Genomic DNA, 62802 nt, shown 5'->3' with positions numbered 1-62802 from the left:
ACCTGACGAGATTCACCCACGAGTAGTAATAGAGCTTGCTGAAGTTATTGTTCACCCACTTAAAATCTTGTTTGATAGAACACAAGAAAAGGGTGCAATACCAAAAGCTCGGAAAGAAGCAGAAGTACGACTATTTTTAAGAAAAGTAACAAGAATTCTGCAGGTAACTATCATCCAGTCAGCCTAACATCAGTTGTCTGTAAAGTTTTTGAGGGTTTTATTCGAGACGCTCTCTGTCAACATTTAACCAAACATGATCTGTTATCTAGAGAACAGTTTGGATTTACCAGAGGGCGCTCGTGTGTTACACAACTACTTGTTACATTACAAGATTGGTTAGTCATGCTAGATGAGAGAGTACCAGTCGACGCAGTCTACCTTGATCTAAGGAAAGCTTTCGATACAGTTCCCCATCACAGACTCATAAATAAGCTGGGAGGCTATGGGATAAAAGGCAAGCTACTATCGTGGATCAGAGACTTTCTAAATGGAAGATCACAGTGTGTAAGTGTAAATAGTAGTAAACATCGAAGGTTAAGGTAACTAGTGGTGTACCACAAGGTAGTGTTCTTGGCCCGACCTTGTTCATATACTTTATAAATGATATGCCTGGTGAGGTAGATTGTAAAGTAAAAATCTTTGCAGACGACACCAAGGCTTACTCTGCCATCCGAAATATAGAAGATAGAGATCACTTACAAATGTGTATACATAATCTAGTTAAATGGACAGATACTTGGCTACTGCAATTTAACAGCGAGAAATGCAAAGTTCTGCACCTTGGAAAGAATAATCCACAGTATCAGTACACGATACAGGAAAAGGGGGTAAATCGAACAATGGATAGTACAACTGCCGAAAAAGATTTAGGGGTCACGATGGATCCAGAACTAAGCTTTGAGGCACATATAAATAATATAGTGAAAAAGGGAAATCAAATTCCTGGTCTTCTTGTGAGAACTATAACTAATAAATCTCCCGAAATTATGATTCCATTGTTCAAAGCTCTGGTTAGACCCATTATTGAATATGGAAACTCAGTATGGTGCCCTTACCTTAAAAAGCACATAAATATGATTGAAGGTGTTCAACGCAGATTTACCAAGTGTATAACTAGTAATACTAATAGTACTCGAGATCTTAGTTATGAGGAGCGCCTGGCTCTTTTTAATATGCCTAGCCTAGAGTTTAGAAGATTAAGAGGTGATCTCATTGAAGTATACAAGATCATGCACAATATTTATGATCCTTGCACCACCTCTTCCTTGTTTACTATGGCTAACTATGATAAAACTCGAGGGCACAACTTCAAAATAAACAAAACTAATTTCGTAACTAACCAGTTCCGCAAGTTTTTTTTTACTAACCGTATCATAAATCTGTGGAATAACCTTTCCTATGACACCATCAATGCACCATCGGTAAACGCCTTCAAAAATCACATTGACAAAAAGTTTAAGGACCATGTATTTTCCACAGAGTTAAATCTTTATTGAGCTGTAGATAAATGTGGTAGTACACTATGCCTGATTTAAACAAGGGTCTGTTCACAACAAGTGATCCAAAAGCACATAAATGGACACTGATTATGAGGGCAAAAGGCTTTTAGCCTATAGCCAAACATTTCTGTGATTCTGTGATTCTGTTTATGTAGTATGAATGACGAACCTTCGAATGCATTAGTACTTTCCAACTGGATAAATTGTATTGTATTGTATTGTATTGTATTGTATTGTATTGTATTGTATTGTATTGTATTGTATTGTAAAAAGAAGCAGCAACTGACGTACACCTTCAGTACATCAGTATCAGTAGCTCAAGGAAGCGTCACTAAGCCGTCACTGGTGTTCGGACAAATCCGGTCCATATTCGGTACACCACATCTGCCAAACAGATGCCTGACCAGCTGCGTAACCCAACGCGCTTATAGTCAGGGCTTGAGAAATAAAAAAGAAAGAAAAAAAAAGAGAAAATGATTAAATAAATAAAGAAGTAAGTGGATATTCAAATATGAAAAAAGGATACTGCCACTACTATTACTTATAATAAATAAATAAATAAAATAAAAAGACAATGATTATAAGAAATAAACAAGCAAATAAATGTAAAAAAAAAATTACACAGACACAGACACAAACACACACACACATACATACGCGCGCGCGCGCGCGTGCACGCACGCACGCACGCACACGCACACACGCACGCCCATATCATGCATTGTATTGTAAAAAGAAGCAGCAACTGACGTACACCTAACTTCATAATCTAAAAAACATGGATCAAGGCATGCGCAAAAGCCAGCTCTGAACTTCCGGAAGATTTACCGCTGGTTGCAGTCTTCACGTTTTTTGTTCGTCGAAGGAAAAGCCAAATTTGTCAATATGGCGGTAAGACATGCGTTGAACGGGCTTGCACTAATTATTAATGTTCAGATTTGCCCAGAAATCATTTTACGATTGTTCATTGTTCATTTAGCTCTGAATTATGTTCAAAGAATGGTGGCTTAAAACACCGGTTGTCGCATGGACGTATGATTGTCACCCTTAGACGTTAGACGCTGGGATTTTTTTCTGAAGTTATTTCTCTGTTGCTTTTGCGAGTTTTCATTTATTTCAGATTTAATGCTTACTATTTTACGCCCAGTTTTACTACTAAGAGCTGAATTAGTACTAAGTACTGTACGACAGTTTATCTCGGTTTTCGTTGCAAGCTCCCTCCACCCCTCCTTTTTAAAACAAGAGAGGCAAGGCCTTCAAGACTCACTTGTGACTGAGAGTAAAACACACAAGCTTTTTATGTATTGAGTATAATTTCAGAATGTAATGTTTAAGATGAGAAAGATCAGTTTAAAGCAAATTAAGTCCCCTAGCATTAATTACAGAGTAATTTCCCTTTTTTACTATCTGCACCAAAACGTTTGCAAAATAAATAAAATTTCCATGCTGAGCAAAAGAAGTTCCTGTTTGAACAAAAAATGATAATAATGACTGCTCTTGTTGTTGGGTCAGAATATCAGATCAAAGTGCCAAGTTTAGAGAATACAAAAAATACAAATATAACAGTAAATGCAGTTTGCATATAATTAGGCTTCATTATTTATTTTTTTGTGCCCATCCCAGAGGTGCAATATTGTTTTAAACAAGATGACTGGAAAGAACTGAATTTTTCCTATTTTTATGCCTAATTTGGTGTCAAATGACAAAGTATTTGCAGAGAAAATGTCAATGTTAAAGTTTACCACAGGCACACAGACACACACTCATTCACACACACACACACACACACAGACAACCGAACACCGGGTTAAAACATAGACTCACTTTGTTTACACAAGTGAGTCAAAATGATTTATAGTATATTGTACTATTGCAGTCTTGCTACGTTCGTATACCATATATAACTATGTTACACAGTGAAAGAGTCATTAACTAATAATGTAAACAAAACCCATATGCAAGAGGTCAGATAAATATAATGAAATTGTTGACCACCTTCTGCTAGTTCTACTTTTGGATGTGTTCAACAGAAATTTGTGAAAAATGTTACTTTCATTGATAGAGATGCAGCATCACATTTTCTCATCAATACCCCATTAGCATCCAAGTTCCAAATCCAAACACTTATCCACATTACCTATTCCCCAAGATAATGAATTATGTCATCTAATAATTTCTGTTAAAATTATGTTGGTAAACAACTGATTATGAGGAACAAAGGCCTGAAAAGGGAAGGAAAAGGCTACCAGTAACACTAAATAAGTGTACAATGGGTACAGCAATAATAGGAAAATTGACTGCTGAGTCTTTTTTTTTTTAATCACCTAATGGAGAAAGTTTATATGAACTAGGGGTTGTAGAATAAGACTTAGTTTTGATAAAGGTGTCCGTTTCAGACCATAGGTCTACCTTCAGGGACTATGCACAGACCCAAATGTTTTTTCTGACCTATTTGGGGGGGGGACCCACTGATTTTATGGTGAACATGTCAAATGACCCAAACTGAGATGTGTTTTTTTAAATGCAAGCACACTTGTGTGCTAGTGGCAAGAGCAAGGAGTAGTGTACAACAAACCTTGTGGCAAAGTTGCTCTTAAAGCTACCTAGCCTTGACTCATGAGAACCTCTAGTCATTTTTGCCATGAGGTGGAAAAATGAAACGCACCTTCATAGCATGTCTTGCAAGAACCTCGCCAAACTAGCGTGTAAGAAACTCGCCTCTGTACTGAGCTGGATCTGTTTATTTTACCCTTTCTCTGTCATGTCTCTCTGACATACACCGAGAAAAACAAGCTGCATATCCAGTGGCTTCAGCACAGTATGCTTCAGTTATAGTTTATTTATTAAAATGATAAATGTTACATTAACAGTTTTTGCTATATATTATTATGAAAATGATAAATGTTATATTTGCAGACTTTGCCAATGAACCCCAAGCCCTTTCTGAATGGGCTGACAGGCAAGCCAGTCATGGTCAAGCTCAAGTGGGGCATGGAATACAAGGGCTACTTGGTGTCAGTTGACGGCTACATGAATCTTCAGGTTAGTGTATTTACTTGTTAGTTGTTCACTGTTAATATTACATACATACTTTATTATACTTGTGCCTTTGGATTTTCCGGAGGAGCATAGGGCCACATCCAGCACTCATCCAGACATTGTTTTGGGGTGTCCATTTCAGTTTCGTCTATGTCTATCCGACAACCTTTATCTCATCGTCCATGCACCATCTCCTTGTCTGTATTGGTCTGCCCATTTTCTTGTCTTCATTCTATTCCATTGCTTGTCTGATAATGGTTGGAGGTATGCTCAGGATGTGGCCAGTCCAGCTCCATTTTCTTTCCCACCGTCATTATTGTTAGACCTATTTCATTTGTTTATATACATTATTGAGTGATTGACTATTGTGGAGTCACGTCTGTTCATTACATTAAACATGCATATTTGTCAGTCATGCATCAGATTCATTGAATTCATTTTAGTTACTCAATCTGTGTTCTGTAAAAAAAACATTTTCCTTGGATGGTTATGCCTGTCACTAGTGTCAACCATGTTATTTGAGGTGGATGTCAGTGGAAAACCTGAATGACATTAATGATGTTTTTCTGTTGGAGGATTGGCACCGTTTTGTGTCCAATGCTTTGATTGTGAACAAAGCAATAATTTTCTGTTGTTTTACAGGCAATCGTTAGTTCTATTTTATTATAATATTGGGATTGAAATGAATATTATTCCATTGTTGTATAATATATATATATATAGTATTGTTCAATGGTTACAGTATTTCTTGTTTGGTTTGTAAAGTGTAATGTAAATTGATGACCCAAACCAAACTAAATGTTTCTCAATTCATTCAGGATCAGCTCTGCTACTCTTGTGCATCAAAAGAACGTGGTAGTTGGTACCGTGGTACTGTTCAGTAGTGTCTGGAATGTGGTCAGCACTGCTCCAGTGCATTTCTTGACAAGCTAGATCAGATGCTATGTTTGCACTTTGTGCTCAGCCTGGAAAAATCTCCAAGTGTAAATGGCATTGGCATAATTTGAGGCAGAAACTTTGAGGGGTGAGGGGGGGGGGGGGCTGATTGATATTGAAGTTATAATTTTGTTGATTAAAATTTCAGTGTCTAAGGTGCATATTCAGCAAACAACATAGGATAGTCATGGGTTGAGCTGGCCAGGGTAAAAAAACAACAACAGAATATACTGCTGAACTGCTGCTGATGTTTGGACATTGTCTTTAAATTTTAATGGTTAAGTAATACTAATAGCTATGCCATGAAAGTGGTCTTTCCTGGTTTAGATTTTGCCTTTGCAGTACAGAATTGTGTATGAAAGAACAGTTCAACCAATACTTGTGTTTTACTTTTAACTGTTTCAGTTTGTTATTTTTACTTTACTGATGCTTTTCTTCTTCTTGTTACAGCTGGCCAATACAGAGGAGTATGTGGATGGTATGCTTGCTGGTAACCTGGGTGAAGTTCTGATCAGGTATGGTTTAAGAAGAAGAAAAAAGTAATGTTGCTTTAAAAAATAATTTACAGGTATTGGTTTACTAGACTGGGTAAACTATACTGGTCGGTTTTTTAATTCAGACTTCTTTGTAATAGTAGAACATAAATCACACTATACTTGAAATTGACCTCGGGCCTGCCTACCTCCTAAAATGCCCTTCAGTTGTTTTCAATCCCATGATGAATGCCAGTTTTCAGTAGTTTTGGGACCTCTGTCAGTAGCACCTAATTTGGGCTATATTTTTTCAACGGTGATCAACAACTACCCATTTCTAGGTATCCATATTTCAGCATAAGCTGTGTATGCATACACACACACACACACACACACTGCACAACAAAACAGTGAAGAAAAGAGAGTGGAAGTGAGGGGAAAGGTGGGAAGGAGAGAGAAAGAATTCAGAATTTAATTGCAAAGCCATCAAGTGAGTGCACATCGCCAGTATGCATTCATGCATACAATGAGATGTGTATGCATATATTATGATATAATAACAGACATATTTGCTGTGAGTGTCTTCACAAATGTTTTGAACGTATTTGCTTTAAATAAATGTGTTGAGTTAAACAAATGTATAGAGTGCTGGAAATTCAGAATGACTGGCCAAACCCTCATCTGCTCCTGAACAATCTTTCTTTCACGCTCAGGATTATTTGCTGCCTCCTTCCCCAGCACAAGTATTATTAATGTTTTCAGTGTCTAACAATCCCCAGCACAAGTATTATTAATGTTTTCAGTTTCTAACAATCAAGCTGCTTCCAGTTTGTATGCCTGCCTTTCTCCACACCACCACTGTGATAAATGATATCTTCTCCTCTGCTCAGTCGGTTATGTGGGGGAAATTGGTGTGTACATTTAAACTACATTTGAAGCAAAATACAATATGTCATTTAATACATATGTGTCTTGTTGCAGGTGTAACAACGTGATGTACATCAGAGGGGTTGAAGAAGATGATGAAGAGGGAGAGATGAGAGACTGAGTGATCCCTTCAATTCCTGCCCATCATCCCTGTCCATGCTCGTCATCTGCCATTTTGTCATTTCATTGTCATTTCATTCTCCATTACCATTTGATGTTGTTCGCAAAGATTGTTTCTTTTTGTATGACTCTTGCAGCTAAGTGTTCAGTTTTGAAAATGAAGTAAAGTTTGTTTGTACCAAGGTCTGAACTGAGTGTAAAAAGTGTGTTATGTTTGTTGTACTGGTATAGTGCGCAGTTCACATAGTTCCAGTTCATAACAAACAAAACAAAAAAATTAGATTTTGGTCACTTCAACCCCAGGGAATGTGGGGATCTGTTTGTGCAAATCTGAAGGAAAGTGTCATGAAATGTGCAATGTTAACTGATTTGCAAGAACATACACTCAAGCATTGCACTGCAAATATATGAACAATAACAAATCCATGTTGCACACAGTTTATTTCTCTTGCAGTTGACTGAAGAAACTATTACAACTAAAAAATGAAAACTGAACTGGAATTGTGATGGACATTTCCAAATATTTAGTTGTATTCTGAACAGCAAAATGGAGATGTTGAGGTCAGCATCTGTTGGCAAAATCTTCCAGTACTTGCAACGACCTGAACAAAGAAAAACGTTATGCACAAATGAAATGAAAAAACTTCCATTTCATGGTGACAAAACACTAACAGATCTTTTTGTTTGGTGTCTGGCTGGAATAAAGGGAGAAGAAAAAAACATTTTTTGAAAGGAGACCAACTTGAAAATGAAATATAACTCCCCTAATCTTAAAAACTATGTCCTTACACTTCAATTTTGTCTTTACATTTCAAATTGTAATCTGAATGTAATTTGTTCCAGCTATAAATATTGTATCAATCATCCAATGACTGTAGAGAAAACCTAAAAACCATGGACTGTCAGAGGCTGAAATTAGTTCTGGCCAACAACCGGTCACAGCATGAAATTCTCCCCTGCACCTTCCTGGACTGTGGTAGGCTTTCTGGTTATTCCCATGCACTGACAATGCTGCTTTCCTAAACTGGGTGGCATGAGCAATCATTACATCGCTAACTTTGCTTAGCATTAAGAAATACACAAACCTATTGTGTAGAATTCTTTGCACTGAGCAAACTTTACACTGCTGAGAAATTTTGAACACTAAGCTGACTTTATGCTGCTATTGTGCGAAGATCATGGACAAAAGCCAGCCCAGGTCCTGCTTCTAAAATGCCACACCCCACATAAATGCCTGCTGCCCTGTCAGGTCAAAAACAATACTTGAAATACTGTGCTACTTGAAATACTGTGCTGTGAACAACCATATATCACTACATGTACCTTGATAAATTTACAATCTTAATAAATTTATCTCGCACTGGAACAGGAAGGCTATGTCACACTGTTCACTTCACTCAACGAAGTTCTTATTCTTACACTCGGTCTACAGAATCTGACACAATTTTGTGATGCCCCTTACTATACTATGAGGACAAAGCTAAAGGTTCAGTTTCAGTAGCTCAAGGAGGCGTCACTGTGTTCGGACAAATCCATATACGCTACACCACATCTGCCAAGCAGATGCCTGACCAGCAGCGTAACCCAACGCGCTTAGTCAGGCCTTGAGGAAAAAAAAAAAAAGGTGAATAAATGATAGATAAGCTTACACAAATAAATAAATTAATAACTATAATGTAAAAAAAAAAAAAAAAGATAACAATGATGAAATGTAAGCAGATAGATGTAAAACATGAAGACACACATTCACATATACACCCACACATGCATAACAGATATGCACCGAACATGCAGTTTCAGAGATATGAAAGCACTGTCAAATATAAACGTATATGAGCTCCAACACACACACACACACACACATTACCCTGCACCTCCTCTACCCCCCTCCTCCACACGCTCATTTCTAGTCTACGTATCACAGCTTCCACGGCACACACACACAGATGAACACTTACTTGTACAAGCACACACACATATGCCCATATCTCCACACACATATATACAAAGATATATATATATATATACGTTCCAATATCCTGATGCTCCCACAGTGTAGGCATGCATACGCTCACATACCTCATCCTCTACCCCACCTCCCCCCGCACCCCCACCTCCCCCTCACACACACACACACGCACGTGCACAGAACTCTACTGACACTTGTGTACACTTACACTCTCGCGCATGCACAAAAGCACTCAAAAATACAGACCCACACATGCACACAAACACACACATACACACACGCACAGAGGCTGCCACTGATTGGCCGCAAGAGGGATGGGAAAAGATCTCTGATGCCAAGAACGTGGTGTCTAGTGTGTTGCTCAGTCTATTGTATTTGGAAAAGCCCACAGAGACTCTGTTCCGTTATGAAGAAATTTGCGCAATGTTGGTTTGGAAATGATGCCGATATTTGTTTGATTTGCAAAGCATCATGCTCTACCTTTCATGTTAGACTTACGGCCACTCCCTCTCTCTGCTTTTATTTCTTTGATTCTAGCAGAGAAAAATTCCATAATCCTCTGATGAAAATGCATAAGCCAAAGTGTGAGACCACAAAATTGAGATGTGTGTTACTGTAAGAACAAGGTCTCATTCTTGCTCCTGAGTGCTTCGAACAGTGTTAACGTAAAACAAGATATCAAATTTTTTATGCATTCCAATTACAATCATGAGCGGAAATGGATTTGTCCGAACGCAGTGACGCCTCCTTGAGCTACTGAAACTGAAACTCATGAGAGCTTGTTCATGCTCTGTCAACATTTTAAGCCTTTGTTTTAACTTCACCATTCATGTGATTCACTACCAGGAACAACTAGTACAAAGTATATTGTGACAACCAAGAATGTGAACCAATCTGAGCCTTTCTTTTGAGATGATTCATTAGTATCACACTGAAGTTAAAAGTTTCCCAAGAAATTTGTTTTTAATTTAACTCAACCAGGACTGCAGTAGTTTCCATGTTGTGAGATGTAGCAATGTGAAAGCTGCTTTTTTCTCCTTTTTGTTCTTTTCTATAACGTCTTATTTTTAGAATAGTGGAGAGTTCTTAAATTACATTTAGGGACTTACACCAACAAAAAAGACAATGGGTCCTTGGAAAAAAAAGGTTTACAGTGTGAGGAACGGCAAAAAGAGCAACCACATTACACAGCTGTTTTTCAATTTTAATCAGGAAAACCTATGATATATGCAATCTGGAACTCAACTCTGAAATACAAACTACTATCTAAACCTATTTATTTTAAAATTGAAAATTTCACTGCTTTATATTATTTGCACAAAGTTTACAAAGCTTTTCAGTGTTGAAGGTTGTTGAAATCTTGTTCTTTCTCTCTCTCTCTCTCCAAAATGTTGACTCAAGTATGGAAGAGGAGGGTGTTGCTCATGCTTTTTCATGATTTGTGGGTAGTAAGGCCAACTTGTACTGTGGTGGTTGCTTGCTTTCAGGTCTTTTTCTGCATGCAAAGTGCATGGAATACATGGCAGCTGACAAAGCAGAAAGAAAAAAACAAACAAGCAAAAAAAACCTGCACCAACTATCATTTTGCTTGTGTCAGTGACATTCCAAAGCAACTGCTTCACCCCTTTCCCAGAGAATAATTTTTAAGTAAAAAAAAATTATGCAAATGTCTTCCCAAATTCATGTTTTTGAAAAATGCCATTCATACTCAGTTTTATTTGTAAGTTATAAATTTCAACAATCCAAGAGATAAAATTACTTTCTAAAATGGTAAATAACTGACTATAATGGATTTTTGTCATTGGAAAATGCAGTTCACACTCAATTTATATATTGTTTATATTTCAAAATTAAGTACACAAACAAGAACTCACTAAGAGCAAACATGGGAACATCACTGCAGATGATTTTATGTAGCGGGTGCCATATTCTGAGCTGCCTTCTCTGCTACAGCCATCTCGCGAGCAATGTAGACGGCAGCCAGGAAGAACACACCACTCTTTACCAAGGACCTGTTCACAACAAATCAGTTCACAGATAACCAAATAAATGCAAACATAACATTAAATTTTAACATATCCAAAATTGTTCCTTTTTTCCATTCTTTTTTATGTGTTGAAGGATTCTTTCACTTTCTTGTATTTTACATGTACCAGTATGTTCAAATAAAAATAACGTTTAAAAGAATACATTCACCCTCCACCCCAGTCTGGCATACACATCCCAGGAAATCTTCTTCGTTGTGGGCTGCAACTCCCACGTTCACTCGTGATGCACACGAGTGGGCTTTTACGTATGTGACCGTTTTTACCCCGCCATGTAGGCAGCCATACTCCGTTTTCGGGGGTATCCCAGGAAATGAATCTAGGGCTTTTGACTAAAAAAATCCAAAGCTTCCTCATTCACAAACTTAAAACATTATATTTAGCACCAACGGGAAAACTTTGAACTTTTGAAGCTGATCAGAGGTTTTCATTAAGACAGAAAAGCAAACTTTGGTTGTCAATGGGAGCAGGTCCGTTTCTGTGAATTCCAAAGTTCCCCAGACCTCATAAACCATGTTAGATGCAAATCTGAAGAATGATCCTTGAAATCCTTTCATGACTCAGAGACTGGAGAAAACCTCTGTGTGAAATGTGTGCACAATCACACAAACAAAGCACCACTGATGCACATATTGCATAATCTTAATGTACCTTCACTTTGGGTGTGACTGTGAGGGGTGCCCACTGCAAAACAATGTGTGTTATCCTGTCAGTTTGTCTCACTGTGTGTGTGTGTGTGTGTGTGCACATGTGTGATCATGTGTCAATATATAAACACTTCAAGGCCAAAAGTCTACTTCACTTTCACAGTTTCAGGTCATTACTGATATGGAGGTGATACCAATATTTGATTAATCATGGTTCTTGCTATTTTTATCAGGTTAAGTGTGACTTTTCTTTTACAAAGTACAACTTCCTTCAGCCTTCAGTTACTAGGTTTGCCTAGTTGTAAGCCATTTGTTACATTTGTACTGCCAGCATGTTTGTCAGCTTGCTCATACCCCTAGACACCTGTTTCTCAAATGCAGTACATAAAAAAAAAAATTGTTTTGGCAGCTAAAGTTTGCACATTGCATCATGCCACTCAGAACTGAAAAACCAATGACAATGGCTGAACAGTGAATAGTCAATAGGTCATAACGTCTATTTGGGGTAACTTCCATATGGTCACTTGATTAAACATGGTCCATTCTAACCACAGTCCAACAGCATATATCATCAAATCAAGAGGTAAATCTGCAGAAAGTTGAGTCTGGCAGAGAGTTCCGAGAGTAAGACTGAGACTTAAAAAAAAAAAAAAAAAAAAAAAAAAATCAACCTTTGTTGTTGTTTTTTTCCAGCCCACTGCTCCTGCAAGAAGATGTTGAAGCCATCACCAACAACTTCAAAGCAATATTAACTAACTAACTGCAAAAGAAGTGTTAGGGAACAACTGCCGGAAATCGATGGCAAGGTGGAATACAGAGAAATAAACAAGAACATCAGGAAAAAAATCAATGAGGTAAAGTAACAGTGAATAGAAGAACGATGCAAAGAGACTGAAACTTCACTTGCCAGTAACAATTCCAAAAAGGTCTTCTAACTTCTTACTTGTCAAAGACTTAACCAAACAGAAACAAAGCAAAATCAGTACAATCCAAGACAAAGATGGCATCTGTCTGAGATGGACTAAGTAAAAACTCTGAATTATACAACTTCCAGAACCAAGGTGATCCAAGCATTGTAATTTGCCGGGAGCAAACAAATGAGGACGGCTTACCAATTCTTCGTGAGGAAGTAGAATCTACAATAAGATCACTGAAATGGGGAAAGGCTGCAGGAGTAGACAACATCCAGCTGAGCTTATGAAGGAAGACTGGTGATTGACCAACTCCATGGATGCAATCGCTGATTGTAACTCTCCCCAAAAGTCTAGTCTGAGGTTTTGGAGGCCCTTGACACAAATGTGTCAAGTGTTGTGGCCTCAACCGTTCCATGTTGGAGATTGTTCCAGTTTTTGACAGTTCTAGGCAGAAAAGAAGCAGCTCTATACTGGGTCCTGGATGTGATCATTTGGAACTGTCTGTCATGGCCATGTCGTCTACGGTCAGGTAGATGGACAAGTTTTTCTTTCAGACTGGGACAATGAACAAGGCCTTGGTGCACTTTGAACAGGTTTTTGAATAAAGGTATTCAAACCCCACAAAGTTTAACAAAGTTATACTTTCAAATTGGGCTTTGAAAAATCGGCACTTTCATCCCAAGTCATATGAAGGCCTTTGTAAACAGTCGTTGTGGGCGATAACATGTTTGGACTGACCTTCAAATTCAACGCTTAGTTTGGGTTTTGGGTTTCAACATGTGTTCGGGATCTCTCAAGCCTGGACTGGGAACCGAAATTTAACTTACCATCTAAATGGATCGTTGTACAGACTCTTGACAAACTGGATAGGTTTTTGAGCAACGCTCCCCATGATGAAATGCTGAAACTGCTGCCAAAAAATCGCAAGATTTTGGTTAGCCTAACGAACCCTCGTGTGAAAACAGGAGAAAGACATCGGAGTTGCACCCCTTGAGTGAAGCCGGTTAAAAACTGCGTCTTTTTATTAGATAGAAACTAAAATAGCCTAAATTTATTAAAAGCAAGTTTAACGGACCCAAAACAGCACATGTATCCATCAACCGCATGATGAAAGCTCACAGACACACAAATAATTATCCATCACTTCTGGACTGCTACTATTTGCTTGTATCAAGTATAGGGCGGGTCTTAAAGAAGTGTTAGATACAAAGGGCTTACAATAGGAATCGGCACAACAACAAAAATGTCAGATATGCCACTGTACCATTATAGACTGATTATGTCTCTTTTATCTCACATAATACTGGATAACTTCAAGACAGACTTAAGCAAAAACGTTTATTGTAGTAAACAGATAACATGAAACCATGATTTATTTCAGTGCCCAAAAAGAGTCAGTTTTCTCCCAAATTCTTGCAAAAGAAATAATGCCCAAGTATTTAACTTTAAATCGAAGTTGCCATTTTTCCTTTTATAATGGAAGCGTTTCTGTCATGTCACCTATAGATATTATTTGCACTGAATTTTGTTTATAGGTGTTTTTTTGTTGTTGCTTTTTCAATATCTGTGGAATGTTTACTGCAATGTTATAATTAACCCTCCCTCTATATTCCACCCTTTTATCCACACACACACACACACAATGTGAACACATGCGCACACATGTGAGCACATGCGCACACACACGTCTAATATCACTCAAAGTGAAAAGAGGTGACTTGAAATAAAGAATACACAGAGGCACAGATTAATGGGGTGGGTATCAAGAAAAGTGTTTTTCAAGTCCCAACCGTGAATGAAGACTTCATTCTTAAATGGTAAAGATGTAAAGCCGACATTAGAAATGTTTTTAAAATATTTCAAACAGACATGTGTAGTAGATAAGTATGTTTTTCACATAATGCTGGGACATAACAAATTTGTGCAAAAACGGGCACTATATAGATGTTAAGTACAAGATAAAGCTGTACAATTTAACCATGGAATTAATATGTCCTTGAACATATATTGTTCTGACTACATTGTGTTGTGGAATTGTCAATATTCAGAACACCATTATGTCTTTACCTCTTAGTCTTAATGCATAAAGTAGATATAAAATATATATTTTACATCTATAAACCTTTTCTTCTTCGTTTGTGGGCTGCAACTCTCATGTTCACTCGTATACTTGTACACGGGTGGGCTTTTATGTGTATGACCATTGCTTTTTTTTTTTTTTTTTGCTTTTTTTTTTACCCCACAGTGTAGGCAGCCATACTCCGTTTTTAGGGGTGTGCATGCTGGGTATGTTCTTGTTTCCATAACCCACCGAACGCTGACATGGATTACAGGATCTTTAACATGCATATTTGATCTTCTGCTCATGTATACACACGAAGGGGGTTCAGGCACTAGCAGGTCTGCACATATGTTGAAGTGGGAGATTGGAAAAATCTCCACCCTTTACTCACCAGGTGCCGTTACCAAGATTCGAACCTGGGACCCTCAGATTGAATGTCCAATGCTTCAACCGCTCAGCTATTGTGCCCATCTGTATACCTTTGAATAACAATCTCAGAGAAAAAAAGAACAAGGAGAAAGCCCACCATACAATTGCTTGCCTATATATAAAAAAAAAATTTTTTAATAAAAAAAAAACCCCAAAAGACGGGAAAGGACAAACTCACAAATCTAACTCAAAATGAAGAGCAAGAGCCATAACTTATCAAACAAATATATAAATGGAGTCTTGATTAAAGTGGTTACAGGCAGAACTGTCTGTGTGTGTGTGTGCATGTGTGCTGCGTACGGATTATGGGACCTTGATGTGAGCGTTGCTGTGCGTGGATGTGTGCGTGCACAAGTTCACTGAGTGAGACCTTAAACGTGTCTGAGATGCACATAATGTAAGTGAGCATGTGTGCTTGTGTGCACACCTGTGTGAGTGTGTGTATGAGTGGGAGGTACTTGTTGTATAAAGTGCATTGGTGGAGGGTGGGGCCTAGACATCTGTGACTGCAGAAACCTGTGCGTGAAGTGGCCTTTCATCAGGTTCAAGGGGACCTCATAAGAGGCCTATACTGTCACAGGGATGGTCTTCAAACTCCAGAACACCCTTATCAAGCTGGTTCAACGTCTCTCAATTGAGTGTTTCCTCAGATGGGCAGCCTCACAGAATCTGACACAAGACAGCTCTCTGTGGACTGCTGGCACTGAGTCTGAAAAAAGTTAGCATTTTGTGGTAGTGCATCAGGGAGATGAGATGAGCACCATGGGACTGATGCCACAGAAGTTGAGACAGCAAAAATAAACTCACACACTCCCAAACAAGAACACCTACTACCCCTCCCCCCCACACCCCCCCAAAAAAAAAAAAAGGTATTCAGTCTCTGCAACCACAACAGATGCCATACTCATCGAAGTTGTGAACAGACACAAAACATGTCATCATTAATCTGGATGCCCATTTGAATTGATGAACCAGTCACATGCAATTCATTTTGAGATCTCTTGCTTCCTTTGTTTTCCCATTCTCACAACAGACACAAAACAGATGAATGAAATTCAACATTTTAATTGACACAATTTCCTTTTTCTTTCTCTTTAATCTAAAAAAAAAAAGAAAAAAAAGGGGGGTATAAAACAATGCATATACATACATAAAACTCAACATTTTCATGTTTCCTCATGCACACACAGAAACACATACGTTAGACCCTGACCCTGCCAGACACAAAACTTCTGTGACAAGAGTCTGTTCCAGTAAATTTCCCCAAAGACAAAATAGCCATATCTCACTTTGGCTGCAGTCAGAGTGTACTATACCTCCCATCTGGAGGCTGCAGAGAGGAATTCTGTACCATTTGAAATTCTTTAAATTTTGCCTCATCCCTGTTATTTTTCTTCTGAATTGAGCTATTTGCTTCCACAGTATCTTTCCACTTCTACTCTTCAACTTGACCATGCTGAAAAGACTGTATAAAGAAATGAAATACATAGCTCAACTGACTGTGAAAGCGAGGTGAAAAGACTGTAAAGGGAGTCAATAGGTGGGGTCACTCACTGGATCACACTCTGCAGGCACTGGTTTCTTCTTCACATGCACTATCATTTCCATACACACAGAAAAAAAAACATCCCGATTCAGGATGTCTGACATTCATATGTAGCTGCACAACTTAACCCTCTTCATGCATTACATTTTACATTCTCAGTGCATTTCATGGATTATAAAACACATACTGTCACAATACAGTCAGAATGATATGATATCTATTCCACGAATTTCCTATGCTGTGCTTCATGGTTTTAACTGAACACTACACATAAACAATGTCCCTTTCTTATCCAGTGTAAGCCAAAGGATCACTGTTTTGATGACACTCTGTCTCAAATATAAACACTCTCAAATCATGCCGTTCAAAACCAATAAAACAAACTTGTGAATGTTTTGGTCTTTCATTACTTTCAAGCAAAGAATTACCTAATACCAAAAGTTTTACTTTATAAGAATTCCATCTAGAATCAAATTAGGACTTTTTTTTTTTAATGTAAAAAAATAAAATGTGCATCTTTTAAAAAAAAAATACTGTCACTCACAGAGTAATAATAATCTGTTAGAAAAATAATGTTTTCCCTCAACTGCAAATTGAGATGCTAGGTTTGAAAACCTGCCATTCTAACTTTTTTTCTTTCTTTTAAACCACACAAAGAACATACCTGTGACAGTGTCTAAATGATGTCAAAATACCCTTGGGGACCACTGTCACCACAAACAGGCAAAAGGTAACTGTCAAAATGTACAACTGTAATCAACACAGCAACTGTCACAATAGACAAATGTAACCAGTAGGTTAATTTTCAATGTGTACAAAAATAACAAACGAACGATATTTCTGGACTCTGACATGAATTGTCAATGGCAGTTGACACACAAGTTTGGTTTCAGTCCACTCAGGATATTTTACAAATACATATTCCTTCCATGAAAACAGTTTCTTCTCTCAATTTTTCTCCTAATTCATCCTGAAATATGTCAGCAGCAGAGTACTGGGCACAGTCAAATAATCCATCATTGTTCTCCCTTGTCTTTAGTTTTACTCAGCAAAAAATCCTTGAATGAAATGAATCAAATGGATGATCAATGAGATAAATAGAAAAGTGCAGAACTGTTGCATAATGAAGCATATTTTAGAGCACCTCAGAAATGTGGCTTCCCACCTTATTTTTAACCAAAAATTAATTTAAAAGCAATGCGGAAGAAAGCTTACACCATTCAATTCCCATCACCAGCCAAGGGTCAGGCAGTTATCATACTGAAGAGGTGAACCAGTAAAAGACTCAAATTTATAGTTAAAACACCAACCACATTCTGTAAAACCTTTAATACCTCTTGTCCAAAGCAACAGGAAAAGAACAATACATTAAGTGACCTGAAATTGGATGATATTTGAAATGCAGGTGTTGGGATAAAAACATTTTTCTGTAATAATTTCATCTCGATTTGAAATCCTCATACAACTCTAGAAAATGTTTCATATGTGATCATTATTGTATGTAAACCTCTGTGCACATAGTTTGAATATCCCCCTCCCTGACACTCTCAATCCACTCTCTCCCTACCTTTTGCAATGAGTTGGTTTTCCTATAAATTCATCTTTGGACATTTTGTTTCCTCTGATAAATCCAATACTGATAACCACCACCACCAAACCCCCTTCCCCCCACTCCCCTAAAAGACAACAATTTCTCTTTAACAGATGAGTAGCACTATTTTTTCCTGTTCCAAATCAAAGAAATGAGAGAACACTGAATGTGAAATGAATAGCCATAGCAATGGATAACACTTATAAAACGTTTCTTGGCTTAAAATCCACAATCGAAAGGTCCCCTCACAAACAAATGCCAACACAGAGTCATGGACACCAAAACCTTGGCTACCTTTTGTCTTACAGTGGAGCAGTGGCTCTTTTGTTACATAAGTAAGCAGAGTAACAGTAAGACATTGCTCATAGTAGTAAGTCATCCAGAAATAATTTGGTGAACACATTTTTTTTTCTGAACATCTGACATGTAATCAAATCAATCCTTAAAAAATCAACAACTATTTCTATAAAACCCTCTACAGCTATTCTGCATTATTCTTTGCATTTTCATGCTGAAAAATAAAGAGACTTGTCAGTAAAGAGTATTACCTACTACTGTACAAGATGAACACCAAACATTCTGCCCTTCAAGTTTCAAATGCACTTGGAGTTAACTTGTGCACACCAAACAAAAGTGATGTTTCGATAACATGACCCTAAAAACTTTCCACTGTAACATATTTCTTGTTCACACCATAACTTCTTTTACAGCAACAATCAATTTCTCACCAAAAAAAAAAAAAAAAAATGATGACACACACTTGCGAATCAAGTGCAACATTCTCAATAGGAACTGCTTCATATGAATATATACATATATGCAATTCCAAAACCAGTCTTGATTCCAGGAGAAATGCACATGGAGGAGAAGCAGCAAACAGATATAAGTCCTCAGCATTCAGACCAATCTTCAGTGCACAACCGGGTTCAAAGGCTCTGCTCGAATGTTATCAAAGTCCACTCGGCTGTCTGTTTCATCGTCCACCTCTCCAATCACAGCACTGTAAACAGAATTCAGGGTGATTAACAATGCAATAAATCTATCAAGATATTCAAGTACGTTTGCTACATTTTCATTTGCATACACCGCTCCCCTCACATAAATACACACACCAACTCAGAGAATCACCTCTTGATGAAATGACCATCCTGTCCATGTCATGTCAGTGTAGGTACTATATGACTCATATAATACTCACAACACTCATATTAATGTGTGTGTGTGTGTGTGTGTGTGTGTGTGTGTGCGAGTGTGAGTGTGTGTGTGTGTGTGTGTGTGTGTGTGTGTGATGAGATATGTATCATGCATGTATGTGAACATATCTATCCATGCAGAAGAAACATAATTAAGTATACACATCTTGTTAAAATTTGGAACGAATAATGAGGAGACAATGATCTATACCAAAAATGTTCAATACCTCAAAACAACATATCTCATAAATCAAGACTACAGCTGAATCCAGCTATAAAAAACTTGTTTCTAAGAAACCATGCATAAAACGTTATCTAAGCAAGCAAAATTGTTTTTCCAAGCCTTTTCTTTTTGAGTTACCAAGAAAACTTGGATATAAGAAACTTAATAAGAAAACATCATTGGTAAGAAACACGTTTTCTTTTTTAGGACATTACTTCACCTTGGTTATGAGGAAATTTTGGCTGTGGGAAAATAGACTTTCTCAGAAACATACTTAATGTTCCTGGTATTCTATTTGTAAGACATAATGGATGTCATGATGTCTTTGCTGGGTATCAGTGACAGGGAACTGTATCTTGAAAAATTGGGGAAGTTACATGGCAGAGAAAAACAAACAAGCGCAGCCCTTGAAGAGAAAAACAGAAATAATCAAGCCCCATAATTTTTTTCTTCAAATCACTGAATGCCAAAATTTCCCTAGCATCCTCAAATTCCCTAGCAGATCAAATGACCCAGGACTATCACAATGGAGCCAAGGTAAGGGGAGGAAACAAGGGCACTGGGCAAGATCTGGGACTGCATCTCATTAAACACTCTGCAGTCCCCCTCCTGGGAGTCTAATGCAGAAGTTTCCACTAAGTCTTTTACCTTCAGGGAATGGCTGGCACAGCCATCACTCTTTTCAATACCTGGAACACTGGTTCATAAGGGAAAGATCTATGTTCAAAATTTGTGTCAACACTGCAAGTGTGTGGTTCGTGTAGTCTAAATTCCTGGCTAACTTTTGCATCAGATGTAAAACCATAGCTTTCAGAAACACAGTGAAACTGAAAAGTCATGAATGTGTTAAACATAAATCAACATTATATCTTGGTAATCAAAGAGAAACAAACCAAACTTACACATTATCACCACGGACAATGTATAGCCCCAGGATGACTTGCTCCATCCCTTGAGAGGTGCTGAAAACTCGCTCGTGACTCTCATCCAGAATCAAGTTGATAGTCTGATCAAAGCCTTTCAGGGTCCCCTATGACAAAACAACACAAAAACTATTTATAAAATATATACAAATAATGATTACAAGATCTATATGATCATATACATAGCAGTTACACCTGTGAAACAGAACAGCACTGATACAACTTTCATACATAATAACGATATGAAAGAAAAATAAATAAAGGTACTTTTACTCAAGTATAAAAATATCAATAACAGTTGCAGCATCCAGGTAAAAAATCCAATGGTGCATGATACTGACAGGCAAGATGCGGAGCACATTATACACACCATCAATATCTGATAAAATATACCACTCTAAAAACAGGTACAGATTTATACAATTATAGGGATAAACAAAATCTGGAAGACAGTAAAAATGTTAACAATAACACAATTAACGGGCATAAAATCCATTTCATTTAATTTTGTTTTCAAATATCCTATCAAGGAATCAAGGGAATAGCCTCTTCTGTGCAGTTACTTTTAGAATTGATGTACATATACATGCTTGATTACACCTTCATTAAACATTTCATTTTACTAATTTTAGTTTACTGGTTTTAGTTGAAAAAACATTACAAAACAAAAAACAGAAAAGACAAAAATTATTTAATATTTTCAGTCCAGTCCAAAATAATTAGAGCCTAGCGGTTTCAGTTTCAAGGAGCTGTCAAAGCATACTGACTGATTCACATGGGCTACACCATCTTCAAAAACCCAATGTGCTGATCAGGCTTTTGAAGCATACCCTAATATCATGTAATTTAACATAAACATACACATCAATAAGCCATGACAAATCACATCCAGCTTTTGGGATTTTCGAGATGCTCCCCTCTGGTCGTCGGTACAGAAGTATAAGGATGAAAACCTATCGCTTCACCAATAGCTTTTTCCCCAAAGCAGTCAATGCCCCGTCTCTCAAACATATCCAGTAAGATTAAAGAGATGTGCAATCAACAACCACTTACCTGAAGATCTAGTCATCAGCCCCATCCACATGTGATATGCAGCTTAGGTTTAAATGTGTGTGTGTGTGTGTGCGCGCGCGCACGTGCGCACACAAGTTCTCATACTGATAATGATATGACCATGTATGTATCCTAAATTCTACTGTACCTGCGTTTGTGTATGATTTTCAATTTATGTTTGTACCTGTTATGTACTACCCCCACACCCCCTCCCAGTATTCCTTTCGACCCCAGTACACTTGGTAATAAAGACATTCTATTGTATTCTATAATGGATATAATTGTGAAGTACAAATAACTGCAAGTGTCAGGTGACACACTGCTAAAGGACTACACACACACACACACACACATTATAAATGTTACTTTTATTTTAGTTTTAATGACTAGAAAAGCTGGACTTACAAACATATAGCAAACAAAATGTCTTAAAAATAAACTGAAGCACCAAAAGGTATCTTACCACAATAATCCGCCCATCAGCAGTGACAATAGAAACAGTTTCTGAGGAAAAAGTCAAGGACTGATGCACTTAAAATACAAAGAAGAAATGTGTATTCCAATTTGGTACATACATTGAAAGAAAAAAAAGCAATCTAAACAAATGTGACTAAGGCAAAATATGACTATACTTTGGTGCTTGTCCTCTAATGAACATAAATAAACAATGCAAAATAAATAATTCAAAAAAAGAAGAAAAAGCCATAATGATTAACTGCTACTGTTTCCTGCATGTGTTTGTGGGCTGGATCTCCCATGTTCACTTTTAAGATGTATCAGTGGGCTTATTACATGCATGACCATCTTTAACCCATCATTTAACAACCATACTCCTTGTCCCCAGCTCTGCATTGTTTGTTCATTTTTCCATAACCCATCAACCACTGACTTGGATTTGTGGATCTTTAATATGTCTGCATGTGTACACAAAGAAGTTATGTCACAAACAGGTCTGTACAAAAACTGACCAGAGAGACTGGGAAAACTTATCTCCACCCTTAATCCACCAGGTGCTGCCATCCAGGACACTCAGATTTAAAGACCAAAGCCTGTCTGCCAGCAAACACACAACATTTGCAACTTTTCAGATCTCTGCTGGACCAGTCAAGTCACTGCAACAGTCCCCAAGGTGAAACATTAATTGCCACAGCTCTAACCATCATCAGTCCTACTCTGCAATAGGTGTTAACAAAAATGAAACAGGATGCATTCCCGATTGAACTGGAAGAATGCATAGCAGTGTCATAACCTACAGAAACTGGGACTAGTGGATCATGCATAGCAGTGTCATAACCCACAGAAACTGGGACTAGTGGGATCCAATGAATATGGAAGTTTGATCAAGGAAAAACAGCAAAATTTGAATTAAACGACTGTAAAAACTGACATATCAAGAGTTGAACAATAGCATCTGCCGAGTATGACTGCAGCATCGGCGCCTACTTTCAAAAGCATTAAGTTCCAACTCTTGTAGATGTACCGGAATATCGTGTAGTGTTGTGTTCAAGCAAAGTAAGTAGCCGGCTGTAAGGTCCCTGTAAATGCTATTTAAAAAAAGAAAGAAAGACAATTGACAGAAGCTCTTGGGCATAAACTTCGAATATAATCAGTGTTTTAGATCTTTCTAAGATAGTTAGTAAAGTGTCCAACAGACGGATAAGGATACTGTTCACGTAACTTTCCAAGGCAGAGGCCATAGCGTTCAAGATTCGCACTCTCTTCGCATTCGCCGGAAGAACTCGGCTGAGAAAGTAAGGGAAATAACTCAAGCGTATCCGGTGACCTCCTGTCGGTCACCGCACGATTCCATTATTTTCAGCATATTTCTATGGTGAGTGTGTGCGTGTGTGTGTGTGTGTGTGTGTGTGTGTGTGTGTGTGTGTACGTGTGAGTGTGTGCGCGCGCGTGTGTGTGTATGTGTTTGCATGCGTGTGTCTTTGTGTGTATGCATGTGTGTTTCCCTTCCAGTTTCAGTGCTCTAGACGAATGAAATCACTATCCACCTCTGAATTGCTCTTAAAATGTTCTGTCTTTGACGTGCGTAAGGCACAGTTGTTATTCAGGAATTATATTATGCAGTTTGTGAGGAGAAACAAACTATTCACAAATAAACAATATGGATTTATATCAGGAAGGTCAATTACTCTACAACTTCTGGAGGTGATTCATAAATGGACTGAGGGGAAAGAGTGGACTGCATCTATATGGATTACCAGAAGGCGTTCGACACAGTGCCACATAACAGACTTATCAGCGAGAGCACACAGAACATCAGACCAAATGGTTAAATGGATAAGGGACTTCTTGAGTGGTGGAGAACAACAGGTTGTGGTGAATGGTGAGGCATCTGAGTGGAAGCCAGTCATGTCTGGAATCCCTCAGGATCGGTGCTTGGGCCCCTGGTGTTTGTCATCTTCATCAATGACTTGTCCGAGCTGTTCAACTCAGAAGTCTACATGTTTGCAGATGATACCAAAGTGTTCAATACAATCAAAACAAAGGATGACTGTGAGACTCTACAAGAAGACCTCAACAACATGTCCATATAGAGTGATACATGGTTTTTACGTTTCCATTCAGATAAGTGCAAACATATGTCAACTGGAAAGAAAACTGACACCTTAACATGTTATAAACTAGGAAATACAGTTCTCAAACAAGTGAATTCAGAAAAGGACATAGGGCTTAAGTTTGAAGAACATGAAGGAGAAAAAGTGAAAAAAGCCAAGCAAATTTTTGCTGTCAACGACAAGAGTTCCTGCCACTGTATAAGCTAGTGAGATCACACCTTGATTATGCAAGTTTCATGTGGTACCATATGAGTGCAAAATTAATAGAGCAGATTGAAGGAGTTCAGAGGTGTGCTACCAAGCAAATTCCAGGATTTAAAGATCTATCTTATACCCAAAGATTAAAGAATCTGAAGTTACCAACGCTTAGCTACTGTAGGTTAAGAGGAGACATGATTGAAATATATAAGATCATTACAGGAATTTATGACAAGGATGTGTGTAGCTTCATCAGACTCTGGAAGGAAGTAGCACCACATACAGGAACAATGGGACATCCTATGAAAATATACCCATTGCAAGCAAAGACATCCCTGAGGAAGAACTCATTTGCACTGAGAACTGCCAACATTTGGAACAGCCTTCCGACACATGTCGTTTGTGCAAAAACTAAACACTTTTAAGAATAAGCTCGACAAATTCTGGTCAGACCAAGAAATGATGTTTGAAGACTTTAAGGCAAAAGTACAGACAACTGGCGTAAAAAGCAGCCTGAACTTGAAGTAGAGTCCGATGAAGACAAACCTCTGGGACCTGCATCGGAAAACAACTCTAAGTAGCCCTAAGTAACTACGTAAGGTTTATAGGAAAGCCAACAGTGTTCTTGGATTCCTTAGAACACAGTAGAAGGAATCTAAAAACATCTTCGAGCATCACAAAGTCAAATGCCAACAAGACCCTGGTACAGCCATACCATGAATACTGCTGATCTGTTTGGAACCTGTATCAACAGGGACAGATAAAAAGATTAAAATGTTGCAGAGAAGAGCGGCTGTGTATCATTGTATGCCACCAGCCAATACCACAACACTAGCAGCGTCACATCTTCAAGTGAAGACTAAGAGTGGGACACACTAGAGACCAGATAACAGAAGATCCAGCTAGATCATGTGGATATTGGACCAGCTGATTACTTCATACCAGCAAACACAACTAGGGAAGCCATCTACTGATCTAGGCAGAAATTCATACATGCGTACCCACCATCCAGGTCAGAATGTTTAAAACAAAGTTTTTCCCCCAAAACAATTCCTCTTTTAAATTCCATACCAGCCACAGTTGCTGAAGCCCATTGCTTGATGTTCTTTAGTTTAAGCAGGAGCTGCACAAACTATCATTTTATTATTATTTCCCCACAAGTAGGGTCTATGATGGTTGGGGCTGTGTTGGTTGGGTTTTCAGGTTTGTCCATGGGTACTGCTACTGTAGCTGGATTGGCCTGACTGGAGACCTGAAAACCAGGATTTCTTTTTGCTTGTCTTTTCCAGTGTTTCTGCTAACACAATTTGATTTGATTTATTTTCAGTATCCCCATAAGTGCACTTGCAATGCAGTACACTATCAGTAATCATGAAAATTCTCTCAGTATCAATTCAGATTCAGATTCCAGACATCAAGTACTCATGCAGGGTTTTATGACCTGATACAGTGTTCACAACAATATGTTAGTGCTGCTGGTAGTAGTATATCACCCAATTCAACCAAGTCTATTTTAAAAAAAGAAGAAGAAGAAATTTGCTTGATAATCAGCTTACTCAGTTCCTGTACAGTTTTACTTTGGTATGACCACACCTGCCGTTGAGAGTATATTAATTTAAGCAGCATACCCTTCATATTATTATTAAACAACAGTCTGATACAGTTGAAAAGGTGCAATGAAGAACTTAAGTTTGTGCAAGAAAAACACATTACCTAGTTTTATGATTCATTATCCCATATTTTCTTTTTACGGGTAGAAGTGCTTATCTCATTAAGGTATGTATTTAGGAAGATCTCTGCTTCTTTGGAAATGTTACTCAAATTTTCGGATCAGAACTGCAAGTGTGTTTCCTTTTTTGCCTTGTTGACAACAGAACATGATATAACTGTTTAAGAGAAAGTGCATTTGCAACCACCCAAGTTACATCATGACAGGGACAAACCTAAAGGGACATCCAGAGCAGTATCATCATCTGGACATCCAGAGCAATATCATCATCATCTTCATCATCAGATATAATTATTGTGTGTATAATGTCATGATTGTAATGAAAATTTTTGTGTATAATCTTTGAATTTGTCTGCGTTGTCTAACTATAGTTAGCATGTCCATTTTGTAAAACTCCCTTTTTCCTTTTCTTTTTTTTTTCTTTTTTTTTTACCTCAGTCATTTTCCGCACATTTCCTTCCATGTTCCTTTACTTACTTTTTGTTGTCAGTACATCAGCTAATCTTACTGCTGTACTGTCCTTAGTCTGTTAAGAGGTTACTGATTTAGAGCTGGGGTAACAGGTATTTTTCTACATGAAGGTAGGCAAGCCTGCTATGGGGATCAGTTTGTGTCACTGTCAGAATGCAAACAAAAGTTTTTGTCTTAGTTTTGTTATCAACTACACTGTCTCAAAGCTTAGGAGAAGGATTTGATGTGCATGCTGGAAATGACCAATAATAAGTGAATAACATGTATGCCATATTTTAACGTGTTAATGTAATCAACCGATGTCTTCTTCTTTCCAGGTACCAAAACGTCGAAGATGGCCGTTACTGATGTTTGTCGAAAGTTTGCCTCCTTATTACTTCAATCTTCAGGAAAGCTGATGGTTCAACCTTCTCTCAAACCCACATCATCCACCTCACATTATTTATCAAGGTAATGATTGCTGTTGGTGTAAAATATCTACTTCCTCTTGTGGGGACTAAGGGATCAAAACCACAGTGATTCAGACTAAGATTTTCTTTTAAGGTGAAAATCTTGGCTACCATCTAATGGCCTTAAAATGTGGGGGTTTTTTTTAAAGGTGGGAGGGGCCTATTTACCACCTTGTCTGCAACAGGTCTTCTGGTCTCATACAGTACAATGGTTAAAGGTGCCATGTGTACAATGGATAAATGTAAATAGATTTTATATATTACAAAAATGATATGAAGGAAAACATATAGCCATGTTTTAAGGAGGAAGGTGGCAGAATGGATGACGCTCATCTGCCAATTCAGTGTCCGTAAAGGTCTGGGTTCGATTCCTGCCCTCGCCCTTTCTCCCAAGTTTGACTGGAAAATCAAACTGAAAGTCTGGTCATTTGGATGAGATAATAAACCGAGGTCCCATGTGCAAAACAAACTTGGCTCAAACAAATGTGTTGTCGGCTTGCAAATTCTGTAGAAAAAATCCACTCAGATACTGAGATAGGTACTCAAACATGCATGATGAACACTGCAAGTATGTTTCCTTTTTGGCTTTGTTGACAACAGAACATGATATATAACTATAAGTGAAAGTTATGCTGCTGTCAGGCATCTGTTGAGCTGATGTGGTGTAGCATATACAGCTGAGTCAGAATGCAGTGATGCCTCCTTGAGAAACTGAATCCAGGTATAGTTTAGGCAGTCATACTTTGTTTTTAGGAATAATTAAGGATAGTTAATTTTTCTGGAGCTCACAAAACATTCACATATAGATTTTAGGGTTTCAATATTCATACTTTTAAAAAAAAATCATATTCAGCATGGCACAAAAATTGGTATTTGTGATAATGGGGTTCCACTTTCATGGACTGTCATTATGATTCATTGAAGATCTGTGTGTGTGTGTGTGTGTGTGTGTGTGTGTGTGTGTGTGCTTTTTTGCAAGCATTATAAACACATATATTGATAAACTAAAAAAGGGGTTCCATTTCATATATCAACGGGGTTGGATGATATGGAAATTTGAATAATCTAAACCTCAGGGACTTTTCTGTAAAACACTCCCGTGATTTCAACCCTGCACCTTCTGAATCAGCTCCAGTTTTAATTAGTGTTATAAAACTGAATTTTTTCAGTTGCTGGATAACCTTATTAATTCTAAGATCACAGGCAGGCCTTGCTGTTGAGTTGAAAGATAAGATCCCAAGGTCCTAATTCTATGTCAGCAAATCAGTTCCATACTTTATCAGTTGTTTGACATGTTTTGCAGTAATTAAACTTTGTATGTGTGTGTGCCTTCACTGTCTAATTGAATGAAAAATGAATGCTGATATTTTTTGTTGTGCTGTAAGTGTAACTTAAAAAACGAGACAGATTGTTTCGGTTTAATCCTGGGTTTCTGATTTCAACTTAAGTCTGACTGTCTCTATTTTGTATCATTGACATGATTATAGATCTATTTTCCACATGACCTCCAGGTGCCTTCACACAAGTGGGAGTCTGAACGGGAAGATGAAATTCATCAAGCAAGGCATCGATACGACAAAATATACCATGCGCCCTCTACCTCTACCCAGATCAGGAGGCCGTGGTCATAATGGTATGGCAGCCAGACTTTTGGTTTTTTGGTGTGTTTTTTAAAGTTTGTTGGTTGGTTGTTTTTTGGTGCGTTTTTTCTTAAAGATTTTTTATGAAACCTCTCATTTCTATGTACTGCTTTCCATTTTCTGCATGGAGTAATGTCCAGTTTGGAAACTTCCGCAAATTCATTATCCTGATTTTGATTACTTGCACGCCTGCAGTTGCCAGCACACAAAAAAAAGTTCTGTTTTCATTGCATTATGATACACATGCAGACCTGATCTTAAGCTCCATCTTTATCAGTGAACTGCACATACATGCACACACAAGCACATGAGCATGCACACACCTCTACAGTATTAGGCTGTCATCATCATCACCACCACTTCACCATTTAGTTATGAATACAACAGATTGATATAATACATATCATAATGTGATAGACTTGATTAAAATTTATCCTAGTGTGGGTTGTTGTTTTTGTAACATTTGAATGGGTGCAAGTGTTTGCATTTCCTGTCTGATCGTTTCTAGTTTGATTATGTACATGTGTTTGTGTGTGTCTTTGGATATCATCATTTGCTAGCAGCTCACTGATTGGTGGATACTGTCAACAGGACGCATACAAACCCATGGGGTTGGCGGTGGTAACAAAAAGTACTTCCGCATGGTGGATTTCAAGCGTGTGGGGCCCACAGAAGGAGAGCCTCTTGTGGAGCAAGTGCTGTCAGTCCGCTACGATCCCTGTCGCACATCTGACATTGCCGTTGTTGGTGGTGGTAACCGCAAGCGCTTCATTCTAGCTTCCCAGAACATGAAGCCTGGTGACCTCATCAAGACCTCGGGCAAGCTGACACGCATGGCCGGTTTGTTACTTTCCTTATTTTGTATACCAGCACACATATACGTTTTTAACTTGTCTTTAACAAATTTAAATCTTTAGATAAGTTGATTAGAAAGACAAGTTAAATACTTACATAGCATTGTGAGTTTTAATCTTTGAATAAGCTGAACATTATCAGGTAAGAACTGTTGGTTATTATGTTCAGTGGTGTGGAGAGTGAATGGATTGGCAATATTCTTCTGAACATTCAGCTGCTGTTGGTATGATACTTTTTTATGGCTGTAAAATTATTTGTAAAAATCAAGGGATATTGGATCAGTTTCAGTTCACACAATCACAGATACAGTGGGATTTGTGTCACAAAGCCTACCATGCTGGCAGACTCCAGCACAGACTCTGCCTCCACTAAAAAAAAAGTAGTCCTCACCTACCCTCAGATTATATTATCATCACTTCCTGGCCTCTCCTGTCAAGTGGCACCCACAAAGCATGGACACTCAGCGCCCAGGCTGTAGTGAGTCTTTGGCATGAACCACTTTAATACATACATGCAGCACACATGTAATGTAGTATCCAGATTACATGTTAGGTTTCCCTGCCTCACCTTAATTTTCTGTGATCAGCTGCTGAGGGGCTGGTAAATTTAGTTTCAGTCAGAATTAAAACATTTGCCTGACTTGAGACATGACTGCTTGTAAATTATGTAAGGTACACATACATGAGAAAAAACCAAAAAAAACAAACTGTTATGTAAACAGACACACAGAATATGTAAACAAGAGAGACAACAAAAAAGAGAAGAGAGGGATCAATAATATAAATCCACCTCTTAACATTGAACACTGTCAGACTGAGTGAGTGATTAATAAAGTTTTGAAAAAAAGAAATGATGTCTTCAAAAGAGAACACAAAGTCTGTTTGATAAAGGAAAACAATGGAAAAAAAAAGATCTGTTGAAAAGACAAAATCAAGTCCCTTGAACTTTGTCTTCCACTGTTCCAGAATTCTTTTAATAATGTGGCATCATATCTTAAAACCTCCATTATAACTTCCACACTTATCCATAAATGCTGAGAGAGACAGACAGACAGAAGAGAGATAGGGAAAGGCAGAGAAAGGGAATCACAGACAACATCACTAACCCCCACTCTCACCACCCCCTCACCCCACTCCACATCCTTGTCGCAACATGACAAGAACATTTCTGTTGTGTTACAGTGCGGGCAGCAGAAGGAGATGCTCATCCTGTAGGGTCTCTGCCTCTGGGCTCAGTGGTCCACAACGTGGAGCTGTATTCCGGGGAAGGAGGGGTCATTGCCCGAGCTGCCGGCACATCTGCCCAGCTTGTGCGCAAAGTGGGCGATCGATGCATTGTCCGCATGCCCTCCAAGCGAGAGATCAACATCTCCCAGGACTGCATGGTGACTGTGGGCCGAGTTTCTAATATGGACCACAACAAAAAGATCATTGGGAAAGCTGGACGCAATCGCTGGTTTGGCATCAGGCCGCAGAGTGGGTGGTGGCACAGGAAGACGGGCTATAACGGACGGAAAATCAGACCCATCAAACCCACTAAAACTTATCTCACACCCCCTCCACCCAAACCTGGTCTGCATAAGTTTGCAGTGTAGTGCTTGAGCTTTGTTTTGTCTTTATTTAGTTTATATTGCTGACTCAGTTACCGTGTAAAGAATGTCTGAACATTCAAAAAAAAGTTATTCACCTGGAATGTATGGGTGATTGTGTGGGGATGCACATGTGATTTGATAAATGTCATGAGCGTTGTTCTGAAAATTGGCTTTTGTATCAATCCATCCTGAGCTGACATGTACACATTGATAGTTGAAGTAGTTTGACCACATGATATCACACACTCGCACACACACACACTTACACATATGCACACACATACACACACACACATACATACACAAACACATTTTTTTTCTTCTTTTTGATGCAATAAAAATTATTCCATTTATGACAACTCTAACAAGTGATGTCTGTGTGTGTGTTTCAAAACTTTTTGTTTCTGTATGTGTGTGTGGGTGTATCAATGTGTAAGTGTGTTTGTGTGTGTGTGAGTGACAGTGTGCAGCATATTCTAACTATAGATATATCACATGTGCTGGAGGTAGGATGTGGTGGAGAGCATTGAATTCAGCCCTGCAGTAAAACAGACCAGGGCTTCCCTATCTTGTTGTATGGCGAGGGAGTAGGGTGGTGGTGGCAGAATTGTTAGATGCTCTGAAGTATTCCATTTTCTTTTCTCTTTTTCTGAGGGTTTTTTTTTTTTTTTTCTTTTTCTTTTTCTCAGTTTTCCACAGACTTCCAGCATCCACCTTTGAAAATGCATGCACATTTTGGTTTGAATCTTTTCTGAACTCTCTGTGTGTCTTTGTCTCTGTCTGTCTGTCTGCCTCACTCTTCTTCTTCTTTCTCTGTACTGTCTCTTTCTCTGATGAGAGTTTAAATTCAGCTCACATACTGGTGATTGGTATGCTATATGGACGGACCTACCGTTCTCTGCCAACAAAATGCTACAAACAAGACACTGCATCATGGTGTGACGTCACGATCGTAGTGTTTTTTGTTGTTATTTTTCTCCAATGGCACATCGATATGTCATCTACTGTACTGTATTGTGCAGCAATACGATCCAAATTAGTAAACAATATTCACAGTCATTTCATTAATTTTTTTCTTTCTTTTTTTCAAATTTGTGGGTGGTGGATAACACACAGCAATGCAATAACAACTGCCCTTCACCACCCTCACCCTCCCTCCCCCCTCCCCCATACACACATTCACTATATATATATATATAAAAAAAATTTAAAAAAAAAAGCAAACCGACGACCAAGTTCACAAACAAAATATAACAAAATGAAACAAAGGAACGAACAGTCTGCCATTGTGGGCCACCTCCAAGTATGGACCACCTGCAAATTGTCTGGGTCTTGCAACTTTTTTTCTTTTTTTGTCTCACACACACACACACACACAGAGCTCACCCCTACACATACACACGCGTGCGCATGCACACACACATTCATACATTCACCAGCACCCACAACACACGCACACATTCAGAAATCCAATCCAGAAACATGGAAATCCAAAGTAGGAGGTAATGTTGTCTGTTGATATGCTTGGCCCCGACATGAGTGACGCCCCCTGGGTTGTGAGACGGCTGCGTACCAGACTGATGATTACATTTGGCCTTTTATTTCATTTTATTTTTCCCCCATTTGTATTATCCCCCCTTTTGTTTCTTCTTTTTAAATTATCTTCGCTCTTCCTCTGTGGCCGTCATCCTGTTATTGTCATGTTTCCTTGTTTCTCTATGACTCAAAAGAATTAATGGGAATAAACAAACTCTGAACTCTGTTGCCTTTAGTAAAATTGGTTGAAAATTCACCCCGTGGGCTACCTCTCTTTCATACAGTTAAACTGCCAACCAGTTTGGGTCCCACCCTCCTGGGTTTCCACATACACTTCTGAGGCTTAAAATTAGGATGGGGGATGTGGAACTGACTCAAAAGTAAGATTGTCATTAAAACTGAATGACGAACTCCCCCGCCCCTCCAAAAAAAAACAAAACAAAACAAACCCAACAACAACACTGAAAAGAACACACACACACACACACACACACACACACACACACACAAACCACAAAAAACCCAACAACCACCAAAACAAGAACAAAAAACAAACAAACCAACCAAAAAACCACCAAATACTGGCATACACAGATATACTGGTACTCAACACGCGATATAGAAGTACTAGTAGCATGCACCAGATCCATGCAGATATTGAACAACACCAACAGTTTCGTGATATAAAAAAAAAAAAAGAAGAAGAAGAAATCAAAATCACTCTTCCTCCCACCACACTGGGTTTTTTTTAAATTTTAATTTTTATTTTACTAGCATGCACCAGATCCATGCAAATATTAAACACCAACAGTCTCGTGATAAAAACAAAAAATCTGAATCACTGTTCCTACCACCACTCTGTTCTTTTTTTCCCTGTTGTCCTGCAGAAGTTTTGGAATGACTTTCATAGCTGCAATGACTGCATGCAGTCTTTCACAACTCCCGACTCGTAAACTGCTGTCAACAATTCCACTGGCAGTGTATTTGGCATGAAAATGCACTGTGTGATACAGGATATATGAATTCAACAACAACAAAAAACAGAACCACTTTCAAACTGGGCACACCCCCGCCCACGCTGAACAGTTATACAATCATGCCAAATTATATATATCTAGAAGTTAGGAAAATATCTGTCCACAACTTGTTTGTGTGATAAATAATGACGAACGCAGAAGGAGAACGCGTTCACATTCAAAACCAGCCATGCACATACTGACCGTGAAGACAAAAGAAGCGTTGCTTACTCTCCACTTTCCTTGGCTGTTTTTACACACTGGAAGCCTTGACTGGACAAGGCTGCACGTGCTTCTGAAACTCCACGCAAAGTGCCACAGAGAATAAACGGAATATTGTCTGCCATGACTTTCCAGCTGTGCGTCAAATGTATTTATAAAATGCACAGTGTAGGTTTTAGAAGTCTTTTATTTTATTTTATCTTTATTTTTTATTATTATATTTCATTTATATGTGTTTTCTTAGTTATATGTTGTGTTGATACCATAGAAACATGCTGAGCGAAGTTAAAGGTCAGTGGATCACAATGAATGAAAGAGTGAAAATCAATCCAAAAAAAAGAAAGAGTTGGGAGGGCGGGGTTTAACTGAAGACAAGACAGCTTGAGGGAAAGAGAAAGCAGAAGGGGGTGACGAACTGAAAATGGCTAAAGAAAATGGGGTGGTAGAGCAAACATCACACACACACACACACACACACACACACACACACACACACACACACACACTTGGAGTACACAAAAAAGCTATGGTGCTTCCTGTGTTAGGTGAACTGGGCAGATTCCCAATAAGTTTAAAGATAATGTGCCAAATTATTACATATTGGATTCACATTATTCAATTACCAGAAACTTCCCTCATCAACAAAATATATAAGTCCATGTACCAACAAGAAAATACAACTTCCCCATGGTTGATTTTTGTTAAAAAGATACTCGAAATTATAGGCCTTGATCACATTTGGAAAAATCAATTCACTTTCAACGTACATAGACTGAAATACGTCGTGTATAAAAAAATTAGAAAATGAATATATCAAATACTGGAAAGAGAAAAGAGAAAAAACATTAAAGCTAAAATTTTACAATACGATTGTAGCAGAGTACAAAACTGAAACCTACCTTTTAAATATATCAGATACAAAACACAGACAAGCTTTAACGAAACTCAGAATAAGCGCGCATGACCTAAAGATTGAGAAAGGTAGATATTTAAATATTCCACAAGAAGACAGATTATGCAACAAGTGTAACATCCTGGAAGACGAAATCCATCTTCTTGATCATTGTATTAAATATAAAACCTTAAGGCAACAATTTTTAAAGGATATTCAAAATTCGAATAACACAGGACATATTCCCAGTCAGGTGATGCTAACAGATGATGAATATATAGAAACAAGATTAGGAAAATTTGTGTATGAATGCTGCTGCAATTTACCGCATTAACTGATTGATAAATTGTGAGTTTTTCATTCGTTCATTCATTTACCATTGCAATTGTGTCTTATAAACCTTACGGTTTCATGACAATAAAATCTATTCTATTCTATTCTATTCTATTCACACACACACACACAGACTCCTTTCCCTCTCCTCTCTTCCTTCTTCCTGCTATCTCCCCTCCATTCTTTGCCCTCCCATTTCCATCTTATAACACAGAGTGAAAAAAAAAAAACAAAAGACGTAGAATCGATTGACTACTACTACTACTGTTACTACTACTACTCAATACTACTACTTCTACACACACAAACACACACACACACACACACTCCCACTACTACTACTACCACTATCACTGCTGCAACTACTACTACTACACACACATACACACACTACTACTACTACTCCTACTACTACCACTGCTACTACTACTACTACACACACACGCGCGCGCGCACACACACACACACACACACACACACACACACACACTGACACACACACACACAGGGGCGGGGAAGAGTACGGGGAAAAGAAAGATGAAGGAGAAAGGCGCGGGAGGGAAGAGTGGTAAAAAGAGGAGAAAAAGACATAGAGGGAAGGGACAGGTGGGGGATGGAAGACTGAAGAAGGGGTGTGGAAACCAAATATGTGTGACGTTTTTCTTTTGTGGAGGACAACATTACTGCTTCGCTTTTACAAGCTTTTGTTGTTGTTGTTGTTGTCTGTTAGTTTGTTTGTTTGTGGGTTTTTTTGCCCAAGGATGTAGCGCAGATAGATGATTTGGCAAAACAGAAGTGAAATAACTAGCAAACCTTCACCTCCCCCCTTCCCCCCCTAATTATATCATGTATATATTATTGTTATTATTTTACGTAGTATATGTGGCCCACTACCAATCGATCTGTGTCCTTTTGTTTCTTTTCTTTTTGTTTTTGTTACATCGTTTCTTTTTCCTTCTTCATCAGCCACGCACATTACTTACTACGCTCGTCGTCCAAGTAACCATAGCAACAAAACATCGTCTTAAAAATGACATCGTCAGATAACTATAATTTTCGTTTCCTCCACGCGCTGGAAGCCCTGACTGGAAGTCCACATCGCAGTGTGGTCGCACGGCACACAGAGATCGACACGTAGACTTGTACAGAAGTCAGTGACACTAGAACATACGGAAAGGTGGGTGCTTGAGAAATCAGCAGTAAAGTGTAGCTTGTCGCTTGTCTGCTTGGTTTTGCTTTAAAATGAGCAGTCACGGTTAGTTGGTTCAGTGGTTGGCTGGTTGGTTGATTGGTTGGGTATTAGGTCGGTTGGGTGAAAGCCGTGACTTAAGTGATTACTTTCTCAGTAAATGCGTGTTTTCCCATTTTCATATATGTCTTTCTGCTGTGTTATTGTATGTATCTTTTATCTTTAACTTTGTTGGACTACTTTATCAATGTTTCTAATATATATTTGTGGGAATGCTTTATCAATTTATATGCGTGTTTGCGCGCGCGCGCGCTCTCGTGTTTGTGTGTGTGTGTGTGTGTGCGCGCGCGCGCACGTGTGTGTGTGTGTGGACGGGGTAGGCCTAAGCCTAATATAACTACCAAAACAAAACAAACAAAAAAAGACGAATATCAAAAGCCGGGTCAAACATATGATAAGATTTTAAGTGAACGTGGACCCATGACAGAATCTGGTTGAAGAAATAAGGGGAGGGGTTAATGCATTTTTTTTGTCTTTGTCCAGTCTTGCACCGATACCCTCTCTGTGCGTGTCACCATATGGCCTATAGCCAACCCTTTCGTTGTGTTCTTAATTTTCCCCAGCGAGGTTTGCAAATGTGTGTGTGTGTGTGTGTGTGTGTGTGTGTGTGTGTGTGTGTGTGTGTGTGTGTGTGTGTGTGTGTGTGAATAGAATTGAATAGAATAGAATAGATTTTATTGTTATGAAACCATAAGGTCCATAAGACACAAGTGCAATGGTAAATGAATGAATGAAAAATACACAATTAATTGATCAATTAATGCAATAAATTGCAACAGCATTCATAAACAAATTTTCCTAATCTTGTTTGTATATATTCATCATCTGTTAGCATCAACTGACTGGGAATATTTCCTGTGTTATTCGAATTTTGAATATCTTTTAAAAATTGTTGCCTTAAGGTTTTATATTTAATACAATGATCAAGAAGATGGATTTCGTCTTCCAGTATGTTACACTTATTGCACAATCTGTCTTCTTGTAGAATATTCAAATATCTACCTTTCTCAATCTTTAGGTCATGCGCGCTTATTCTGAGTTTTGTTAAAGCTTGTCTGCGTTTTGTATCTGATCATATATTTAAAAGACAGATTTCAGTTTTGATATATTATTTAAAAGAGAGGTTTGAGTTTTGTAATCTGCTACAATCGTACTGTAAAATTTTAGCTTTAATGGGTTTTTTTCTCCTCTTATCTTTTCAGTGTTTGATATATTCATTTTCTAATTTTTGATATACCACGTATTTCAGTCTATGTACGCTGAATGTGAATTGGTTTTTCCAAATGTGATCAAGGCCTATAATTTCGAGTATCTTTCTAACAAATATCAACCCTGAGGAAGTTGTATTTTCTTGTTGGTACATGGACTTATATAATTTGTTGATGAGGGAAGTTTCTGGTAATTGAATCATGTGAATACAGTATGTAATAATTTGGCATATTATCTTTAAACTTATTGGGAATCTGTCCAATTCACCTAACACAAGCAGCACCATAGCTTTTTTCCCCCTTGTGTGTGTGTGTGTGTGTGTGTGTGTGTGTGTGTGTTCAGATCGAGTCAGTCCACTTTAGCTGAGCAGCCGGCATCGCCCACGCTGCCTTGACATGCAGCGACGGAATCCACTGAAATAAAAACAAAAACACAAAGAAAACTTCAACACTGAAGCAGAACACCTACTACTTACACACAACGACGAAGCAGGCATTGCAGTGTCAAACCCTGTTGACAATAATCACACTGACGACAATAACATCAGCGTCTCTCCAAAAAGACAAACCGCGACCCTTCGACCGGAAGTCCACCAGTTGGCAGTGCGATGTCGTCTGCTGGCTCCCAGGAGAGGGAAGCTTATTCACGGGACGTGCTGTTTCTCGTGATGCATCTCTTCGGTCAGCTGCTGTGCCTGGCCAGCAACGGAACCATCGTGGTCGTCATCCTGAGGACCAGCCATCTGCGGACCGTCAGCTCCCTTCTGGTACTGGCCTTGACCTTTTCGGACCTCCTACTGTCCGTTTTGTGGAACGTGGTGGGCCTCGGTACTGACAGTGGTCTGGGCTCTGCCAGGAGAAACTTCAGTGGTTCCTTGACGACGACCGTGGCAAGGGAGGCGACGGTTAGCGGGGAAACCAGTAGTTCCAGGTAGGTTACTATTGTAAAATTACTGTTGTCAGGATGTCTAATCCCTTAAAAAAAGAAAAAAAGAAAGAAAAAACAGAACAAAGATTAGGTCCGCATTGATAAGTTTCTTGACAAAGACCGTGACAAGGGTAACGACAGTTAGCGGGAAGCCAGCTATAACAGGTAGGTTATTGTAGAAATTACTGTTGTCAGGATGTTTTATACCTTTAAAAAAAAAAAGGTGGGGGGTGGGGGTGGGGGCAAGATTTGGCCTACATTAAATTTACTTGCATGAGAGCTTCAAGGAGGTGTCAAAACGTGCGTACAAATCCACATACGCTACACCACATTTCCTTTGGTAAAATAAATAGATAAATGAATTAATAAAAGAAAAGAAAAAGAACAGGATCAGATTCCTGACCCTCGTATATACCCAACTCGCTGGTCAGGCTGCCTTAACAGGCCCAGAATGCGTGGGTTTTATGAATGTTAGAAATGAAAAATAACAATTACCTGAGGAAATAGGGGACTGAATGAGATTGGGGGTAGGAGGTAAAAGGTGCTGGGGGATGGAGAAAGACGCTTGATGAACCCATATGAGAATGTAAGGATACTGTGGAGCAGTCATCAATAAACAAAACACAAACAAAAACGTTAGAAACCTTCTGTATACACAACTACTGTCACTATTGCATGTAGACTTACAGTCTGGCCCATACTGATTCTGTTGTTGCTTCTGTCAACTGTTTCAGTGCCCCCAGCCGGCACATGAAATAAACTTCTTGCCTTTCCTTTCCTTTGTATTTGTATTTGTATTTCTTTCTATCACAACAGATTTCTCTGTGTGAAATTCGGGCTGCTCTCCCCAGGGAGAGCGCGTCGCTACACTACAGCGCCACCCATTTTTTGGTATTTTTTTCCTGCGTGCAGTTTTATTTGTTTTTCCTATCGAAGTGGATTTTTCTACAAAATTTTGCCAGGAACAACTCTTTTGTTGCCGTGGGTTCTTTTACGTGCGCTAAGTGCATGCTGCACACGGGATCTCGGTTTATCGTCTGATCCGAATGACTAGCGTTCAGATCAGCACTCAAGGTCTTGTAGAGAGGGAGAAAATATCGTGATTCGAACTAGCGCGCTCAGATTCTTTCGCTTCCTAGGCGGACGCATTACCTGTAGGCTATTACTCCACATTGCCTTGCCTTGCAAAACCCTATAGATTGCTACAAGAGGCTCCTTCTGCTGACTAAGCGCGTTGGGTTACGCTGTTGGTCAGGCATCTGTTTGGCAGATGTGGTGTAGCGTATATGGAATTGTCCGAACGCAGTGACGCCTCCTTGAGCTACTGAAACTGAAACCTTCTGCTGTTCAGATGTTGCATTGAATGCTGCTGCTGATTGTGTTTAGAATATTTGCGTATGCCCCCCCCCCAGCCCCCCATATATATATATATATATATATATATATATATACGCGGGCGCGCGCGTTTGTGTTTATGTGTGTGTGTGTGCGTGTGTGTGTGTGTGTGTGTGCGTGTGTGTGTGTGTGCCAAAGATACAGATCGAGGTAGTCAAGGGAGTTCTAATTCCGACACAGCACAATATACGTGTGTGTGTGTGTGTGTGTGTGTGTGTGTGTGTGTGTGTGTGTGTGTGTTTGTGTGCGTGTGTGTGTGTGTGCGTGTCTGTGTGACTGTGTCTGTGTGTGTGTGTGTGTGTACCAAAGATACAGATCGAGGTAGTCAAGGGAGTTCAAATTCCGACACAGCACAATATACGTGTGTGTGTGTGTGTGTGTGTGTGTGTGTGTGTGTGTGTGTGTGTGTGTGTGTGTGTGTGTGTCTGTGTGTGCGTGTCTGTGTGTCTGTGTGTGTGTGTGTGTGTACCAAAGATACAGATCGAGGTAGTCAAGGGAGTTCAAATTCCGACACAGCACAATATACGTGTGTGTGTGTGTGTGTGTGTGTGTGTGTGTGTGTGTGTGTACCAAAGATACAGATCGAGGTAGTCAAGGGAGTTCAAATTCCGACACAGCACAAACACGACAGACTTCTTGTTGCTGTTGTGGTATATCCCAACGAGAAATCAAATCGAAACAAAATATAAGAAATCGAACAGCACCAAAACCCCTCTTTCAAAGCGAATCATCAACAATGCGGAATGACACAAACAACCCGGCAGAGAATCGCACGAACTTTGATTTCTCTTATCTCCGCAAGACGGTAAAATGCTGCTCTTCTAGAACGTCGAGTGTGTGTCAGTTTACTAATCTTGTCCCAGCGAGGCGGGTCGATTACTCGGAGCCAACCCCGAGCTGTGCAGCCTGGTGGGCTTCCTGTGGCAAAGCGTGGTGGCCACCTCCACCCTGTACCAAGCTCTGGTGGCCTGCGACCGCTACGTGTTCATCGTCCACCCGCTTCGCTACGAGGCCTTCGTCACCCGCAAGAAGGCTGTGGTGGTCGTGATGCTTCTGGCCTTTCTGGCGGTGGCCCTGCCCTCTGCTGCCCTCTTCAGCGGGGGGTCCTACGTGTACCTGTCGGCCGCCGGTACCTGCGTCAGCCACATCACGTGGTGAGTGCTCTTCTTTCTTCACCGCAGAAGAAAGTTGATAGTTTCTCTGGCTCAGAATCGAAAGTTTGAACTTGCTTTACATTTCACTCTTCTTTCTTTACATAACTTGATAAGCAAGTGTGGTTTCGGGCCTAGGCTCAGAATCAAAAGTTTGAACTTGCTTTACATTTCAGTGTGGTTTCACGCCACCTTTGCTTAACAAAACTGATACATGAACGGTCTCGAGTTGGATAGGTTTTGAGTAAACTAAGTTCACAGCTGCTTTAACGAATGGAGAGTGTTGTGGTCCCCGGACAAGATGACAAAGTAAAAAATTTTCTTGTAACACTTGTCCTGCGCTTGATTTTCTGGGACGCTTTCAGTTAATGTGATGAAGCCTGAAAAACGGATGCACTTTGACCATTTCTTAAAAGAAAAAAATAAGTCAAAGGTTATGAAAAAAACTGTTCAAAGCGTGATGCTTTTAACAGAGCACATACTCATATAACAGAAGCTTCGTAATGGCTTTTGATAAAACAAAATACATTCGATGTATCTCTCAGTTGTTACTTCTGCGTCTGTGTGAGTGTGTGCGAGTTCATCTAATGATATTTCGTACCGTATGATTTAGGCAACTTGTGTGAAATTGAAAGCACACAAAATTCGAAGCTACACGAGTAACAAGGCTGTTGGACTGACTGTTTCTTGCAAGCATTATAAAACGCACAATTTACTCTTTTTTCTGTCGTGCCTGTTTTTCAGGTACGTTCTGTTTATACTCCTGGTGTACCTCCCATCTCTGGCAGTGACGTTGGCCTCCAACCTGGGTATCTGGTCGCTGTGTGTTCGCCAGCTGAACACCCCGGGTAGGGCCAGGCTGGTACGCGAACTGCCCCCGCACACGGACGCCTTCAACCTTCTGAAGGAGAACGGACGTGTGGCAGTTCGCCGAGACATTGTGGATGATTTCAGCTGCTGCATCCCGGCTTTGTGCCGGACCACGCCTGCCGGGGACATTGACAGCCCGGCCTGTCTGAAGCACCTGGTGCAGAACTCCAGCCTCATGTTCGTGGAGGGGTTTATAGCGGCCGTTCCCGTCGCCGCCGCTTCAGATCCGTCTTCGCCAGGCTGTTGCCAGAATGTTCCCAATCCCAACCTGATTTGCCCCGCCCCACCTACCGTGTTGCCTCCATCTCCTTCTCCCTCTGAAAACGTAAGGAAGCAGGGACGTGACCAAGAAAAACAGGCGGAAGACTCAAAAAATACGGACAGCAACCAGTCCAATACTGCCCAGGTCTCGAAGGGATCAGCTACAGGCGATGAAGGCACGAAACAAACAAAGGACGACGGCGATCCGAAGAAAGACCAACCAACACGCAGCGAGGAGGGCCCAACAGAGAATTATCAGACATCGGACAAAGCCCTGAAGATCACCCTAGACAGATCCGTCACGGTAACCTGCTCCGATCCGCTGTCCGAGCTGAAGCCTTTGACGCCCAGAGTGGCGCAGAAACCCCTCTCCTCCCCGTCCTCGCTGTCCTCCAGAAGCGCACGTGGTCACCGGTTCCGCAAGACGCCCAGCAGTTTCCTGCTGACCCACGACCTGACGGACAGCCTGTCCAAGCCGAGCGGCGGGCCGGACAGACAGCAGGAGGAGGGCAGCCGGATGCTGTCCCACGGGGTGTGCTCCATCCTCAAGACCTCGCCCGCACTCTCCCTGGAGGCTCTGGAGAAGCTGGAGCTGTCCATGCAGCGGATCGGGGCTCGCAACCTTAGGGTCATTCTCTCTGTGTTTCTGGTCTTGTCAGTTCGTGTGGGATTTGCGGGTGACTGACTGTGTTTGGGTACCTTTGGGTGTGATATAGGTGACCGACTGATTATGCCTGGTACCCGTGAGTGTTACAGGTGACCGACTGATTATGTCTAGCACCTGTGGGTGTTACGAGTGAATGACTGATTATGCCTGTTACGTGTGGGTGTTACAATTGACCGACCGATTATGTATGTTATCTGTGAATGTTAGAAGTGACCAAGACCTACTGATTATTGTGTCTGGTATCTATAGGTGTGCCAAAGACGACTGACTTATTACGTGTGGTACGTGTGGCTGTTTCAGTAGTATTGATTATGTCTGGTACGTTTGACAGATGACTAACTGATTATATCTGGTACGTGTGGATGTTACAGATGACCGACTGATTATGTCTGGTACGTTTGACAGATGACTAACTGATTATGTCTGGTTCCTATGTGTGTTACAAATGACCGACGACCGACTGATTATGTCTGGTACATTTGACAGATGACTGACTGATTATGTCTGGTACGTGTGCGTGTTTCAGTTGATCGACTGATTACGTCTGGAACGTGTGTGGCTGTTACAGTTGACTGAATGGTTATGTCTGGTACCTGTGGCTGTTACAGGTGAACAGCTGATTATGTATGTTACCTGTGGATCTTACAGGTGACCGAGACCTACTATTGTGTCTGGGACCTGTAGGTGTACCTAGGAGGTACCAAGGAAACACCTTTGCAAAAGTCAGGTATCACTGATCCAGTGTTCAGGTTTTGAGGCCCGGTTTCGGCCTGGTGCTGTGTCCTAAGGAAAGGTATTTTACTCCGATTTTCCTCAGTGTGGGTGTAACAGGTACGTGTTGATGTTAACGGTGACCGACTGATTATATCTGGGACCTGTAGGTGGTTTTCATAGGTGACATCCTAATTTTGCCTGGTACCTTTGAGTGTTACAGGTGACCGGCTTCTATGGGTGTTACACGTGATCTGGGTTTGAGGCCCAGTTTCGGCTTTGTGTTGGGTCCTTAGGAAAGGTACTTTACTCCGATTTTTCTCAATCCACCTAGGTATGCATGGGTACCTTATTTTCATTTGGGGGAGCGGGGGGGAGGCGGGGGGGGGGGAGTCAAAACGGCGAAAGGCCAGGATTGGGTCCCGCTTTCCTATGCCGGAGCCCCAGACACACACGCACACAGCGGATATGAGTTCATTCCCCCTGGTGGCCTTAAAAAGGGTATGGGACCTTCAACCTTTTAACCTTTCTTGATTTTCTTCTTCGTTCTCGGACTGCAACTCCCACGTTCACTCGTATGTACACGAGTTGGCTTTTACGTGTATGACCGTTTTTTACCCTGCCATGTAGGCAGGCTTACTCCGTGTTCGGAGGTTTAACCTTTCAATTCCTGGCTGTTGCAGGTGACCGGCCTGTCCACCAGCAGCTACCCGAGCACCTCGTCCCTCCGCTCCGTCATCTCCGACACGCCGGGCTTCTTCCGCTGCTTGTCGGCCAACGCCGCGGCCTCTGAGTCCTCCGGCGCCGCTGTGAGCAAAGAGGACAGGAACCGCGTGCTGAGCGCCATCGAGAACCCCATCGTGCACTGGATGGTTCCCAGCCTCCGACTTGGCGTGCACCGGTCCGTGACGGAAAACGACCGGAAGAGGGCAGAAGACGGGGAAGACGGCGGCTTGGGAGAGAACGGCGACTGCGACGTGATCGCCGCCGCCCGCAGAGCGCCGCTCCGCCGACGGGCCAAGACGGCCGTGCTGGTGGCCCTGCCCGTGCTCAGCCTCTTCCTGACCGTGCTGCCGCTGGTCGGGGTTCAGACCCTGTTGGTAGCCGGGGCGGCCCTGGACGCGGACGTCACGGCCTGGGTCTGTCACGTGATGTATTTCGTCATCCCTTCCCTGAACCCGTTCCTGATCGGCCTGACCAACCGTCACCTGCGTCACGCCATCGCGGACACTTTGTTTTGCAGGCAGAATTAAAGGAGGTGGAGGATGGAGAGTGACTACAGGTTCCTTCCCCACCCCCTGCACCCGACAAAAAAATATTGACTGTAGCCTGCACTCGCTGAATGGTTTATGATTGTTGGCTTTTGTGGACCTGGTTTCGAAAGTGCCAACGTGATTTGGTGTTAATTGCTCAATGATTTACCTTCCAAACGTGTAGATCGATAAATCTTCTTTTTCTTTGCTTGTAGTGGGCCGCAACTCCCACCTATCCACGAATGGGGTTTTAAATGTATGACTATTTTTTACCTCGCCTTCGAGGCAGCCATGCTCCGTTTTCAGGGTGTGTGCATGCTAGGTATGTTCATTTTTTCCAAACTTCACCGACCAGTGGCATGGATAATGGTATCTTTAACGTGCACTTTTTATCTCCTGCATGTGTGCACGCACGAGGAGATTAATGCACGAACAGGTCTGCAGTTAGACTGACCTGAAAGATCGGCAAAATCCGGTCTCCTTCCTTAACCCACCAGGCACCAATAAAGGGATTAAACCTACGACAGTTTGAGCTCCACTGATTTCAGTCTTTACATTTTCCAAAGAACAAGAAGGAGAAGAAACTATATTTCACGTCGCTTTTGATAAATGGTAGGCGGGGTTGCGTCAGCTGAACCTATTTCGGTCCAAGGATTGTTGTCAATTCTTCGTTTCGGTGTCAGTTCGATCCTGTCCGGTTCCTGCATGTGGATGTTCAGAAAGCTGTGTTTGCGAATCGTCATATTCTCTGCCTACGTCTGGGAGCGGTTGCGTCGTGGCTGGACTTGGCAGAATCCCAGGATTGTTGTTTATTCTTCATTTCGGTGGTTCCGTGTCTTAAAGTTCCGGTCCTTTTCTGTTTAGGAGTGTACACGTCACTGGCAAATATCCACATTTCTTTTTCATTTCGAAGACGGAACAAGTTGTAGAAATTGGTTGATGACGTTTTAATATATACTCTGCATTTCTTTCCCTCTCGAATGCCGTAAAGAAGCCCGATAAAAGAGTGGAGGGGAAGAAATTCGTATTGCGATGCCATTGACCGGTTTAAAACTTTCTCCATATTCGAAGCGAAAGAGTACACAGGATGAAATGTTGATATTGCCAATCTTTTTAAAAATATTTTCCCCTAGTGTATACATACATACATACATACATACATATATATATATATATATATATATGTGTGTGTGTGAGTGTGTGTGTGTGTGTGTGTGTGTGTGTGTAAGGAAGGGAGAGAGAATCATTGCTTTTGAGTGTGTTCAGTGTGCTCGAATTTGGTGATGAATGTATGGGGTATGGGGGGGGGGGTAACGTGATGAATAACAGTGTGTGTGTGTGTGTGTGTGTGTGTGTGTGTGTGTGTGTGTGTTGACAAAAATTGAACTTTTGCAAGCACATGTAATTAAAAATTGTTTTGAGCGTTTAACGTTTTGTGTAACGTGTTCTGCTATATAAAGCACTGCGTCCTTCGACGGCTGTGGCTGAGGGATGTCTACAAATCGCAGCATAGCGCGTTGTGACACATGCACATGTAACGTTCTATCAGACAGCACTCCGCCAACTTGTAAGCCCACAATGAAGCAGCCACAGCACTGTCACACACAACTCAGCAAGGACAGCTGGCCACGTTGTCCTGTTCTGTGATGCTCTCTCCGTATTCCAAGCCCTCAAGAGCTCCGCTACAAGGAGCAGTATCTTTTCCGTGGAGTTCTCGGTGTTCGTGGTACCAAGCAAAGTGGTGTTATTCGGGGAACCAGGAGCCAGTTGCATTGCTTGGTTCTAACTTTGTGACAGTTACACGTGACTAAATGCCTACGTTGACCGAACTACGCCTTTGGTCAGTTCCATGCTACACACAGTTAGTAGCGGATTACAACCATACTAGGCTCTTCCGTCCGAGCAATGCAACTGGCTCCAGGACACTACTTTGCATTAGAAGCAACGAAAGAGGAGACACACTTCCAATGAAGGAGCACAAAAAGAGCGGAGAGTGTTGAATCCCTTGACGAAGCAAAAGCTTTTAACACCACGACGCAGCAGAGTGAGAAACGCGACAGGTACTTCCAACATCTCTGTCACTACTCACAAGACAGCTGTAGGCTGGAATCAGAGGAAAAGCCGGAAATCTTCTGCCAGAGAACGGGACACAATCGCCATGCACCGCACCACACACACACACACACACACACAGTGTGACACTGAACAAAACCATGCACAGCAGGACCAATGACAGCAAAACCCTTGTCCTCCACAACTGTTACATGTAGACTGAGGCCTGGACCCCGTTCTGGCCAACACCAACGCCGCTGGAGACTGAGCTCTGCAGGAATCCTGGATGGCGTGTGGCCGGGAACGGCTGTCCCGGATAGGGACATCTAAAGCGGGAAGAAGGAGAGCAATATGTGGCCCCAGTCTGCAAGATGCCGAGTTTCGGCTGTGCCACACTCAACTCCGGGCAGGAGCTTCATGCTTGCACACACACACACACACACACACACACACACACAGAGGCACACGCATAGGCGTGCGCGCACACACACACACGCGCGCGCGCACACTCTGGCACACACGCATGCTCGCGTACACACATACACTCACACAAACACTGGCACACACATATACACATGCATGCACGTACACACACACACGCGCGCGTCGTCACCGTTATTATTATGAGCAACATCAATATCACAGTCGGCATTGACTTGGGTATCATTTATTTGCATACAAGCATCACGAAAAATAAACATCCACTGACACAATACCTAGTTTTCCTCATCAAGATAAAAAGGAATGTGTCTGTGACATTGCTTTGCATATCAAGCAAGACAGTTACCTGCAGTGGGAGTCATTGATGACAATGATTTGTTGCGGTGGTTTAATCTACCTTGATTACATGACTGGTCTTACCATTAGTCACAAAAACCACGCACAAAACCGTGCACAATCAAGCTGTAGATTTTCCTCTCTATTCTGATTTGGTTTTAGCCTAATTATAATCACACACATTACATAGTTAGCAGTTCATTGCAATTCCATAGCAAGGATTGAACAAAATCTTCCAGAACACTTAAATCATCATCTACGTTGATTCATTGACACTAGAATTCAAGATAAAAGTGTCTTTGGTTGATTTGACCTGTCATTCTTGTATCAGCGGAAGTCGTCTGCCATCAACGAAACGTGCAGTGACATCACTTCCGGCCGCTGGGAACACTCGGTAGAGGGCTGTAACAAGTCTCCAGGAAGGCATTCCAGACCAGTTTGGCGGGACAGGAGTTGATGTAGGCGTTGCCGGCCATGTCGCACTGTATGTACTTGTTCTGATGGAGGTGGGGGAAGAAGAGGCGACCCTCGGATATGGCCTGCTTGGAACAGGGGTTGCTGGCCTGACCGGGCAGCATCTGTGGGGTGGGCTGGGGCTGTCCGCTGCCGGCGCTCATGGGAAACACACACGATAGGATCGTCTGGTCCCACGCCATCAACTGAAAAAACAACAACCAGAACCCGCGTATGGAGTGGTCAAATCATAGGCTTGCGTAGGCGCTGTCTGACAGAACGGTCAAAAGCAAAATTCATCGTGACTTGAGTCTGAGCAAAGGGAACTGCCACTGTATTTGACATCTGATGTCATTGCTTTGTCATGGGTATAAATCGTTTTTCAGAGCCTTAAAACTTTCCGATTCATCTACAAAAAAACGAACAAATGAGATCTGTTTCTCAACGCCGCCAGTAAAAAAAAAAAGCCAGACAAAAACAACAATTTATCCTGCAAAAAAAGGAAGACGTGCATATAACAGAATCCGAGATTTTTTTTCTTTCTTTTTCTTTTTATTTATTTATTGTGGGTTTTTTTTTTGGTTTTTTTTTTTATAGATTCTTTACTTCCGATATTTTATCTGTTTCCGATTTTAAACTGAGAACGAAAACAAAGAAAATCGGTGGTAGACTAAACATTTATGGTGAAAATAATTTTTTCTAATGATGTGCACTGGAACTTATCAAATGCTACCTGTAAGCGATTCTCACGTTGAGCCTGTATCACAGAGAGAGAGAGAGAGAGAGAGAGAGAGAGAGACACGCGCGCACACACACACACACACACACACACACACACAGAGGACTTACGCTGGGACAGGCGACAACGGTGGGGTGTCCCTGCAGGTCACACTGGTAGTAGCTGGTCCTGTCGGATGGGAAGGGGAAGTACAGCTGTCCAAGGGCAGCCGTCTGTGGGGTGCACGGGTTGTTCCCAATCACCGGCCCTACCTGATCAGTGGGGAAGTGAGACACGATACGGTTCAGTTCAGTTACTCAAGGAGGCGTCACTGCGTTCGGACAAATCCACATAGGTATTTGTATTTCTTTTTATCACAACAGATTTCTCTGTGTGAATTCGGGCTGCTCTCCCCAGGGAGAGCGCGTCGCTATACTGCAGCGCCACCCATTTTTTTGGTATTTTTTCCTGCGTGCAGTTTTATTTGTTTTTCCAATCGAGGTGGATTTTTCTCCAGAATTTTGCCAGGAACAACCCTTTTGTTGTCGTGGGTTCTTTTACGTGCGCTAAGTGCATGCTGCACACGGGACCTCGGTTTATCGTCTCATCCGAATGACTAGCGTCCAGACCACCACTCAAGGTCTAATGGAGGGGTAGAAAATATCGGCGGCTGAGCCGTGATTCGAACCAGCGCGCTCAGATTCTCTCGTTTCCTAGGCGGACGCGTTACCTCTAGGCCATCACTCCACTGATAAGCCACACCTAGAAAGCAGATGCCTGACTACCAGGTTAACCCAACGTCCTTAGTCAGGCCTTGAGTAGAAAAAAAAAAGCATAAACGAATAAATGGTTATATCATTAAATTAATGAATTAATAGTTAAATAAATGAATAAAAAAGAAAGAGAATAATAATAATAAAAGTAAGTAGATAGATAATGAAATAAAATGAAATGCGGAAAACAAATAACACTTTCTGCGAGGAAAGGCAAAATGTGAAGTGACGGTGATGGCCCTTCTGCACTTCTGCAGAAAACGTAGTTGTTTCACTGTGATTTTCGTGCCATGATTTTTTTGGTTTAATGCCATGATTTTTATTACTTTTACTAGGAAACATCGTTCAGTGAAAGATTTTTTAATTTGTCACATTGCTTTCACAGTCTCCATGTAGAACAAGAGAAACAAAAACAATGATAAACTGGGAAATTGATATGAAGATGAGCAGAACTCACTGAACACAACGATCATCTTTATTAGGACTGGGGTACAAAGTCTCAAAACCAATAAAAACTAAATCATCACAACATTAGCAACCTGATTAAAAAAATATATATATGGACAGAATTTCGACTACGACCACCAGAACAGCAGAGAAGGCATCTGCTGTCTTAACTCTCTGGGCTCGAATTTGATTATAGTGGAGATTTGTCTTGCTCAAGTTACATCCCCACTCTCGGCCAAGAGGGTTTTAGGACAGTCGGCGTTGGGATGGTTCCCATAGGCCAAGTGGCCCTAAAGACTGCAACACTATGAGCCAGTGCAATCTTGCGTCCTGGTTTGAGATTTATGTAAGTATAACCAAGAGTGTCCAGATAAAGACTTGGCGACCGACATCCTGGCATGTAAACTCATTCTTTTCTCAGTTACGCAACAGTCCATCACTGAATCACGGCTCAGCCGCCGATATTTTCTCCCCTTCCACTAGATCTTGAGTGGTGGTCTGGACGCTAGTTATATGGATGAGACGATAAATCGGGGTCCCGTATGCAGCATGCACTCAGCGCACGTAAAAGAACCCACGGCAACAACAGGATTGTTCCTGGCAAAATTCTGTAGAAAAATCCACTTGGATAACTTGGATAAGAAAAACAAATAAAACTGCACGCAGGAAAAAAACACACCAAAAAATGGGTGGCGCTGTAGTGTAGCGACGCGCTCTCCCTGGGGAAAGCAACCCGAATTTCACACAGAGAAATCTGTTGTGATAAAAAAGAAATACAAATACAAATATATCGTGGCAGCTGTGAAGGGGTTAACAGATTTGCAGGAAGCCAACCGGTTATTGCTTTCCGTTGGGTCTCGCCACTCATGATAATCATACAGCCATAGTTACCGTGGCGACGGGAGCCTTGGTGGTGACGGGTGGTTGGGTGGTAACGGGTGGCCGGGTTGTGACCGGTGGTTGGGTGGTGACGGGTGGTTGGGTGGTAACGGGTGGCCGGGTGGTGACGGGTGGAGGGGTGGTGACGGGTGGCCGGGTGGTTACAGGGAGAGAGGTGATGGGTTGCTGCGCCTGCTGACAGCTGGTGGTGAGAAGCTGGAACACTGCAATGGGTAGGTTATTGTTACGGTGTGTGTCTGTGTGTGTGTGTGCACGTGTGTGTGTACACGTGTGTGTGTGTGTGTGTACACGTGTGTGTGTGTGTGCACGTGTGTGTGTACACGTGTGTGTGTGTGTGTACACGTGTGTGTGTGTGTGTGTACACGTGTGTGTGTGTGTGTGTGTACACGTGTGTGTGTGTGTGTGTGTGCACGTGTGTGTGTGTACACGTGTGTGTGTGTGCACGTGTGTTTGTGTACACGCGCGCGCGCACGTGTGTGTGTGTGTGTGTGTGTGCGTGCGTACGTTCGTGTGTGTGCGTGTGTGTGTGTGCGCGCGCGTGTGTGTGTATGTGTGTGTGTGTGTGTGTGTGTGTGTGTGTGTGTGTGTGTGTGTGTGAATGAACACGTGAGGCACTGAGTGTGTGTGTATGTGCGTGTATGCATGTGTGTGTAAGTGTGTGTGTGCGTGCCGTGTGTGTGTGTGTGCGTGTGTGTGTGCGTGAGTGTGTCAGAGGGAAAGAGGGGAAGTGGGAGAGACAGGAAGAGAGACAGACAGACAGAAGTAGCAATCCCTATATGCGGCACCTACCTTCTCCTTGAGGGCACTGGATGATGTACATACGGTTGTAGATGTCGCACTGCAGGAACTTGGTGGGGTCGCTGGGGTGGGGGAAAAACGTCTGTCCGTTGGGGTTGGCGCTGCACACGTTGGGGACGTTGTCGAAAGAACCTGCGGTGTTAATTGGGAAATCCGTTCAGTTGTCCTGTCTTCGTGCTATGCAATGTGGCTGTCAAACCAGTCGCTCAGTCGTGTTTTAATCAGCGTGCTATGCAACGTGGCTGGCTAATCAGTCGCTCAGTCGTGTTTTAATCAGCGTGCTATGCAACGTGGCTGGCTAATCAGTCGCTCAGTCGTGTTTTAATCAGCGTATTATGCAACGTAACTGGCTAATCAGTCGCTCAGTCGTGTTTTAATCAGCGTACTATGCAATGTGACTGAGAGAACAGTCGCTCAGTCGTGTTTTAATCAGGGTGCTATGCAACGTGGCTGGCTAATCAGTCGCCCAGTCGTGTTTTAATCAGCGTGCTATGCAATGTGGGTGGTTAATCAGTCGCTCAGTCGTGTTTTAATCAGCGTGCTATGCAACGTGGCTGGCTAATCAGTCGCTCAGTCGTGTTTTAATCAGCGTGCTATGCAACGTGGCTGGCTAATCAGTCGCTCAGTCGTGTTTTAATCAGCGTGCTATGCAACGTGGCTGGCTAATCAGTCGCCCAGTCGTGTTTTAATCAGCGTGCTATGCAATGTGGGTGGTTAATCAGTCGCTCAGTCTTGTTTTAATCAGCGTACCATGCAATGTGGGTGGCTAATCAGTCGCTCAGTCGTGTTTTAATCAGCGTACTATGCAATGTGGGTGGCTAATCAGTCGCTCAGTCGTGTTTTAATCAGCGTACTATGCAATGTGGGTGGCTAATCAGTCGCTCAGTCTTGTTTTAATCAGCGTACTATGCAATGTGGCTGGCTAATCAGTCGCTCAGTCTTGTTTTAATCAGCGTACTATGCAATGTGGCTGGCTAATCAGTCGCTCAGTCTTGTTTTAATCAGCGTACCATGCAATGTGGGTGGCTAATCAGTCGCTCAGTCGTGTTTTAATCAGCGTACTATGCAATGTGGGTGGCTAATCAGTCGCTCAGTCGTGTTTTAATCAGCGTACTATGCAATGTGGGTGGCTAATCAGTCGCTCAGTCGTGTTTTAATCAGCGTACTATGCAATGTGGGTGGCTAATCAGTCGCTCAGTCTTGTTTTAATCAGCGTACTATGCAATGTGTGTGGCTAATCAGTCGCTCAGTTGTATTCTAATTCATCAATAATCAATGAGCAGTTTCATTCTGCTTTCGTAGGCTGTGAACGTGCTCAGACGTATTTTGATTCACCAATAAAATGGGCTAATCACTCGTGTGCATGTACGAGGGGTTTTTGTTTGTTTTGATTTGTTCTTTTTGCTTCTTTTTTTAAAGGGCATTACCGTTTTTATCCCGCCATGTAGACAGCCATACTCCGTTTACAGAAGTGTACATACTGGGTAGGTTCTTGTTTCCGTAACCCACCGAACGCATACATAGATTACGGGATCTTCCACGCATGTTTGATCTTCTGCATGCGTATTATAGATAAAATTATAGTCTACACAAGTAAAAGGTTCTGGCACAAGCATGTCTGCGCATCTGTTGACCTGGAAGATCGACAGACATTTCCATCCTTTACCCACCAGGCACTGTGTCCGGGATTGGAACCCAGGACCATCAGCTTGAAAGTCGAGCACTTTAACTTGCCACTCAGATGTTGTGCCCGTCGAATGAATGAATGGATGAACGCACAAACGAATGAATGTAATTATGATAGTCGTTTCCTTGACAGCCAATCAATATAGGCTGGAGACCGGGGTTTTTACTTCTTTCCCACACCCTCCACCAGAATTTCAGTGTTGTCTGGATGCTAGTCATTTAAACCGAGGTCCCGCATGCAGCGTGCACTTAGCGCACGTAAAAGAACCTACGACAAAACAAATTCCGTAGAAAATGAACTTTGACAGTGGAACAAATAGATAGAAAAATAATAATAATTAAAATAAAAAAAATATATATATATGTGTGTGTGTGTGTGTGTGTGTGTGTGTGTGTGTGTGTGTGTGTGTGTGTGTGTAACACATACAGGCGGTGCTGTACTTGCGCGGCACACTCTGCCCGGAAGAACAGCCGGTATTTGATTCAGAGAATGTTGTCGTGATAAAAGGTACTACAACACACTCTGTGACGGATCTCATGTGTCAGTCTACCAATATATCAGACCGTCGTCTCCCCAATTCAGCTTGTGCTTTTGATATAAACTTTTAATTAAGACCGTTGGACGAACACACACACACACAACACACACACACACACACACACACACACACACACACACACACACACATACATACATACATACATGCACGCATACACGCACGCACGCAGACATAATACACATGTATATAAACACACACCGCACGCACGCTAACACACACACACACAAACATGTACACACATATACATCTACACATACATATATATATACACACAAACACGCACACACACACGCGCGCACGCGCGCTCACGCACTCATGCACGCGCGCGCTCTCACACACACACGCGCACGCACGCGCGCACACGCGCGCGTTCACAGTACTATACTCACTGAGACAGCCAGCCTGACGTCTCTCTGGAAGAAAAAACAACACAAAACAATGAAATAGAACATTGCATTTCAGCGCGCGCGCACACACCGTACGCACGCACGCACACACACACATACGCACACACACACACACACACATAAACACACACACACACACACACACACACACACACACACACACACATTCTGTCTCGCTCTCCTTCCACTCCTCCAGAGTCCGTCACCATGCGCTCCACCCTCCACCCCCCTTTTCTCTTTCTCACATCTTTCTTTCTCTCTTTCACCCAACTCCCTCATGCTCAGCCACAAAGAAACGCCACCACCACCACCACAACTAACAACAACAATAAAAAGCAACAAAAAACAATTGCTGATCTGACAAGAAAAGAGTACCATCACCACCACCACCACCACCACCACAACTAACAATAAAAAAAAAAAACAAAAAACAAAAGCAACTGGTTATCTGACAAGAAAAGAGTACCACCAACACCACCACCACAACTACAACAACGACAATGACAACAATCACAACAACAATGACCAACCAATAATCCACAAACCTCTGGAAGGCGCGGCAGTCACCACCACCACCGTTCCCAAACACACAGCCAGCACAGCTGGGAAGAGCATCCTAAACATGTTTGTTTCAGTTCCCTTTATCTCAGTCGCAGAGCAAACGGGTTTCGATCTTCTTGTCCTCAAAAACGATAGGTATGTAAATAATGATAGCCGGTATGTTCACCAGTATGTACAAATATATCTGAATATATCCTATCCTATCCTAACCGAGCAGCTTCAGTCAGTGCTGGTTGCACCTCCAGAGATGGTGAAGGAAGTGGAATGACCTACTGGCTCTGAGATGAAGGTTTTTTTGTTGTTGTTGTTTTTTTTTCAGGGCTGGGGGTCTTGGTGCTGTGAAGGCTTCGTTGTGTGAAGGGGTGTGTGGAGTCCTGAGTCCCAAGAGTTCAAGATATATATATATACCAGCACCTCCCCATTACCCCTCTCCCCCTCTCCCCTACACACACACACACACACACACACACACACGTCTTCTCCCACCTACCCCTTCCATCCACTCCAACAATACCCTCTCTCGGTCCCCAAGTCTTATCACACACTGTGTTATCACTCAGGGACCCGCCTAGGCAGAACCGGTTATGTGGCGGACTCCTGATCCAGCGATCACCAGTGATCAGGGTTCGAGGCCCCGTTTCCACAAGGCGTTGTGCCCTTGGTAAATGCACTTTAACTCACTCAGTACGGCCAGTCCTCTCTCCTCTACACAGACACCTCGGATGTCCAGTGGGTGTCTGAATGACCCAACCTTTAGCTTCCGTCGTAAGAATTGTGGTATTCTTTGTCAACATTCACCTCTTCAGTATAAGAGCCTTCCTCTTGCAATATTTTGATGATGATAATTGGGGTGAAATGCTGTTAACGTCGTCTCTTTCGCTGTTCGTACGGAGAGAGTTAATCCTTCTTCTTCTGCGTTCGTGGGCTGCAACTCTCACGTTCACTCGGATGTACACGAGTGGGCTTTTACGTGTATGACCGTTTTTACCCCGCCATGTAGGAAGCCATACTCCGCTTTCCGGGGTGTGTATGCTGGGTATATTCTTGTTTCCATAACCCACCGAACACTGACATGGATTACAAGATCTTTAACGTGCGCATTTGATCTTTTGCGTGCGTATACACCCGAAGGGGGTTCAGGCACTAGCAGGTCTGCACATATGTTGACATGGGAGATCGGAAAAATCTCCACCCTTTACCCACCAGGCGCCGTCACCGAGATTCGAACCCGGGACCCTCAGATTGAAAGTCCAACGCTTTAACCACTCGGCTACAAGCACTTTAATCCGATCGTCTTTACTCCACACAGGTGTGAATTGGGTACCTGACTGCGGTCAGGAAAAACTGCTGAAACATGCGGGAGGAGAGGATTGGGCCACTGGTTCGATCCCCACATTCGCCAGTATTTTCTCTCCCTCCACTAGACCTTGAGTGGTGGTTTGGACGCTAGTCATTCGGATGAGATGATAAACCGAGGTCCCGAGGTGTGTATTTTTGCCATTGCGTTTCTTGATCGTTTGTGACATGTGAAAGAGCACAGGCTCAGGCTTTTTGTTGCTCAAGTTTTCTTTTTTCATTATTGAACGCTATATTTTGTCTGGTTTCTTGTTACCAAGGATCCTTAAAACCAGCCGAAGTCCCGTGTGCAGCATGCATTTAGTGCATGCAAAAGAACCCTAGGCAACAAAATGGTTGTCACTGGCATATTCACATTCTTTGCTGAATTACATAGAAGGGTTCACCAAATAGTTCAAACAGAGACGCAGACAAGTCGAGCTTTAGTCTTGAATTTTACGTGTAGTGGAGCACTCCTTGTCGACAAGAAAGTTATATAACACGGTTTGACATGGCCTTAGATACACAGAAATGTGTTTCCACTGGAGTGCTGGTGGGAAATCGCACGAACCTGTGAAATCAAACGAATTTACAAACCGAACGTTATCATTTCTTCCTTATCTTCACTAAAACTGGGCGTGTACCACTGCCTGGTATTGGAGTTCTATTCGTGTCTTGTTGGGGCTTCATTGTCACCATGAGGACTTCGTTCTGAAGTCGGGAGGGGTAGGGCGCGGGGGCGGTGGGGGGTGGAGGTGGGGGGTGCGTGGAAAAAGGGGGAGGGCGGGGGGGGCACCAGTGCTAATGCAGTCAGCAGACAGTTGTGCAAGGTCTTTTTCTTCTTCTTCTTCTTCTCCTTTTTTGAAAATTTCTTTTCTTTTTAATGATGCATTTTCTTTTCCATTAGCTGCCCATTGCGCTGTTTCAAAGTCTGAACAAGTCCCACACGGATCTATCATTGTCAGGTCGCCCTCATGTCTCTCACCAGAGACGACACTGCACTGCCAGCTACTCAGTCATCTCGGTGATGTTCGGAGGTTCCTCTTTTTGTTCAGCTTACACAGGGCACCCCCTGTTGAACGCTCTGGGGAAGTGGAGAAGGGTGTGAGTGTATGTGTGAGAGAGAGAGAGAGTGTGTGTGTGTGTGTGTGCATGCCTGTGTGCGCGCTTGCTTGTGTGTGTGTGTGTGTGTGTGTGTGTGTGTGTGCGCGCGCGCGCGCTTGTACAAAGATTTTAAAGAATTGAAGGGGGGATAACAACACGACAGCAAAATAATGCCCCAACTGTGCTGTCGTGAAAGATCTGATAAACATGTCCATATATAGTCTTTGCTGCCTTCACTGAATTTGTCACGGATCTGCTTCATTATGGTCACCATTGTTCATTGCGTCGATTGTTGGGGACTGAGTCGTCCACGCCGTTTTATTTTCGAGTAGAGTGTTAATCGCGGTCTTTGATCTCAGCTTGTGGTTGTGAGACTCCCCCTTGCCGCCCCCCCCCCCACCACTCCCATTCCCCCCCGCCTCCGCCCCCTGTATCCGACCACCCTTCCCTGCGTCACTGGCCAATTGAACTGTTGCAACGTCCGTCTCTGTATCACTTATTTGACTGTGTGGCCTTTGACTTCAAATGGCTGCTGTTGAGATCGTTAGTGACAGAAAAGAGGGCCTACGTCTGTTGTGTGATAATGTAATCATGGTCGTCGTCATCATAGGACTGATGGGAATTTGTTTTTCTGAGGGGGTGTTGTGTTACAATTTGAGCCTTAGCCTATATCAAACACTTTTTCATCTGAATGTCTATAAGATTTCTATATGGTGCTGTGTCACTGCTTGAGCCTAAAATCAAACAATTTCTTATCTGAATGTCTGTTTATTATGGTTCTGTGTCACAATTTGAGCCGAAAATCAAACAGTTTCTATCCAGTATCGTCATGCAGAATATACTGGTTATTTATTGATTGATCATGACGTACGATGCATGCAGCATCCAGGAGGAAGTACTGGCCAACACCGACAGCAGTGGAAGCCAAGCTGTACGGTACCCTGGAGGAGCTACGACGGACGGCAGCCTTCATCGAGGACACCGGGCTGCTCATCTAACTGGAGGCGAACGAGGAAGAAGAAGATTGATCATGACTATTTCGGATCGACTGGTTTACCGTGAAATATGTAGGCCTACAGTGAAATACTGAGAATATCAATGTTTAACTTTTTCTTCTAAATTCTTTAATTGGTACGCATGTGTCGTCAGTTTTAGCTGCAGGTAACGGCAGTGTCACATATTTTACATGGCCCATGACATCTGGACAGCTGTCTGCTGCTGGTTGTGGCTCTGCGAATGTATCAGTTTATCAGGGGTGTGAGGCCTTTGTCCACCCGGCCTGACCGGCGTTTACCATTGAAGAATTGTGGGTGAGAAACGACTCTGGGTAAACGCTGCGTGTGGTAGGCCTACAGATAGCGGGGCTTTTCAAACGTAAATTGTCCATGGTTGACTGTCCAAACAGCTTTAGAGGGGCCCCTCAAGTGACACAAACGTTATTATCTGAACAACGAATGTGTACGTGCGCGCGCGGTGCGCACGTGCGCATGTGTGTGTGTGTGTGTGTGTGACAGAGAGAAACAGGACGCAGGACTGATATCAATTGTCAGGCCATTCGCCTATAGAATGGAGTGAGCGTAAGAAAATATAATATTACTAGACTGATATATATATATATATATATATATATATATATATATACACACACACATAACTGTCGACATGGAATCGCATTCACACTTTGTCTTATCCTTAAAGCTTTGAATGCTGTACAAAAAGAGTTTATAAACAATTCTTTCATTCACACTGGAAAACAACAATGCAAGTTTAGATATGGATGGTTGACTGCAAAACTATTCTGGTATTAGCTCTTTTCGAATAGTTTCGTATTTATAGCAAATTAACACACACACAAAAATGAATTACTGTTTCTGGGACATTGGCTCAAAAAGCACACTTTACATTTCTGTTCTTGTCACGTTTGTACTGTAAAAAATGACAATTCGGTGGAGACATTCCAATCCTGGATCTCAATTAATTTTTTTTTTTTAAAGAGAAAAAGGTACGTACATTGATGTTGCCAATTTGAAGCAAATGACAACTAGGTGAAAAAGAATGGAAATAAGAGGGTAGACATCGTAGAATGTATGTAACTCTATACTAGCGTGCCAGTCTTGTTTAAAGCAGTCGATAAGACTTTGTTTAAAAGCCGTTGTAAATATTTTCGGGTTACCAACCTCTTGAGATTCCCAAACTTCTACAAAACCAAATTTGTACAAAATATTCTAAACTGTACATGCCCAAGTCACATAATTCTGGTTCTGCTGGTTCAGAAGAATATTATGATCATTCTTAGGATATCTATTGATTTCCATTTGCACAACTCGTAACCAGAATTCCACGCATTTTACATGTGTTGCAATATATAAAGGATACCTTCCCAGTTTCCCCATATATGAAGTGTTTTGGTGATTTTTGAATTACGCCCATGAATCATTTCAGAGCAAACAAGTGGACTTTTTCTATTTGATCTTGATTTTGTGTCAGTCCCCAGATTTTAGCCCCACAGGTCAAGATTGGCTGTATCTTGCAATCAAAGAGCATAAAAAAGATTGTTAGCGAATGCTCACCAACCGACCAAAACATCAAAATGATTGCTGTCGTTCCTTTCTTCTTCTGCTTCTTCTTCTTTTCCCTTTATGTAAGGTCAGACACAGTGTGTGTAAAACAGAATGGCCTGTGACTCACCTGTGAAGGCTGGGAGCATGCTGTGGACTGATTGTCACTTCCACTTCAGGAGGTGTTTTTGAGAATGATGCCCACACACTGTGTGTTTCTCGGGCCTATTTCTCTCTCCCCTACTACCCTTCTCTCTCTCTCTCTCTCTCTCTTCACCGTTGGAAAATAAAGATTCATTCATTCATTCATTTATTCATTCATTCATTCATTCTCTCTCTCTCTCTCTCTCTCTCTCTCTCTCTCTCTCTATATATATATATATATATATATATATATATATATATATATATGCATGCGTGGAGTGATGGCCTAGAGGTAACGCGTCCGCCTAGGAAGCGAGAGAATCTGAGCGCGCTGGTTCGAATCACGGCTCAGCCGCCGATATTTTCTCCCCCTCCACTAGACCTTGAGTGGTGGTCTGGACGCTAGTCATTCGGATGAGACGATAAACCGAGGTCCCGTGTACAGCATGCACTTAGCGCACGTAAAAGAACCCACAGCAACGAAAGGGTTGTTCCTGGCAAAATTCTGTAGAAAAATCCACTTCGATAGGAAAAACAAATAAAACCACGCAGGAAAAAATACAAAAAAAATGGGTGGCGCTGTAGTATAGCGACGCGCTCTCCGTGGGGAGAGCAGCCCGAATTTCACACAGAGAAATCTGTTGTGATAAAAAGAAATACAAATATATATATATATATATATATGTGTGTGTGTGTGTGTGTGTGTGTGTGTGCATATATGCACACACACGTATTATACATACATACATACATGCATGTATATATATATATGTGTGTGTGTGTGTGTGTAAGTTTTGTAGCATGTCTGTGACTGGGGGTCAGATCCATTTTATACTGGAATGTCACATCAGTTTATGATCAAATGCGAAAAAAGGAATGTGCCTAAAAGAAATACTTGTCTCCGAAATCGGTTTTATGCTCAAATGAGGCAAAAAGGACATTTTTGCTGCAAGAAATTTGATTGAATTTGCAGATGTTGTCTGGATAATCTTTGGGGGTTAAAAGACGTGTGTGTTTTCTCAACCTATGTTGTGCATTTGGAAATGTTTTATTAAGGGCATCAAATCATTGCTTTATAGTAGTCCAACATACTCCGACAGGAGTGAAAGGATATTTAAAACTTTAAACTTTAAATGTGTGCGTGGGTGGGTGGATGAGTGGGTGTGTGAGTGGGTGGATGTGTATGTGCGTTAGGAGTATCTGGCATGTCTTTTTTTTTTCCATTCGCATGTACATAAAGCCTTGTGCAGAGGACAGTCAAACGATAGCCCAAACGACAATTTCAAATGAAATTATGTTGTAACGATTGCTCTTTCTTAATACTTTGTGCTCCAAGCATGTAGAAGAATAGCTTAAATGCGATTATTTCCATGTTATGTGTATTAGAATATCATCGAGTTTTACTTCACAATACTATTATGTTGCAACGATTGCTTTTTCTTAATACTTTGTGTTCCAAGCAAGCAGATGTATGCTTTAAAATAATATTTCCATGTTCGGTGTACTATAATATCATCTAGTTTTACTTCACAATACTGTGGTGTGTTTAAACAGGGAAACGACATGTTGAATTTCAATTACACATTCCGAAGCATTGTGCTTAGCTGATATCAAAGTTTTTTAAGTCTTGGTGCTGCAGCCTTGGGGGCTAGTTGGCCTTAGGAACCATCCCCAGTGCCGACTGTCCTAGAACCCTCCTGGCCGAGAGAGTGGGGGTTAACTTGGGCAAGACACGTGACTCTCCACTATAATCAAGTTGTAGCCCAAATAGTCGTGACAGCAGTTGCCTCCTCTGCTGTTCTGATGGTCATAGTCGGACACGACTATCATATCATATCATATCATATCATAAGTTGATCACTTCTCTGAAGACAACAATGCGAGGCAACCTAACCAAAATCCAAACGAAAATCGTTAGATGCAATACATCATAAACTTAATCTGAATTATCTGTATAGGCCTATAATTGTATCGTTTCCCGTTTTAATTTGACGACGTTACATTGCAAGTCACACTGCTTATGAATTTTATACAAACTTCAGAAACAAACAAACAAGCGTGCTTGCGTGTGTGTTGGCCATGTGTGTGTGTGTGTGTGTGCGTGCGTGTGTGCAAATGCATGTGCGCGCGTGCGTGCGTGTGTGTTTGTGCGTGTGTGTGCACTGGCACATGTGTGTGTGTGTGTGTGTGTGTGTGTACGTGTGTGCCGTGCATGTGTTTGTTTGTTTGCTTGCTTGCGCGTGTGTGTTGGGGGAGTGAGTGTGTGGGCGTGTGTGGAGAGAGAGAGAGAGAGAGAGCGGAGACGCGCTGTCACCACTGTTGCCTCAAAAGGTCTTCGTTGAAATCATGTGGCTTTACTTTACCTGTTACCATGGTGATAAACACACAGCGCGTGGAATGTCGGGTCAGTTTTTCCCCCTGCCGGTGTCGTCACTGCCTACACCTAAATATAAACATAATAACTGTAGTTTTTGCTGCTTCCTTTTTGCCCCCATCAGTCCCCACGCCAGCCCCCAAATAGGCTAGATATGGGATGACTGGTGCTTTTTCTCTCTCTGCCAGTCTGTCATCGAAATCCACCATAACATTTCTACACAACCTGTCCTATATTGGGTAAAACGACTGATTCCGGTATCTTCTCGGTTCTAGGCAAGTCTAAAGTCTCTCTCTCTCTCTCTCTCTCTTTCTCTCTTTCTGGGTCTCTCTGTCTCACTTTCAATGGGTCTCCCTCTCTTTCTCAATCGC

The 62802-nt window shown here is 41.5% G+C and overlaps 3 protein-coding genes and 1 long non-coding RNA gene across 4 annotated transcripts; 2 read left to right on the top strand and 2 right to left on the bottom strand.

Annotated features, from left to right (window-relative positions):
* The first annotated feature begins 2276 nt into the window (after positions 1-2276).
* Positions 2277-7180, top strand: LOC143285122 (small nuclear ribonucleoprotein F). The gene is made up of 4 exons (XM_076592342.1): positions 2277-2390; positions 4416-4541; positions 5925-5989; positions 6929-7180. The coding sequence occupies exons 1-4, from the start codon at positions 2385-2387 to the stop codon at positions 6993-6995; spliced, it is 264 nt and encodes an 87-aa protein (XP_076448457.1). The 5' UTR covers positions 2277-2384; the 3' UTR covers positions 6996-7180.
* Positions 7181-7416: 236 nt separating this feature from the next.
* LOC143285121 (uncharacterized) lies at positions 7417-13550 on the bottom strand. Its single transcript, XR_013055667.1, has 3 exons — positions 13397-13550; positions 10838-10975; positions 7417-7596 (listed from the first exon to the last, which is right to left on the bottom strand). It is a non-coding gene; the product is annotated as an uncharacterized LOC143285121 (long non-coding RNA).
* A 2559-nt stretch (positions 13551-16109) lies between these two features.
* On the bottom strand, positions 16110-23326 carry LOC143284705 (U6 snRNA-associated Sm-like protein LSm8). Its single transcript, XM_076591636.1, has 4 exons — positions 23256-23326; positions 22053-22093; positions 20516-20643; positions 16110-19197 (listed from the first exon to the last, which is right to left on the bottom strand). The coding sequence occupies exons 1-4, from the start codon at positions 23284-23286 to the stop codon at positions 19107-19109; spliced, it is 291 nt and encodes a 96-aa protein (XP_076447751.1). The 5' UTR covers positions 23287-23326; the 3' UTR covers positions 16110-19106.
* A 31-nt stretch (positions 23327-23357) lies between these two features.
* LOC143284704 (large ribosomal subunit protein uL2m-like) lies at positions 23358-31460 on the top strand. The gene is made up of 5 exons (XM_076591635.1): positions 23358-23420; positions 26875-27007; positions 28518-28639; positions 29238-29486; positions 30683-31460. Exons 2-5 carry the CDS (start codon positions 26892-26894, stop codon positions 31093-31095), a joined length of 900 nt encoding a protein of 299 aa, XP_076447750.1. The 5' UTR covers positions 23358-23420; positions 26875-26891; the 3' UTR covers positions 31096-31460.
* Positions 31461-62802: the final 31342 nt, after the last annotated feature.

The sequence above is a fragment of the Babylonia areolata genome, chromosome 8, assembly GCF_041734735.1.
Source record: "Babylonia areolata isolate BAREFJ2019XMU chromosome 8, ASM4173473v1, whole genome shotgun sequence".
Classification (NCBI taxonomy): domain Eukaryota; kingdom Metazoa; phylum Mollusca; class Gastropoda; order Neogastropoda; family Buccinidae; genus Babylonia; species Babylonia areolata.
The sequence above is the reverse complement of the archived record's forward strand: the minus strand, read 5'-3'. Positions and strand labels throughout refer to the sequence as shown.

Excerpts from the sequence above, each read along its gene's own strand:
- LOC143284704 (XM_076591635.1), top strand. The coding sequence starts at position 26,892 with ATGGCCGTTACTGATGTTTGTCGAAAGTTTGCCTCCTTATTACTTCAA. Across the intron at positions 28,640-29,237 it reads AGGAGGCCGTGGTCATAATG|GACGCATACAAACCCATGGG; the intron begins GTATGGCAGCCA and ends TACTGTCAACAG. Across the intron at positions 29,487-30,682 it reads CAAGCTGACACGCATGGCCG|TGCGGGCAGCAGAAGGAGAT; the intron begins GTTTGTTACTTT and ends GTTGTGTTACAG.
- LOC143284705 (XM_076591636.1), bottom strand. The coding sequence starts at position 23,286 with ATGGCCTCTGCCTTGGAAAGTTACGTGAACA. Across the intron at positions 22,094-23,255 it reads CTTGGAAAGTTACGTGAACA|AAACTGTTTCTATTGTCACT; the intron begins GTATCCTTATCC and ends CTTTTTCCTCAG. Across the intron at positions 19,198-20,515 it reads ATTGTCCGTGGTGATAATGT|TGCTGTGATTGGAGAGGTGG; the intron begins GTAAGTTTGGTT and ends TTCTGTTTACAG.
- LOC143285122 (XM_076592342.1), top strand. Across the intron at positions 4,542-5,924 it reads ACGGCTACATGAATCTTCAG|CTGGCCAATACAGAGGAGTA; the intron begins GTTAGTGTATTT and ends TTCTTGTTACAG. Across the intron at positions 5,990-6,928 it reads CTGGGTGAAGTTCTGATCAG|GTGTAACAACGTGATGTACA; the intron begins GTATGGTTTAAG and ends GTCTTGTTGCAG.